The 56,080-nt window shown below is 37.5% G+C and overlaps 4 protein-coding genes and 1 long non-coding RNA gene across 5 annotated transcripts in view; 4 read left to right on the plus strand and 1 right to left on the minus strand.

The window, feature by feature from the left end:
• Window positions 1-451: 451 nt before the first annotated feature.
• On the minus strand, window positions 452-1,211 carry LOC113317957. The gene is made up of 3 exons (XR_003344153.1): window positions 1,022-1,211; window positions 868-938; window positions 452-778 (listed from the first exon to the last, which is right to left on the minus strand). It is a non-coding gene; the product is annotated as an uncharacterized LOC113317957 (long non-coding RNA).
• A 26,303-nt stretch (window positions 1,212-27,514) lies between these two features.
• LOC113316698 (probable inositol transporter 2) lies at window positions 27,515-28,333 on the plus strand. Its single transcript, XM_026564846.1, has 4 exons — window positions 27,515-27,661; window positions 27,745-27,855; window positions 27,934-28,227; window positions 28,313-28,333. The coding sequence occupies exons 1-4, from the start codon at window positions 27,515-27,517 to the stop codon at window positions 28,331-28,333; spliced, it is 573 nt and encodes a 190-aa protein (XP_026420631.1).
• Window positions 28,334-28,352: 19 nt separating this feature from the next.
• On the plus strand, window positions 28,353-29,432 carry LOC113317232 (probable inositol transporter 2). The gene is made up of 2 exons (XM_026565370.1): window positions 28,353-28,580; window positions 28,750-29,432. Exons 1-2 carry the CDS (start codon window positions 28,374-28,376, stop codon window positions 29,191-29,193), a joined length of 651 nt encoding a protein of 216 aa, XP_026421155.1. The 5' UTR covers window positions 28,353-28,373; the 3' UTR covers window positions 29,194-29,432.
• An 11,479-nt stretch (window positions 29,433-40,911) lies between these two features.
• LOC113316699 (probable inositol transporter 2) lies at window positions 40,912-43,283 on the plus strand. The gene is made up of 6 exons (XM_026564847.1): window positions 40,912-41,189; window positions 41,391-41,443; window positions 41,544-41,894; window positions 41,978-42,088; window positions 42,167-42,814; window positions 42,984-43,283. Exons 1-6 carry the CDS (start codon window positions 41,039-41,041, stop codon window positions 43,281-43,283), a joined length of 1,614 nt encoding a protein of 537 aa, XP_026420632.1. The 5' UTR covers window positions 40,912-41,038.
• Window positions 43,284-55,183: 11,900 nt separating this feature from the next.
• The window catches only part of LOC113315108 (probable inositol transporter 2), a 2,690-nt gene continuing 1,793 nt past the window's right edge, over window positions 55,184-56,080 (plus strand). Inside the window, exons 1-3 of the mRNA XM_026563424.1 lie at window positions 55,184-55,461; window positions 55,663-55,715; window positions 55,816-56,080. The exon at window positions 55,816-56,080 is cut by the window's right edge and continues 86 nt beyond it. Coding sequence (XP_026419209.1) covers window positions 55,311-55,461; window positions 55,663-55,715; window positions 55,816-56,080 — 469 coding nt within the window. The 5' untranslated portion in view covers window positions 55,184-55,310. The remainder of the gene's footprint in view (window positions 55,462-55,662; window positions 55,716-55,815) is intronic.

Here is a 56,080-nt window from a genome sequence, read left to right on the forward strand (position 1 = left end):
TCACGTAAGTAGTCTGTCAACTCCAGCAGAATTCTCGGGTTTGAGAACTTCGGCATTTTGCGAACTCAGGACTTGGCACTTTCCATACTTCCGGTTCTCTTGATCAATAAAGTTCGAGAACTTTGGTTCAAGGGATAGGACTTATTAGGAGTGCACAACGGTCGGTTCGGATCGGTTTTCATCTCTACCTATCATAGAACCATACAGGTCGGGTTTTTTCCCAGCTGCACTAGCTAATGGTGAATTTGTAGATCGGTTCGGTTGTGAACCGCCCGATCCAGACTCGATTCAGTATGGTTCGGTAGCGGTTTACCGATTTAATATAAATCGGGCAGAGTTGGATCGGGTAAACCGAAAACCCAGCCCGACCCGACCATTCCCAGTTTCAGTTTTACACTGGAATACTTGTTCCCTGACCTGTTTAAGCAGTATGTCAATGATACAAACATACTTAATATGTGAAAACTGAAGACTTTACTTTCTGTAACAGTAAAAACTAAAAAGAAATTTGCTAATAATAATAATAAATTCAATAATCTACTGAAAAATCTCTTAACCGAACTGTAATCTCAAGCAAATTGAAAGCAAGACAAAAAGAAAACCAATCAACTGTTTTGATACTTCTGTAAGAATAAAGAATGAATGAATAAAGAATGAACGAACGATATCACTAAGGTTTTATTCTTCAACTAATATGCAAACTCCAGGTATTCTTCAGCTAATGTGTAAGTGAAACTCCAATAGGATAGATTATTCCATAGTTTCTTCCAAGTAGCACCTGCAACAAACAACAAGAGGAAAAATACATAAGTACGAAGTCGAATGATTGTCCATACTTCAGGCAATTACATAACATCAGAAACATACCATTAATCAAATACCATTAGTTGTCATTAGCTCCCTCTATCAATCTTCTGCAGTCACGGGGCCTAGGATATCTACAAGAAAAGTAAACTCTAATTAGATTCAAAATCAAAACAAAAAGTTATAATTAACACAAACACAAAAAAGATAGAAATACCTGTCTCAAACTCTTCAGCATTATCAACTGCAAAGCTTGATACATCAATATTCAGAGGTGTGCGCAACCAGTTCTGTGTTAGAATCAGGGCCTCAACTGTCCTAGGAGATAAAGAGCTCCGAAATGGGTCAAGGACACGCTTCCCTGTACTAAAAGCTGATTCAGAAGCAACCGAAGAGACGGGGATAGCAAGAATGTCCCTTGCGATATAGGACAAACTGTATACTTGGAAGCATTGTTCTTCCACCAACCCAACAAGTCAAACTGGGGGTAGCATTCTCACATACATCAGCTAAGTACCTTTCCACCTCAGACCTTCCTTCGATACTAACACTTTCCATTCTGCGTTTCTCTAGCCTCCCTTTCAACAGAGCCTCCATGATGTCCAACGAATCCACACCTGCCTCAACCATTTCAGTGTCTTGTGCAATACTGGTTGCTTCATTATCAACTAAATACCGTAGATTGTACTCGTTGAAAAGTCTCTCTAAGTCCTTCTTCACACAGTCCCTCAACTCAGCAACCCTTTCCAAATCATCCTTGCACAAGATCTCAAGCCTGAAATTCAATCCAACTTCCTTTTGGCGAGGATCAAGCAGTACAACAATAAAAAGGAAAGGGTTCATAGCCTCATATGACCCCCAGTACTTCATATACTTGTCAGTCATCAGCAGCAGTTGCGTCAACATTCTGTTGTGCGACATTTGTGGTTGTAGGAGGAGGCAGTTCGCTAGCATCAGAAGCCTGCATCAAAGTTCAACAAAAAAATTCATCAATCCACTAACAACAAATACATTTCCAAGTTCATTATACAAGTACTAAGATAAAAATATAATAGTAACAACAGGTATCGGAAGATTGGGGTTCAGATCAAATAAAACAGACAAGAGTATTAAAGGTTTGATCAGAATTTACAATCTTATCAAGTGTGTCCAGTTTCATATACAAGGGCGTGAAGCAGTACATACAAATAATTTCTAAACAAAAAGTTAAGAAAAAAGAAAATGATACATAAGAAATACATACCACAATAGCAGGGGTTGATGCTGGAGTTGATTGATCCACATCCATAGTCACAACTGAATCCAAAATAGCAACTGAAGGAAACATAAGACATCACTGTTAGTTCCCCATTAAATTGGCAAAAAATCATAATCAGACAACACAACAAGAAATGATCCATAAGAAATATTGTCCCTAGTGAAAGACAAACTAAATTAACACACACCCAAAGTAAAAAATGAGGCCATTTAGATATTCACAGTCACATGCATGTGAAAAATCAAATGATTATATATACCATACAGAGCAAAATCATCTTTTTATTGATGTTCTCCTTCTTCAAAAAAAAATTAAACAAAATAGATAGAGAAAATTCACCCATAAGTGATAATAATTAATCAAAACACAAAATTATACAAAATAAATCGAAATCAAACTAAACCCCACTAATAAGAGTGCCTCAATTAACAGTAGCTAAATCAAAATCAAACTAATCCAAACCCCAATTAACAGTCAAATCAAAAAGAAATAAAAAAACCAATCAAAATCCAACAAAACCCCAATTGACAGTACCTAAATCAACTGTAATCAATCAACAAATCAGTAAAAAATCAATAAAAGAAAATTAAATTCAAACTAAACCCTAGTTAACAATATCTAAATCTTAATCAATCAAAAAAAATCAATATCAAACTAAACCCTAATTAACAGTACCTAAATCAATCATAATCTATCAACAAATCATTAATAAGAGTGCATAAAGATCAATCAATAAGCTTTTGTTCCTTACCTGGAGCTGAAGAATCCATTTGATTATCGACTAAAATCAACACCTAGAAATGATGGTGGTGAAGTAGTAAAAACTGAAAAAGTAACGGAAAGGTTAAAGAGGAGATGAAAATGGAGAATCGCCTCCTCTTCTGCAGCCTAGAGAATAAAGAAAATGGAAGAAAGAATAATGAAAAAAGAATCGTGTAGAACGAGGTAGGGTTTGGTGTATTATGCTAGGTATTTATATGTGGGGTACCAGGGTTTCTCAGCCATAGATATATTTGATCGGTCGGTTCTCATAGCGGCCGGTCGATAAAACCACACCACCGCATAGCACCTTATCAAAGTCGGTTTTAAAATATAACTACCGTCTAGGGCCGCTAGATACTCGCTTTTCGGGTTGGTGCGGTTTTTTTGCGGTCGGGTTGTGCGGGTTAGCGGTCGGGTCGGCCATTTTGTGCAGCCCTAGGACTTATGCATGTATTTGTTTCCAGAACAATGCTTATATCCTTCAATGGTTATATAATCCAAACTCTCATTTCAATCATTAAGACATTCTCAGAGGACGTTATACAGTCGTTACTCACACATACCATTTTTCGTCAGAGTAATTTTCAAGGTGATTGAAACATAAAATGACATTCGTCACTAGGTAAAGATAAATTTGGGTAAAGAGAAAGCTTACCAACACATATTTCGAGGAATATGTAAGCGAGATAAACTCAGCTCGAAACAATAAATTGTTCCCCATATTCAAAAATTTCCCAACATAATATGTGCGCCCCAATTCTTTTGCAATCCTCACCGCATTTACTAGGGCTTGTTGGTGAGGATGCATTTCCAACACAATTAGGTTGTGTTGAGGTGAACAAAATCTTGTTCACCACATGTATTCAAAACAAGATCAAACATGGAATCTAGGAATTTAAAATAGTAGGAATTACCTATAGGTACTAGTTTGGTGATAATAGTTAGTGGCAGGTCCACCCATTAAAGCCCAGTAAGTATAGGTCCATAATTAAAAGAAAACATGAAATTGGACCTAATTTTTTAAGCCTAGGTCCTGTACACGTGCGGGACACATGTGACGTATTATCATAATTCCCAAAACACCCCGCACTATATAAAAACGGATAGGGACGTTTTTTCTTTTTCATTCTCTATCTTCTCTTCATTTCTGTAGAGAGAGAAATCAAGAAATCTTTTCAGATCCTCGATTTCTCAAACCCTAAATCACAAAATGGCAACAAAAAATCCATCGAAAACCCTAGTGAATCTCTTCAGATTTCACCGATCTTTGAGTACATCCTCCTCATCATCACATCAATCTCAAAAGCTTATTGTGAAAACTCAGGCATTCTCATCGCCATCTGATTCATCATCATCAGCATCGAAAGGTTTGATTAGATTACCTGAAAGAAGGAAAGTGTATACAGTAAACAGATCACCACATATTGATAAGAAATCAAGAGAACAATTTGAGATGAGAATTAAGAGTCAATATCAGGTTATTAAAGTATCACCAGGCGAATTGCAGAATAAGTATTTTTGGTGGAAGAGGTAGCGGTTGTCTGGTGCTCAGTTTGAGCTTCAGTTTAATACTAAGACTCGCCTGGATCTTAAACGGGTAAGTCCTAATATGAACCCTAAATCTCTCTTTTCAGCTTCATGATTTGTTTGTGTTTTGTTCAAATTCTTGGGTTTAACTTTTAACCAAGAAAGATGAAATTTAGGCTACTGGACTACTCAAATGAAAGAGGACACACTTACTTTGGAGTAATTCAACCAAGAATGTTTAGTCTAGAATCTCTGAACCTGTATTGCATTTTGGATTCTCGTATTCCTTTTTTATTATTTCAGCTTCATGGATTTTGTGGCTTGATTTGATTTGTTGTTATTGTTTTATATTCTACAGATTTACTTGAATCAGTGGTTTAGTTTGTGTATTGTTCGCATTTTAGAGATTAATTAAGGTAGTTTTAACTAGATGAAATGTAGGTTAGTTGACAAGCCTAATCAAACTTGTATTGAGAACATATTTTTTTTCGACTAATTCGATCCTTTGATGTCTTGATTTAATCTGTAATTTCCTTCCTGGAAGAACTCATAATGAAATTGTTAAATATCGAAATTTTGGATCGAAATACATGATTTGAAACTTAAATTAGTGTCAATCCCGTTTCCTGTTTGGAAGGTGGAATTGAATTGCCATGAAAGGATTTTGTGATTAGTTGTCACATTTTTTAGTCTTATCCGTCAGTACATATAAGAAATACTATAATATTTGTTTCGATCCTCTTATTTTTCATAGATCTATTACCTATTCTTGTCATGCAGTTGATTTGTTGTTCATGAATCTTCAGTACATATGTCGCATACTGATAGGAAATGCTATTTGGATGTGCTTTGTCTCATTTTTCAGTCTTATCCGTTAGTACATATACAAAATACTATAATATAGGTTTCGATCCTCTTATTTTTCATAGTTCTGTCACCTATTCTTATCATGCAATTGAGTTTGACCACTTCTTTGACATGAAGTTCAGTTTTTAGTTCATGATTCCGCAGTACGTATATGTCAAACTGATATAAACTTTTTCTAATTCTGTTTTATTCACAATTTTGCTACTTCTTTGATCATTGATTAATTTATTTAATTTGTATGATCCTACAATGTATGTGATGTAATATGTTTTCTAATTTATTTATCATTGATTCTTACAGATTTGTACTCTACCTGGAAGCAGTGCAGCAAATATGTACTCGAATTTGTAAGCATTCAGATATATAATCGGATTTGTAAGCAGTACGACAGATATGTACTCAGATTTCTAAGCAGTGCGACAGATATGTACTCCAATTTGTAACCAGTGTAGCAAATATGTACTTGAATTTTTAAGCAGTGTACCAGATATGTACTCAAATTTGTAAGCAGTGTAGACACACACGTTTGGTAGTAATGGGCATTAAGGACATTTCCATGTTTTAATTAATTTTGGACCTCCGGATAAAAAAAAATCCGGTTGGACCCTACTATAAATAACTATATGGGCCTAGGACCAAACAAAAAATTTTCCTTTAAAATATAACTACCGTCTAGGGCCGCTAGATACTCGCTTTCGGGTTGGTGCGGTTTTTTTGCGGTCGGGTTGTGCGTGTTAGCGGTCGGGTCGGCCATTTTGTGCAGCCCTAGGACTTATGCATATATTTGTTTCCAGAACAATGCTTATATCCTTCAATGGTTATATAATCTAAACTCTCATTTCAATCATTAAGACATTCTCAGAGGACGTTATACAGTCGTTACTCACACATACCATTTTTCGTCAGAGTAATTTTCAAGGTGATTGAAACATAAAATGACATTCGTCACTAGGTAAAGATAAATTTGGGTAAAGCGAAAGCTTACCAACACATATTTCGAGGAATATGTAAGCGAGATAAACTCAGCTCGAAACAATAAATTGTTCCCCATATTCAAAAATTTCCCAACATAATATGTGCGCCCCAATTCTTTTGCAATCCTCACCGCATTTACTAGGTCTTCTTGGTGAGGATGCATTTCCAACACAATTAGGTTGTGTTGAGGTGAACAAAATCTTATTCACCACAGGTATTCAAAACAAGATCAAACATGGAATCTAGGAATTTAACAACTTCCTTGAAACTTTCAATAACTTCTCCATACCTTTTTAAGATGTTATCCCTTGTTGAACTCTTGTCTGGGAGATCCTTCATAATAGTACTTGTTTCTTTATTGGTTTTCTGTGGTACCCATTTCTGAGCAGCTTTTGGAGCAACATATTTCTTTTTCTCCCCAATATAATTAAGAAACTTCTTGGGGGAATATTGAAGGAACTGATATTATGAGACTCAATTTTTCTCCAGTTTGGAACATCAGATCTTGTCATCCTTAAAAAATCAGATCTGGTTTTATCTCGTTTAAGAAATCTGCAATTCCTTTGCAAGTGACCTGGTTTTCCACAATAAAAACAATGTTTAGTAAAATGGAAAAAGTTATGTTTAGTATTACCTGAATGTGTATGTGCTTGCTTTGGAGCTTTCTAGGATTTCCTCTTTTCACCATCCGTGGTTGGTAGAGATACTTTACTTTTGTCAGCCATGGAAGGTTTTGGTTGAGAAGATTCTTTAGCTTTGACAAATTTTACCTCTTTGCAAATACTAGGAGAGTTTATTCCTTCATAGCCCAATCCTCTTGTATCACGAAGAATTCTACATGCTCCCAATATCGAGGTTAATTTATCTGAGCTGCTATTTCTAGTCAAACTCTCTTTTAAGCTCGAGTTTTCTTCTTCCAAACTTTTGACCTTCTCAAGTGCAATGACTAGATCACTCTTGGAAAATTCACATTGAAATTTGAGATCTTCGCGTTCCGAATCAAATAACAAGTTCTTCTCAATGTTCTCCAAGTTATTTATCTTTGCTTAAAGAATGATTTCCCGATCTCGACCTTCGACAATTTCTTCTTTAGGATTTCATATTTCGTTCAGATAATCTCTTGCACCACTAGAATCAACTTGGTCTTGCAAGTCTTTGTTCCGACTACGAAGTCTGTCATATTTAACTTTCTCACTGAAAATGGTGCTATCAGCTTTCTAAAGTTTCCGATGACATTCTATAAGAAGATTATTAGCAACTGGATCAACATGGAACACTTCTTCGTCAGAATCAGAATCAGTATCCGAAAGAATTTTTTTCCAGAAGCTAATGAAACCTCTCCTGCGAGCTCTTGAGGATTATAAAATTCAGGATCATCATCAAGAGTAGGCAAATCTGCTGCATATGCCGATTGTCTACGTCTCCAGCTAGGACATACTGAAGAAAAATGCCCGAAACCACGACAGTTATAGCATTGTACATCATCAATAGGAGATGTTGTAACTTTAGAAAAACTCTTTTTCCTGTCTCTGAAGAGTTTTCTAAATTGTCGTGGAGTAACATCCTTAGTATCTGGCGAACCTGATTTATTCGTAGAGGATTTAGAATTGTTTGCATCTTTAAGAGAAATCACCTCTTTTCTTGCGTGTTCATTATCAAAGATCTTTAACTTTCCAACATGAGTATTTCTGGAGAGTGTAGAAAGATCGTTTGCTTCTTCAATGGCGTGTTTCTTAGACCCGTATCTTGATGGTAGAGACCTGAGAATTTTTCACACAATATCTTTCTCTAGATTAGTTCTTCCTAACGAAAATGAGGCGTTAACTATTTGAGAAAGTATTTGGTTAAACTCATCAAAGGTTTCATCATCAGACATGCAAAGGTTTTCCCAGTCAGATGCTAGGTATTGGAGCCTCGCTTCTTTTTCTATGGCATTCCCTTTAAATACGATTTCTCAGATATCCCAAGCATCTTTAGATTTATTGCACGTAGTCACGTGGTGATGAAGATCTGGGGTAATGGCATGGATAATAGCATTCAAACCGTCGTAATTTTACTTTGCAGTAAGTATCTCGACAGGACTATTGTGTGGGTAAAATACCCGACGACCACGTGTCAACATCCTAAGGGATGAATACATGATAACATGAGGAGGTTGAAGTACCGAATAATTCTTTGAGAGAAAAGGATTTGTATCAGTCGAGGCAACTGCACAAACGCCACATGAATGACGTGTGTATGTAAAGGTCTAATTTGCTCAGACGGTCAAGTCTAAAAAGCAAGACCGCATTTAATGAAGGATAAGAACATGACTTGGGTAGTTGGCCATCGTGACAGAAGACTCGGACGATCTATACTACGACCCTGGGGCGATGGAGCTCGAGGTTCTCCACAGAAGGGAAACACGATCCAAGGGAGAGCAAGACAACTCAGAGGGAGGACCAAGTATGCCATCGCGAGGGACGGTATAGAATGAGTTCGATGGATCCAGGACGATGGATGACAGCTCACCCAGCTCGGACGATCAAGCGACTACGAGTTTATTCTGTCTATAAATACCAGTCCATGTACCAACTGATGGAAAACTTATGTAACTTAGATGGTTTTTCTACAGAGAATTACTGAGAGAGATTTAGACAGAGAGAAAGTGAGAAATCTAGAAGAGATCTGTAACACTTTCAAGGGTAAGACCTTATAATCAATAAGAAAACATCTTCTTCTTCGTGGACGTATGTATTCATGATCGAACCACGTTATCCGTTTGTGTCAATCTTTACATTTCATGCTATTTACATCTTTTTCATGATGAATCTTGTATGTTTAAGTAGTTTTTAGTCTTTAATATTACGTGGGTGTAGTAGTCAGAAAATATGCAGCTACATTTTGGCCCGACCATGAGGGTAGCCTATCCGAAGGGTCATCAGACGTTGATCCCAAACATAGACGAAACAAGAATCAAATCGACGAAGTAAATATTGACTGCGAGACCAAGAATATCGCATCCAAAAACCCAAAGCGAGGGGAGAAATCAAGGTCATCTCTCTCCAAGATTGTGTCATACTTTGAACAATCGGACGACGACTCAGGGCGATCAAGGCATTGCCCCCATGAACCATCCTTCTCGCCCGAGAGATCTCTGGGAAGAAGAAAGAAGGCCGAAACCAGGCGTGATGAGGACGAAATCCAATCCCGAGGCAACCGACTCGAGGAAATGTATATAGAAGCTACAAGGAAGCAGGAGAACAAGAAGTTGGCAGTGGTCATGCAAGAAGCAGGAAAATCTCCCTTATCTGAAAATCTATTAAGATTGTCATTCCCAAGGAAGTTCTCCCTACCGTTGTTCACACCACCATTCACAGGAACAGGAGATGCAATTGAACACCTTAGAACTTATCGTATGACACTGACCCAATGGGACCACTACGATGTTGTGTTGTGTAAATTTTTCCCGGCTAGTCTAAGAGATGAAGCCCTATTATGGTATAATAATCTACCCAAAGGCTCAGTCAAGTCGTCTTCTCTTCTATCCGAGCCGTTTTTAGAAATATATATTCATAACAGTCGAATCCTACCAGAAGTTGATGCGCTGTTTCAAATATCTAGAGGACCGAACCAGTCGCTTCGTTCCCTGGTAATACGATAGAGAAAACTCTATGCTGAGATCGAAAATGTCCCTGAAGACTATGTGATCTTAGGTTTCAAGAATAGTCTTAGAAATACAGACCCTCTTTTTGTCCGCATGTATGAAGCCACGCCAAAAAACTTGGGCAAATTAAGAGAAATCCAAGAGTACTACATAGCCTTGGAGGAACTCCAGGATGGAACTTATGATAAGGTTGCAAGAGGAACTAGTAGAGGAGCAAACGTGGTAGAACCACAGAACCCTCCAGTGTCAGCCCAAGGAGCAGGGCGATCCAACAATGGGTCAACCTAGTTCGATGAACATCGGACTGGAGGATGGAAAGGAAGAAACTAGGCCCAACAGAAGAAGGGCAAGTTCATTGACCCAGTTTATACAAAATTGAATTCCCCCATATCCGATATCCTCAACAAGATCGACAGACAACATAAAATAATTTATCCATGGAATAGAGGTCGGCAAACAGAACGAACTAAAAATAGGACTGACTTCTGTGAATTCCACCAATTTGACAGCCACACGACAGACTTGTGTAGGGTCTTAAAAAGGCATTGCAAGACATCATTAATGAGGGAAAACTCCAAGAATACATTGCACAACCAACAACCCCAACCACCACTGGGGCACCCGTACATTGTGTGGAGATCTTTCGCGAGGCACAGTATTTAGGCTGCAATACCATTTCACACTCGGCGATAACCACCCCCGTACGAGAAGGAAATATTACCGGAAGAATTCACAAACGAAACTTCAAAGGTGATGAAGTTTTCAGTGTAGCCAGAGAACCCCCAATAGAAGATTGGATGAAGCTACCCATCAGCTTTTCAGCTTCAGAGGCACCAGAAGGAGGACAAAGCCATAACGACCCACTAGTGGTCACGATGGCCATCGCACTCCCCGAGCACGAGGGATAGGAAGCGAAGGCTAAAACACTACCTTGGGAAATGCCCAAAATTTTGATCGATGGTGGTAGTTCTGTTGAAATCTTATTCTATGAAACATTCAAACAAATGGGCCTCAAAGACGAGTACCTCATACCCTCGACTTACAATATATTTGGCTTCAACGGGTCATCAACTCGTCCGAGAGGATAAATAACATTAGAAATCCGGGTTGGAAGAATCCTTACCTTAACCACTTTCTGTGTGATAGATGTATTGTCACCCTACACAGCCATTGTCGGACGATCCTGGGTCCACGGAATCAAAGGAGTGGCCTCGACTTACCATCAAAGGCTAAGATTTCCTACGCCTGATGGAGTGGCAGAAATTATTGGAGACTCTTGCGAAGCAAAGTATTGCTATAAGATGGACGTCAAAAACGGCGAGAACAAAGTAAACTCTCCAAAAGCACAGGCGAGGAAGGCTAGAAGTATTGATAACTCGATTGAAGACCATGACTACATTTCAATAAGTAGTGCACTAACACGCTTGTCTGCCGCCTCAACTTCATGCAACACCATAACCTCGGGACCGACTATACGAACCTTATAGCAATCACAGAACCCCTGATGAGGGAGAAATCGAACCTAGTCCTCATAACAAGGTCGGAGGCACACCTAAGAAAAGTCATGGAGAGTATCACACAGGAATCGATCTGGAACGTAGAATGTTGTTACACAACCAACAAGCAACTTTTAAGGATCTCACTCAGCCAAGATCACGACACATCATGCTACAACCACCATCATCTGGCAATAACAATCCATCAACAGGACATATGGGAAACTCTTCCTAAAAATTGGCTATTGATTGGATTAGAGACGCTTCGTCCACGGGCGCCTTACTATCCTTGTTGGACAGTTACTCGGGTTACAACCCTTGCCTCGAACAAAGATGTCCACCTCAGCCGGGCACAACATACACAAGGAGAGAGCACACCCTCTCCAAAGTCCTCGGCAATACATTATGTCCTTGACCATCCGTCAAGATGACACAAATGTTGCCAAGCCAAATTACGCTCTTAAGCAATCTTACCTCACAAAGTAGGCTGGAAGCAAATCCCAAAATGTTGCTTCAAACTAATGAGAAGCATTAACGCAATTATAGCTTATCTCTCATTAAGTACAATATACCACCCATGAAGGTTTATATCCAGAAGTCAGGGCTTCGAGCCCCTCCTTGTAAGCAGGTCATGCGACCCCCCTCGAAATGTACTAAGGGCTCACACCCTCTTTTGAAATTAATAAAACTACTCCTTTTGTGTATTGATTGTTTACATTGTGTAGATTTAAATCCTTATCATCGCATGTGTTTACTTTTCCTTTCTGATTTACATATGCATATAGGATAGTTGCATCATACTTGCATTTCCAACAAACACACAAATATACTCAACAACCATGGAACGATGCTGGAAACACCTCCCATTCTACAACAAAATAGTGCGGGTAAAATCACCCCAAGTTACGTTACACGGACAACAGACCTAAGGTAACATCGTCCCGATCATGATATCGAACGATGTCCTGATATGACAGGAGATACCCAGATTTGACAACTCTATATTACACCACAGTAAGGATTGATCAACCAAGGTATCACCCTTGATAATATTCTCCAACAACAAGCTCAAGGAACAATTTCTCCTACAATTGGCACTAAACAAAACATACAAGGCTAAATGAAAGTTGCTACAATCCTAGTCTAACACCATAAGAGATAGCATGTCTAATAAAGGAATCGATCACTTCTTGGATATGTTACCCGAGGTTGGACCAACAATGTACAATCGAAACTCTTTCACAGCCAAATCATGATAAGAATATCATACGATTAAAACGAAGGTGGTCGCCAAACGGCACTGTCAAAAAGAAATTAATAACAATATCAAAGATTCCTCCCACATACGAGGACCTACCACAAAACAACAACAAAGTCATGCCTCCCACAACTGAGGACTTTCCAAAAAAGAAGAAAATGTTTCTACAAAGGTGCATATGAACCTACAAGACTTATGTTCAACATGAGAAACTAGGAGAAAGAGGATAATTAATTCTTCACCATCATGAGCCCCTTGATCGTCGTCCCCTTCATCCTCGACGTCAGTGACAATCTGCACAGGATCTCACTCGACAACCGGGGGAGGGACCACGATGTTCGCAGCAGCAGCAGCGGCGGCTCGTTGACGCTCTCGAAGGACAAAAACCTTACAAGCTTTTGTCATCAACACCTTATACTCAGCATGAAGGTTATTCAACTTCTCATTCTTCTCCGCTTGGGCAGCAGCTAATTCTTCCTCATGACTGCTCATCAACTCATTAATCTCCTGATGAAGGACCCGCCTAACCACCCTCTCTTCCTCCAATTGACGCTCCAACTCATCCTTTTGCTTACAAACCTCTGCAAGAGCAAAGCAAAAAGATTAGCTCACGCCAAATATCATGGCAAAACAATACACAAATTGATGTATAAGTGACCTTCGTTTTCAAGCAAAACGGCGGCTAAATTCTATTTTAATCGAATCTTTTCAGAATCTAGAGCACTAATCCTAGCTTCTACAGGAGTCACAGCCATGTCACCATGAGGAAAATATAGCATATGCCTATCTCGCTCCTTCTCTAGGGCAACATAATCCCGCTTAAGCCTTCTCAGTGCTTCCCTATCATCTTAAGCATGTGCTATGATAGGCATATGATCGCATTGCTAATTAATAAGCCCATCTTTCTACGCTCGGAGCACCTTGATCTCATCTAAAACGCTCCACGGCTGTTCTCTTAGCTTTCTCAAGCAAATCCCGTAATTCCACAGTGCGTCTCCGATGTACCTCAACGTCCTCATGCAACTTCACATTATCTTTCTCTAAGGAGTCAATCTTACACTGGCGTGCGCTGACGTCCAGTCTAAGACCACTGCGCTCTCTAGCATGTCTATGACCAACATTATCTAAATGCTCCTCCAATCGTTTGACCATAACTACCAATGCAGGGATTATTTCAGAAGTCTCATCCCTATCAAGAAGGTGCAATATTAAGGATATGGAACGGGTAATTACCTTCTAACTCCTTCTTATCCCGATGAAAGGACGATGCTTCATCCCTCTCCAATGCCGATGCAGTACGAAGTAGTTGAACCTCTTGCTCAGCAGCTTTGGCCTTCCTCATAGCAACACGAGCCTCGGCTAGCATACCAATCCTCAAATTGTTGCTCTAAAAATACAACAATACCAGTCAAGACTGGGGCAAAAAAAAAAAAGAAAAAAAGAGGGCAACAACAACAAATCATACAATAATGACAACCTAAAACAAGTTAAACACCGCATACCGATAGCACCAGCTGTTGTTGTGAAGACCTATCCAAAGACGCAAGGATATGAGCTTGCTCGTCATGGCTCAGCTGAGCATACCTATCCGAGTGTATGATCTTCATCGACTCAGATCCGCCACTAAACCAGGGCGTAGAAGAAGAAGCACCAGACGGGCCCGCTGGAGCATAAGGAAAACCACTAGCAAAGTTGCTCGGTACACTCGAGGTACCACGACCAACACTCTGAGTCACAATAAGACCATCTCTTACCTCGTCACCAACACCTGCACCCATGCCCGCGATATCCCTCGCCTGGGGCAGAGTCATCTCCCATCCAAAGGAAGCACCAGGATCCGAAGGATCAGCCAACAGAGTTTGATCAAGGTCCTCGAAGAATGAACCGAAGACATCCAACATTTCATTCTCACCAAACAAAGCATACACATCCACTTCCATGGCATGTTCAATAGCAGTAGCAGGAGCATTCGATGGCCCAGCACCATCAACTAATCTTCTCCTCTGCCAAACCACACAAATATATTGGCTGCTAAGGCAAAAAACAGGGGCAAGGTATATATATATATACGTCAAAAATCAGGACAAGTATTTTTTTACCTTAGCATCCTCACTAGCTCGGGCTGACTGAGACAAACGCCTACTTAGCTCCCATGGCCTATAGGCAGGCAGATGGGCGTGCATCTCAGGAACACAAGGAAGAACATTACCAAGCTCATTCCAACCATAAATGTAAGGGCCCAGAATTCGGATAGGAGTAATAGGCCACTTGGGATCGTGAGTCTTGCGAATAGTACGCTGAGTAGCAACAGGAGGATCAAAAATCGGACAGATACTGAGAATCTAGGGCGCTTTTCCGAGACCTAGAAATCCCAACTCCAAATCCATCATAAGTATCGGATTGGTGGCACCAGTAGTTATCCATAAAAGTATCAAAGTTATATAGATCCTTCTGATCGGGAGTAAACCGATTCAACTCGTGTTGAGTAACCTTGCCTTGACTTCGGCGATTACACTCTCAGGCGATTCAATAGAAATTACCATTGGGATAATAAATGTCTCGTTGGGGTTCAAGATTACATAGTACCTCGTACTGGAAAGGATTCAATCGACAGTACAGAGGAAGAAGAAGACCGGCGTCAAGTTGACCCACCAAAACTATGATCTCGTTAGGACCACATGGGTTCTTCTCGAAGAGATCCTTGTAAAGAACACCAAACTTTTCCTCAGGAGTGGCAAAAGAAATATTGAACCGATGGATACGATGCCTAACCCTCACCGATTCCAAAAACGCCTCATCAGACAGGCCAGAGAAACACTCAGAACTGGGGGCTCTCATCGGAGCTTTTCCAGGACTGATAAGAAAGCAAACGGAAGCAAAGAAGTGATAACGATGGCTAACATGGTAAAGAAAAATCAGACTAAAACAAACTTACACCGGCAAGAACTGCCGGAAACAATGGCTGCAAAAGCTTCACAGCCGGAGCAAAAGAAGGAGGTTACCAGTCAAAATGACTGTAATAACCACATAACCCAAAAAGAGAAAGAAGCAGTGACAAGAATCATTGATACTAACAAAACCAAATGATTACATACAAAAAGAGATCGATGATAATCATCTGAGAGAACAAAAGTAAAGATACCGAAAAGGGACCATACCGTCTTGAGGAGCGAGATGGGGAGTTCCTCCCAGACATTATAAATCTCTTATAAGAGACACGAAGTTAAGAAGAAACAACAAGAGACAAAGGAGAGGAAGAATGAAAAAGTTCTGAACTCTGAAAAGAGATATTAAGGGCGACATTTTCTCCACCCAACAGATTTTATAAGAAACCAAAGGACCACCAACCTGCGCCTCAGGTTCAACGGGTAAAAGCGCATTAAAAATGCAGACGTGGCGTAAACCAAGGACGTGGAGGAAAAGTTGCGACAATTACTTAGTTTTCTTCCCATCATGCCCTCGACAAGTTGCAAAGAAAAGGACACACAATGTGTGGGTAAAATACCCGACGGCCACGTGTCAACATCCCAAGGTATGAATACATGATAAGATGAGGAGGTTGAATCACCGAATCATTCGTTGAGAGAAAAGGTTTTGTCTCAGTCGAGGCAACTGCAAAAACGCCACATGAATGGCGCGTGTATGTAAAGGTCTAATCTGCTCAGACGGTCAAGTCTAAAAAGCAAGACCGCATTTAATAAAGGATAAGAACATGACTTGGGTAGTTGTCCATCGTGACAAAAGACTCGGACGATCTATACTACGACCCAGATTCGATGAAGCACGAGGTTCTCCACAAGAGGGAAAAACAATCCAAGGGAGAGCAAGACAACTCGGAGGGAGGACCAAGTATTCCATCGCGAGGGACGATATAGAACGAGTTCGAGGGAGACATGACGATGGATGACAGCTCACCCAGTTCGGACGATCAAGCGACTACGAGTTTATTTTGTCTATAAATACAAGTCCATGTATCAGGAGATGGACAAATAATGTAATATTAGATGGTTTTTCCACAGAGAATTCCTGAGAGAGATTTAGATAGAGAGAAAGTGAGAAATCTAGAAGAGATCCGTAACACTTTCAAGGGTAAGACCTTATAATCAATAAGAAAACATCTTCTTCTCTGTGGACGTAGGTCTTCATGGCCGAACCACGTTATATGCTTGTGTAAATCTTTACATTTCATGCTATTTACATCTTGTTCATGATGAATCTTGTATGTTTAAGTAGTTTTTAGTCTTTAATCTTTAATCTTACTTGGGTGTAGTATTCAGAAAATATGCAGCTACAACTATATTCACCAATATTCTTGGGAACGTTTACATCTCCAACTGCCATAATGGGAGCATCATAGCCGTTAACTACATATACCCATGATTGAAAATCACGTGCTTGAAGAAAAGCCCGCATAGCAATTTTCCACCATAAATAGTTCGTGACATCGAAGAATGGCGGTACGTTTATAGAGATAACACATCTTTCCATAGAATCAGATTGGTACAAACACATACTTATGAGGTCTTAGTGTGTTTGCTTGCTCTGATACCAATTGAAAAAGTGGGAGTCTAACAACACCACCAAATATTTCGATTAGCAATTTGTATTGACAAACTCCAATATACTTTCAATAGAATCAACTAGACAGTTAGACTCAATCTATAAAAAGTATATCAGAGAGTTTTATATCTCTATCTCTTGATTCAATCTGCAATCAACAAATAGGGATTTGCGAGCCAGATTGAATATAAGAGGATTAACTTGAATGGTACCAAAGACCAATGTTCAAGTGTCAATCAATTCACTCAACAACCCTAAGGACGGATACAAGAACTGATTGATCTTAACGTACAACCTGTGATATTTTTATTATATAAATAAAATATAATGCGGAAAACAAGACACCAGAATTTTGTTAACGAGGAAACCACAAATAAAGAAAAGTCCCGTGACCTAGTCCAGAATAAGCACATACTGATTATAAGCTGTTACACCAAATTCTACTACCTATTCGGACTAGATGTAATACCTTCTTCAGCACTTGTAGAACTCCTAGCAGAATACCGATTCTCTTTAGAAATTCTTCAAGCAAATCTTCTAGCAGAACCAGAAGCTCTCTTTAGAATTTGTATCCAATGGATGCACGGATGAACGGATTGGATACGGATAATCCAATGAATTTGTTTTAGTTAAAATGTATAAAGAAGAGATAAAACAAACATAGATGACTTCATAAAACATACACGATTTATATATGTATGCAAATATATAAGTGTCATGGACAACACTCCAAGAAAACACCTTAAGAATTCCTAAACTAATATATGTATTTTCTAAAAATATAGAAATGTCCTTAATCTGACGGATATGGATGTCCATCGGATTTTTAAGGTTGCACCCGGGCCCAATCTTCAATTCTTCGGATTTCAAAAATCAACCCATTACTGAATGGTCCGGATATCCATCCATGATTTCATATAAATACGATTGTCCCCGGTTAGATCCGCGGATTACCGGCGAAATGCTCGCCCAGAGTATATAGAGTCATAGCTCAAATGTCACAGATGCTTCCAACCAAAGCACGAAGATCTGTTGCATACAAAACCAAAGAAAAGATGTTGTTAGGTTTCCGCACAAGGGGCTATAAACGTGGATGTTGCATCTTCCAAGAGCTTGGATCAACACAAATCTCGGAATATTCACTGTGACTGAGCGGGACTACCGGCCTGGTTTTTATAAAGAAAATAAAACTCCTCCCTACGGCCCCATGACCGGTTGGGTCTGTTTTCGTGAAGAAAAGAAGAGAATGGGAAACCTACAAGAACTGTGTAAAGTGCTGCTGTGATTCCTCTCCGTGATACATCTACACGAAGAAAACGGTTACTACTACATGAAGAAGATAATGTCTATCTGGTGTCATCATTTCCTGGCAGGGTCACAGGAAGACCCAATGAGAAAGACAAGGAAATTGGAAAATTTACTTCCAAATTTACAGTAGGCATCAGGCCATTGCAAAATCAATCTCTATGAGATGTTGGATTCCGAACATTGGTGCTTAGATGCGAAAGGTTACTTCCGGGAAAACTGGCATCAATCAGATAAGTGTATCTATCCTTTTCTTTCGTGAAGGAATGTTCTAAATTTAATGAACATAGTATGTTGATTCCTGGTAGTGACTACATGAATCATAATTTTGGTGTCTAATGAAACATGGGTTGGAAGATTAAATTGAGACAATCTGGGAGTCAAACCCCCAATGATTCTCTTGGAAATATATGGCTCGTACAAATCCGTTTGTTAATTATTCATCTGAATAAGGTCATGTTTGAATTCTCAATTATTTATTGGATCCCATCGTATCATTCTAAAAGACACAAGTTAAGCCTTGTATCATTTCATCCTCCCATAGTCTACTGCATGATATATCCACTATATTATATGGTTGTTTGTTATGTGGATGTATGATTGATTTTTTGACTTTCACATTATTAGAGAAATTACTCGTGAGTTGTGCCTACTGTTGGATTAACTTCAACATAGAAGTCACTAACAAGCTTTCGGACAAGATTAGGAAATTGATGTAATTCTAAGGGAATTAGAAGTCATCTAGTTCTAAGAAAAGGAAAGAAAGACATGTAATAAGGTAATAGGACTAGGAAAAGGAATTCATAGTTCTATATAAATATGATCACCAAAGTTGTGGTTGATCATATGAGCAAGATTAGAGCTTGTGTTTAGTTTTGAGAGATTTTCTAAACATCAATAAAGAGAGTTGTCTTTATATAAGCTAAGTTTCATCTTGCAGTTGCCATTAATTGGTATCAGAGCTAGTTTCTGAGCCATGGAAACGAAACCACCATTGTGGGTGCAAAACAGTTCACGCCACCATCAATACAAGTTCCAATCCTCAACGCCACAAACTACACAGTATGGGCCATGAGAATGAAGGTACTGATGAAAATCTACAAAGTTTGGGAAACAATTGATCCTGGTACATTGGACCCAGACAAAAACAATGTTGTCATTGGATTACTCTTTCAAAATACCAGAATGTCTTGTTCTACAAGTTGGTGAACAGGAAACTTCAAAGAAAATTTGGGATGCAATAAAGGCACGTAATCTCGGAGCTGATCGAGTTAAAGAAGCCCGTGTGCAAACCTTAATGTCTGAATTTGAAAGAGTGAAGATGAAAGACACTGATACTATTGATAGCTTTGCAGAAAGCTATCAGAGATAGCCTCAAAAGATGCGTCACTTGGACAATCCATTGATGAAGATAAACTGGTAAAGAAGTTTCTCAATAGTTTACCAAGATCCAAGTATATTCATATCATAGCTTCTCTCGAACAAGTCTTAGATTTAAAGAAGACTAGCTATGAAGATATAATTGGAAGATTGAAAGCATATGAAGATAGAATCCTTGATGAAGAAAATAATGGAGAAACTCAAGGAAAACTATTATACACAAACTCTTACCAACAAAACTCTGCGACAAGAGGAAGAGGTCGTGGAAGAGGTGGTAGAGTAAACAGAGGCCGAGGAAGGGGAGGAAGGTTTAACTCACAAGATAGAACAACAAGTCAGAATGATCAAAACCAAAGAAAAGAAAAGAAAAGAAGGATATATCAAACATTATTTGTTACAGATGTGATAAACCAGGACACTTCTCCTCTGTATGCCTGAAAGAATACAAAAGATGGAAGAAGCAAACAATAATAAAACAAGGGAAGCAGATACAACTCTTTTCATGCACGAAGTTGTATTCTTAAACGAAGGGAAACTAATACCAAAGAACTAAGAATCAAAGGATGGAGAAGAATGAATCTGGTTATTTAGATAATGGAGCCAGCAATCACATGACTGGTAGGAGACACTACTTTTCTGAACTCAATGAGAAAATTAAAGGACAAGTGAAGTTTGGGGATGGATCTTCTGTAGAAATTGAAGGGAAAGGATCAATTCTATTTCAGATCAAGATCGGAGAACATAAGCTTGTCACAAACATCTACTTCATCCCAAACTTACAAAGCAACATTCTAAGTTTAGGACAAGCTACAGAAGTTGGATGTGATGTTAGAATGCGACAAGATTATCTAACAGTTCATGACCCAAGTGGATGACTTTTAGTTAGAGTCTCACTCTCATAGAATAGACTCTATAAGATAAGTCTCATGATTGGAAGGCCATTGTGTCTGAATATGAGACTAGAAGATCATACATGGAAGTGGCACGCAAGGTTTGGACACATAAGCTTTAGAACTTTAAAGGCAATGTATTAGAACAAGATGGTTCGAGGGCTACCACAGATAAACGATGAATCAAGAATATGTGAATTATGTTTAGTTGGGAAACAAACGCGTCAAGGTTTTCCAAAAGCAACAACATTCAGAGCCTCAAAGCCATTAGAGATTCTTCATGCTGATTTATGTGGTCCTATTACACCACAAACCCTTGCAAATAAAAATACATATTTGTTATTATAGATGACTTCTCAAGATATATGTGGTCTATTCTTATGAAAGAAAAGAGTGAAGCATTTGACAGATTCAAAGCTTTCAGAAATCTGATAGAAGAAGAGAATAATGAAAACACTGAGAATAACGAAGAAGAAGAAGAAGAGGAGATCGATGAAATAACTCAACCCATTCCACTGCGAAAATCAACAAGACAGATACAAAATCCACAGTATCTAGAGGACTATGTTCTTCAAGCTGCAGAAGAATGTGCGATTATGCTATTTTCTGTTAATGATGAACCAAGGAATTTTCAGGAAGCAAAGGTCTCGACTAAATGGACACAAGCATGTAGAGATTTCAATCAACATAAACAAGACTTGGTTTCTAGTTGATAATCCAGGTGGGGTAAAAGTGATTGGCCTCAAGTATATCTTCAAGGTTAAAAGAAATGCTGATGGAACTATTAACAAATATAAGGCAAGACTTGTAGCTAAGGGATACGTTCAAGAATCAGGCATAAACTTCGATCAAGTTTTCGCACCAGTTGCTAGACTAAAGAAAATTCGTCTCTTAATAGCAGAAGCTGCATCAAACTCATGGGAAATTCACCACTTAGACGTAAAGATGACATTCTTGCATGGCAAACTAAGTGAACATGTATATGTTGAACAACCAGAAGGTTTCGAAGTAAAGGGACAAGAACATAGAGTTTACAAGTTGACAAAATCTCTCTATGGTCTAAGACAAGCTCCTCGATCCTGGAATATAAAGTTAGATCAAATCTTAAGAGAAATCAGATTTGTTAAGTGCTCTAAAGAAACATCAATATACAGAAGAGAAGAAAATGGACGCTTCTTGTGATTGCAGTCTATGTAGATGATCTATTTTTGACTGGCAACTCCCTTAAGGTGATCAATGAGTTCAAGAGAGAAATGTCATCAAAGTTTGAGATGTCAGACCTCGAAAAACTCACTTATTACCTTGGCATAGAAGTCCATCAAGGAGTAGATGGGATTCAGATTAACAAGAAGCTTATGCAAGGAGAATTCTGAAAGAAGCAGTGAAACTTGTAATCCAACTAAGATACAATGGAGTTTGGACTTAAAGTTTCAAAGGCACAAGAAGAAGCTGAGATTGATCCAACGAGTTATAAGAAATGTTGGATGCCTAAGATACTTATTACACACAAGACCAGATTTGGCTTTCTCTGTGGGAGTAGCAAGCCGTTATATGCAGAGTCCACGCAAGTCTCATGGTGATGTAATAAACAGATATTGAGATATCTAAGAGGCACAATCAGCTGTGGATTGAGTATGGTTGAGGAGGATCAAAAGGAATTGTTGGGTATAGTGACAGCAGTCATAATATTGACTAAGATGATGGAAAAGGTACAACTGGTCATATATTTTATCTAGGTGAAGCACCTATTACATGGTGTTCACAGAAGCAAGACACTGTAGCCTTCTCATCGTGAAGCTGAGTTTATGGCCGCAACAGAAGTATTAAACAATCAATATGGCCTCAAGAACTGTTGGGTGAAATCAAAGAAAGAGAACCTGAAAAGTTCTCATCAAGTTTGATAATAAGTCTGCAATTCACTCACTAAAAATCCAGTGTTTCATGGGAAGACGAAACACATTCACAAAAGGTACCATTTAATACGAGAATGCATCGGAAGGAGGTCATTAATGTTGAACACATACCAGGAACTGAGCAGAAAGCAGATATATTGACAAAGGCATTAGCTCGGATCAAGTTTGAAGAAATGAGACAACTGATTGGAGTACAAGATATGTCACGGGTAAGGTTGAAGCTTAAGGGGGAGAATGTTGGATTAACTTCAACATAGAAGTCACTAACAAGATGGTTAGGACAAGATTAGGAAATTGATGTAATCCTAAGGAAATTAGAAGTCATCTAGTTCTAAGAAAAGGAAAGACATATAATAAGGTAATAGGACTAGGAAAAAGAATTCATAGTTCTATATAAATATGATCACCAAAGTTATGGTTGATCATATGAGCAAGATTAGAACTTGTGTTTAGTTTTGAGAGATTTTCTAAACATCAATAAAGAGAGTTATCTTTATATAAGCTAAGTTTCATCTTACAGTTGCCATTACCTACTGTGTTTTGGTATAGGCGAAAAACCAAGCTATCTCATGACCACGATAATACAGGCCGGAGAGAACCGAATCCAAAGAGTGGTATCTGTACAGTATATTGGATTTGAAGATTTAATTTTTTGAGAAAATGATCATGAGGCAGCAACCCCTTATTTTAAAAGGGAGGATCATACGTAGTCTCATTAGAGCTAAATCCATAGGAACTATAGATGTATATTATATTGGATTTGAAGATTTTGTATGATCAGGACTTGGGTTTGAGTTGGACACTTGGTTCCAAATTTTGATTTGGATTAACATTTCCAGTAGCTTTACTGGAATATACGTGGGTAGACTACATACCGTAAAACATTGCACAATTAAAATCTTGGGTAAGCATATTTTCTATGCTTAGTTATTTTTGGTGATTGGAAAATGATTGAGAATTTCATGCCAAGTCCAAGAGATTGGATTTGAAGATCTCTTTAGAAATTACTGTTGTGTATATTTGATACTGATCAAACAAGTAATATGCAAATACGATTTATTGGTCGCGTGATAATAGGGGAGCATTGTCATGATGCTCTATGATTAGAAAACCAATTAGAGATCACCAATATTGATTGTTCAGGAAACAATTTTATTTTATGGTACAGATATAATTCTTTCCATCGGAATTATAAAATTTAAAGTCCGAAAGTAATAATTGTTAAGATAATAATTGCACGACATGAGCATAATTCTAGTAATAAGAATTATAGGTTCCAAAATCTGGAAAATGGCATGTCTTAAATGACAGCGAAAGGTGAAATACCGATTGATATGTAACATATTGGAAGATTTGGCGGCCGACCAAATATCCAACGATGGGGTGTTACAATATTACCAACGCATAAATTATGAACATTTTCATTACATTATGTAAAATGTTAAATAGACATTGACTATGTATTTGGGTATAAATTTGTAGATGATTGGACACAAGTACAGGAGTTGCTCATCGTGATAATGTGCTTGTTGAAATAGCAAGAAAGTTACCTTCAAATTTTCTATGCCTCTAGTGTATGCAAGTCTGTAATGGATTTTTGTGAATAACTGTAAATGTTAATTAGGATCATTAGAGAAGTTACAGTTATTTTGTAAAATCAAATAGGAACATTTTTAATAATGTTTTCTGAATTGATTGCATGAGTAGATGCAATTAATGAGGAGGAATGAATTAAAACCTAACTTGTAGAGAACCCATTTTCGGAAGAAGCCATCTCAAACGGTATTGATTAATTGTGAATCATGCTATGATTTATAACGTCTTTAACAAAGACTTATAATGAAAATTCGAGACATACAAGTCTTGTGCATTGAACGGTAAGTCAATTACTCAAGGAAGGATTAATTGCAGTTGACCATTGAAACGGAGGAAAAATTTGGCAGATACATTTATGAAGATTCTCCCGAAGGAAATGTTTTCAATGAAGTATACAAAAATGGGACAAAGGTATCTGAAAGAAGGTTTATCGCCCATAGCAGAAACACAACCTATGTTTTGAAAAAGATAAACAAAGTTTAATGTGGTACCAACAAGTTATGGATGTGGGTCCAAGAGCATATCTTACTGGTATCCCATCAACTCCAGTAAGGAGGAAGTCAGGGGTTCAATCCCCGCCGCCGTAAAGGTTTGTGGTAGATTAGTTGTACAGTGGGTTGAGCGGTGTTGGGTCTGGAAGTGGGGCCAGTCCAACAGGCTGGGTTTGGGTAGGGGCCTGGGTCCGGTTTTCGCGTATCAGCAAAAAAAAACAAGTTATGGATGTGATTATGGTGCACTAAGTAAAAACTTCTCATTTATGTTTATTGCAGTGATTCTGCAAGAAAAAAAGGGATGTATGAAAATCCTTAATAAGTCTAACTTTTATCACAAGGAGAGACATACCTATATGAGTTTGGAAATCAGGACGTTTCCCAAGAGAAAAAGACCATTCTCTAAAGAAGACTCATGAATCCAGGATAAGCACAGAGGCGTTAATGTGCTGAGCTACAAAACACAAAATCTCTGAAATCAGTATGTGTGGAGATTCCGTTTTATCACATGGGGTAATTGGTTCCAGACTGGTTTCACCACCACTGAACCCCGATAAGTCTTTGAATTTCTTACACTAAGTGAAGGTTCAAATCCAAAAGATACCTATCATTTATGTATTGATTTCCACGATGATGCTTATTTCCCCACCGAGCTTGAACTACGTTGGCTTGATCCCACTCGGGTACGTAGGCAGTCACCTGAGTGATGCAGCCACTCCAGTTTTGTAAGTTTTACTTTGTCTTATTTTCATGTTTTTTGGTTATTGGAAATAGGGGGAGATTGTTGAATATTTTCAATAATATAGAAAATAAAATGGTTTTCGTTTTTGGTTTGCCACTACGACGGGGAGCATACTGCGCCTAATAGATGCAATGGAGAAAAGGCATATCCAAACCGTGTGATTGTTCACAAGAGACATATTCATTCTCATCAGACACTATTGGTGTCTTTTGAGAATCAAGAGGCATCTACAATAGGCATGAGTCCCCTATAAGTAGTGATGATTTATTTCCATTCAATAATGGAAAAACACAACAAATCTCAGATTTCTTCTCACACTAAGTATCATCAGATTCTAAATAGTATGTGGTCTTGGTTGGGTCAAGGGAGTACAACTCTTGAATCCAACAACGTTGTTAGGATTTCATTGTATCTTGAAAGCAATATTTCGTTGACCGATTGTACTCGCTAATTATTTGGGAATGGTCGAAATAATTGCTGAAAAGAATCGCAAGGCCTTGAAACTCCAGTGATTCAACATTCTTTTGTGTTTTCTGTTTTTTCATCCTCTATTTTGGTCAAGTTTTTTCCAACAATAAAATCAGGATGTTCAAACCCCATAAGTTCAAAACGGAAAGGCGAAGGACCCGGGATGGATCAGATGAGACTAAAGAGGAGCGGTAAGTGGTCAGAAGTTGGCCTTGTCTTTTCCAACTGAGAAGCAAAAGGATATTTTTGCTGAAATTCAGGCGAGATTAAAAAACGATCAATTCTACATAAGATTGCTCAAATTTAGACCAAGTATACTTTGAACCTTTGACTGATACTATTAAACATTCATGGGGTTTGCAGCTGCAAACATTTTACACTCTTCGTCATAAAGTTCTCAACAAAGATTTTAGGAGAGAACAAGAACCAGCTTACATGCAACATTTAAATTTCGCAACTATGATGTTCACGCCAATGGCTAGCTTGAAGAGCCACCCAATTATAAAACCCGGCGCACACGTTGACAAAATAGTTACCTCTAGTTAAAAACTCTAGAGGTAACTATTTTGGTCAGTTCTTAAATTAGTTCTTGGGTCGGCCTAGTGTGAGCCCAATTATATCTATTAAAACTCTACTCACCAACATGACGTTTCAAGGGTTTCCGTATGACTCGTTCTAAGTCATTGATTTAAACTTCCGACTTATCTCAATTTGGTTCAAAGTCTTCCTCGAGCAACTTTTATCTTAATTATCTCAGCAATTTTTAGGTGATTTATTCTAGGTTAGAATTTTAACTGTTGGTTTTGTTTTGAGAAAGCGAATATTAGCTGCAGTGCTGCACCCCTAACGTTGAGATAGTGGCTGGCATCATGCACAGAGGTTCAACAGAAATTGTTGAGACAGATCGCCCGAAATGCAAAGAGGAGACTGTACCACCTGATGATGTAGTTGATCATCCTCTCGACCGGTATCGCATATATAATATTGTGACTGGATCACTTATATTTGGTTATTACTATGGTAAGTATGATTAGTTAGCTTTTTCAATTTTTTTTTTTTTAAGCTAATAATTGTTTTCTGTTTATATAACAAATGAATGATATTAACTAAGATGTTCAGAAAGACAGATATTTGAATTCGTAGTAGTAATTGATTCTATAATCAGTAAATGGATCCTGATTATAAGCTAAAACTCCTAACAAGGTATTTCTAATTCTTCAGGATTTATCCTCTCGAGATTTTATATCCAAGATGATATCCAGTCGATTAAACAGGTAAGTATGTACTTATATTGATTAATTTTCTGATTTACATTTCCCATACTCATAAAACTAAAATTATAATGATTTCCATACCAATTTTTAAAATTCATAGGAAATCATACGGACAGGTGTACTAGGGGCAGTGATTGGTCGGCAATTGGGGTTGGATAAATGACTTTCTAGGTCGAAAATTTGCAATCTTATTTGCCAATGCATTGATATTCGTCAGTGGAGTTCTACTGTCTATTGGTGATTGTTCCTCTGATTGTTGGTTGGCAACTGTTTGGAAGACATATATAGGTTTGGGGGTCGGAATGGCATCAATAACCTCACCTATATACATATTAGAAGTTTCTTCAACTCATCTTCAAGAACACCTTCATACTCGAAATTGTATGCTTTTTGCTGTTGGAAAATTCATCTTCTTTTGTGCTGATACCAAAGTTACTTCTTACATTCAGGTACACTTATAATTGCTAGTAAATCCTATCTCGCAAGATTAACATCTTCGGTTTATTTTATTTTAAAAAATGAATCATTGCAGGAGCTAGAGAAGACTTCGGATTATATGATCGCAGTAGTAGGGTTTCCAGCTCTACTTCAATTTGTGATAATGTTGTCGCTCCCTGATTCACCTATTTGGCTATATAAAAGAGTTAGTATTGAAACATGGAGTTTGTTAATTTCTCATATACTTTTTATTTGTTGTCGATAATAATTTTTTAAAACACAGAACCGGAAAGAGGCCGCAATTAAAGAAGCTTTGAGGAAAATTTACAGTTCTGATGAAGTTGTTGAGAAAGAGCTTGGTGCATTAAGTATGTCAATTAAGAATGAAACAGATTGTCAAGATGAAAAAGACTCTTCTGTTAGGAGTATCTTGCTTAGGATAAGGACAACATGGGCTAATCCTTTAGAACGCACAAAGATTGTTGTTAGCATTGGTGTGCAAGTCGCGGAACAGTTAATGAGTGAAAACATGATAATGTATGTTCTTCCCTGTATCATGAGGATGGGTGGCATCTTTGTATCACCGAACCCTAAATGGGACATCTGGTACATGAAGTTTTCTTTATTAACGTGGTGTGGTCTATATGGTATTCATGGTTCAGGTCTTCCTTACTTTACTATAAACTTCGGAGGAGGAAAACTTTGCTTGTCAAATCATACCGTATGATGGTGGGTCTTTTTGTGTTAAGCGTCATCTTTATAATATCACCAGATAATACTGAAGGAGTGAGTAAATTGGAGACTGTCACCCATTTTGGTGATAGTGCATGTTCGAGTTATATTTCAGCTCCAGATGCAGATACATGGAACTGTGCGACATGCCTTCGAGCAGGATGTGGGTTTTGCGCTGGTATTGATGACAAACTCATGGTAAGGAAATTGTTTACTCTAATTTTAACTGAAGTAGGACCACAATTCCCACTAACCTAGTTTTGATTGATACTTCATTATTTGTTCAATGTGCAATTGCAAAATAAGCATGGATTTTTTTATTTTTTATTTTGTTACTACTGATGAATGGTTCTTTCCTTCTACACAGCGTGCACCTGGCGGTGCCTGCTTGACGATAGAACCTAATGGGACATCAGCATCCTGTTTGGCTGAACATCGGATTTGGTTCACACAAGATTCCGTCACAAGGCAATGCGGAATAAGTCTTCCTGGAGCAGCATCTATTGAATTTTTACTAGTCTGTGTTGTTCCCTATACATTTGCGTTGGAATCACATATGTGTTCAAGGATGTACAAGGCAGAAGTTAGAGGCAAACTTGTCGGGACGGTTGCAGCGACTAACTGGATCTTCTTCCTTGCGGTCATTGTATCATCTTATATAATAAATAAAGTTGTAGGGTTTCCCTTCTCAATGCTACTCATCAGTTTGATTTCTTTCTCTGTTACTCGGTTGATCAAATGGTCTTATTTGTCGGTACCTGAGATGAAAGGTTCCTTCCAGTCGGAAGATAGTCAGTCAAAAGTCAGTTGAAGAGATACTCTTGGTACAAATATTGTCACCTTTTATGTTTCCTTAGGTTTAATAACTAGCTAGAAGATTTAAGTTAGGGTAGTTTGTCTTTCCGTCGTTTATGTTTCCTTCCTTGGGTTTTCCTTCCAAGACTCACTGTTCTAGCATTGCCGGTGTCATGCGACCAAATTGTGTTGTGTTATTTGACACTTCTTTTATTTGTATCAAATACCGTATGTATCAATTTCAGCCAAAAAACAGCGCACACCATTTCTGAATAGAAATAAAAAACTTCAAATCCAATGCACTGGTACGAGTTGGCTCTCTTTGAGCACTATACTAAACAATTATCGATGAATTCTCCACTTCGTGACACTGCTCATGTAACGAAGTACTGCTGATTCTGAGAACTTAACACGCATCATTTGATATGAATCAAATAGATCATACCACTACTCCTCTATGTGTGGTTCAAGTAGATACTCGTTGTTCCTCCCCACAAAATTTCTAGAATTAATAGGAATCTTCAAATCCAAATTAGTTATGGATTTAGCTAAATTAGAGCGCACATTTCCACTAGACGAAATTACACAAGTATCGGTCAAATACGAAAACGCTGCTGGTACTATCACTTATCACAAGGAAGAAGTCAGCATGCATCAAACATTCCTAATTATCACAGGTCACAGGAAAATCAACATGCGTGTGTCTACAGGTGATAATGAGGCTTGATCATATAACCTTAAAACTAGTCGGATCACAAAATGAAAGCATCCTGTACTCGATTCCTTCAAAATGCAAACAAGTAACATACACAGATAACTAGACATTGTTTCCATAGAATTAAGATCAATAGAAGAGTACAGCAAAATAAAGGTAAATGCGCCTAGGCATACTTTCCCCACACTCCATGTTAGCACATAACTCCCAAGAATTGTAGTTGTAAGATTTCTTACAACTACACTTCACTTAATCTGGTTATCTCTCTGTGTAATCATCGTGGACAATTGTTTTATTGAATAAATATTCAAATCACTTACAAGATGAATGGAAATCTATAACAACACTTCTTGTAACCTAAATTTATTCTCTCTCTTTTTATCTCTCTTACAAGACTTGTCCTAGAATCCTCACATAAAAATGACTCTCTCCTTTATATAGGATTTTACATAGTGGATGACAGCTAAGAATCCCTTTATTTTCGGGATCACTGTGCGACATATTCGCTCATATACAATCGCTCATCTTCGCATAACTTACTTCTTCGCATAATTCTTCACACTTTACCCGTGACTTTGTTGACATCATCTGATGTGTCATTCAATTTGTTGTGTGCGATTCTCCTCGCATATTGTATTCTTCACTTCGCTTATTTATTAACTTGTGCGATATTTAACTCCTACATTTGCCTCTTCTCGTGTCGCTGATTCTTAAAAATGAGCGATATGAGAAATTCTTCTTTTTAAGATCGCACATGCTTATCTTTTTACTTTCCGACAGTTATCCGGATTTCAAGTCCTTCTTGTGTACGCGTGTCCTTTCCACTCATTTCTTGACACATCTCTTTTAACCCAAGTTTTTATCCGTTCATTTCTTCGCATAATGAGAGTAAATTTCGAAAAACGGGTCGCTCTTTCCTATATATATTCTCTTTCTCATACAACATTTTTCTTTATTCTTCTTTTTATCTTCTTCATTCTCTCTCACCTTCTGTGCAAATTCCCATTCTCTCTAATGGCTCCTGCTGGTAAAAATATGGAGATCGAATTTAACAGAATGAAAACCGACTTTAATCAAAGAGGTTATGAACTCTCCCTGCCTCCTTGTAACTTCGCATCCAAACTTAACCTTGAACTAATTAGATCTGAGGAGTGGAGTAACCAAAAAATCATTGTTTCGTTAGGTCAACTTCAGTCTAAGCCAATCCCTTTATATAACCCTGATATTCCTTTGTTTTATAGAATTCTTGCTGAGAAAGATTCGCACGAGGAATATTTTAACTGAGTGGTGATGCTATTAGGATATCCTTAGCGTATGCTCGTCGCGCAGCTGGTCTTGGAAATTCTTATCCCGAGGAAGTGCGAAAAGAAGGTCATCGTGACAAAGTCATAGATTCTGCTAAGTACACTCTTGATAATTTCTTTAAGAATTATTATATCGCTATCATGAAAAGTAATGTGACTAAATGGGTTGTTCGTGTAAGGAGAGCAGATGATATTTCCGAAGATGATAAAATAATGCGAGATGTAGATTGGAATTCAAACTCTAATCGTGTTGCTCGCAGATCTAATGATTCTAGTTGGCATAATTGTCCTGTTATCCTGCAAGAATCCTTTGTTTCTGGTAGAGCTGCGGATGGTTCGGATAATCCTCTTCCCGAAGATTTTCCCCCTATCAACCTTGGGAATTTAAATTACTCGAGAACGAGGAAAAGAAAGTAACGGTATGTGACTCTCTTAAACCAATTTGTAAATCTTTGTAACTTTCTTATATTTTATTTCTTCTCTTTCGCAGGATGACTCAAAGGTCAATACTTCTCCCAAGGTATGAACTTCGCAGAATAAATAAGTAAAACAACTTCTCATGTTAACAATATTGTTTCCTCTGTTACTTGTATTGATTATTCTCACAGGTTAATCCGTTGAGCGACAAAACTTTAGCAAAAGCAAGAGAATCTCTAAGAAACCTGCTTCAAAGAATTTACCCAGAAAACCTCATTGAAAGAGGATGTCTCTAGAAGCGTGCGAGATATGATTCTTCTTCAAGCTCTGAATCTTCGGAGAGAAATACCTTAGCTTCTGAAGAAGAAGTTTCTATTGACTCGTATCGTCAAAAGCTGTCTGATCTTTTTTCTGGAGATTCCCTTGCTACTCTTGATGATGATGAAACTGAACGTGCCTTCCAAATGATCTCAAAGATCTGTACTATTCCTGACTTGGGGGATCGATCTCTTCGCGGACTTGCCTCTGCGATAAATCCAGATTTTCAATTTTCAATAAATTGCTTGGTCACACTCTACAACATTTATCTTTGATTTTTTCCTTATTTGCAACATCCACTTATGATATTTTTATCTTTACAGGGTGCCCTCATATCTTATGCAATTGCTTTAGACAATGATATGAAACTTCACAAGTTACAAGCTGAGAATGCCAAACTGAAACATGAGACATATACTCTTTCAGATGCGAATGTGATCCTTGCGAACGAGAATACCAAACTTAAAAATGAGAATTCTAATTATCAATTGGTCCTTCAAACTCGAGAAAGAAACAAGGAACTCATTGGTATGTAATTCAGACTTTCTCACTCTTTTTCCTTCATTCAATCATTCGCACTTCTTACTTGATTTTCTTCGCAGACCTGTATAACCGTTCACATGAAGCGGCTAATCTTCCTGATGCTGAAACTCTTTTAGAACATCTCAATTCCTCTTTAAGTAATTTCCCCAATCGAGGATTTGAAAACCTTATATTAGAAGAATTAATATTAAAATATACTACTCTTAGAGAACGCCATAAAAATGCATTATCCGCTGCGAACAATTTTGAACGACGCTTTTATCAGGAGAAAGAAGCAATTCAAATATTTGAGTCAAAGAAAAACAATCTTATTACTGAAAAAGATGAAATTGCTCTTAGGGGTGCGAAAGCATTAGAAAAATTTCAAGAATCCCTTATTCAGATTAAGATAGAGCGTGATTCAGCTTGTCGTGTGAGAGATATTCTTGTTGAGGAAAGAAACTTAGTTCGACTCAACTCCTTATAGAAAGTGAATTTGAGCTCAATTGGGCTGCTAGAGTTCTGAACGATGCTAGAAATAATTTAGGTGTAAATGTTAGTCTTCATACTGAGCATTCTACATTGGTCGCGGACATTATTTCCAATTATGAAGGTCATCTGTTGTTCTGTGATCTTCATTTTTATATATCATTTTTTTTTTGTTTTTATATCCCTTAACTTTTTTTTTTACTTCGCAGAGAAAGAGAAGGAACAACAAAAGCGAATTTCAGAACTAGAAACTCGCTTAGCTTCTAAAGAAGAAGAATCGTTTGCTCCTAATTCAAAGTATCAGCAACTGAAGCAGAATTGGTTTAATTTAGTCCAGAACAACAGCAACGATGCTAATCGTTCTCGTGAGGCTCCTGTTAAGCGATTTTGTGTCGATAATGGTATTCCTTTGTCGAAGTACCATTTCCCAGCTATCCAAGTTACTGATGAAGAGGAAGATTCTGAAGAAGAAGTCAGTGATTCTGAGTCTGAGCGAAATTAGAAAGATGAAAATTGATTGCTTCTTCTTGTTGTAGTATACTTGTAAATTCTTGTAAACTCGCTTTCATCTTTTTAATATGATTCTTATTTTCTTCGCTTCGTATTTGTGACTTCTTCATATGAAAGTAGGATTATCAAAATGTGGCAATACATTTCTTTTGCATTCCATTCCTTCTTGCCTCTTGTTATTTGTTGTATCTTTGATTATACCAAGATAATTGCTATCCTTTATCCAGATATTCTCTGGTGCGAGCATATGGGAAACTTTTAGAATTAAGTATTATTCGTGAGGTCTTATTTGTTCCTTCCTATGTAAAGGTCTTATGTTGCCTCTTTTATGTGCGATGAAATCGCAGGCAGTCGTTACACCATAGTGTATTGACCCATTGATCTCATCTTACCAATTTCCTCTTTGTATTATTTCCTCTTCGGGTTAATTCGCATAAATATCTCAAGTCTTAGTACTCCCATGAGTAAAAGTCTTGGAACATTTACGTCTTTAACACAATTCAGCTCCCTGATGGAGGGTTTCGTCCTATATCTTCCCCTGGTTGGCTCTTCAAGGAAGCTTACCTCTATCTGGTTAAGATTATGGCTCTTCGCATCCGGCTTTTCAATAACCAGTTGACTTCGCAATCTCGCATACACTACATATAGGGTTTATGGAAGCAAGATCGCACCCTAAGTGGGGTATCTTCGGGTCGAGTGCATCATAATCAGGAGCTGTCAAGAGTGGCACGGTACGCTCCAGATGTCCCGGGAACTCTTGACTCAACCGAGTACCTCGGCGCCAGATCGAGTTTCTGCACTCCTTAGGAGAGCCTTTCTCACCTTAGGCTCTCAATCTAAGATTAGTATCTTAGACTGAAAATTTAAGGTATATCTCCCGGATGGGCATTATCGTTTAATTCTCACCCCAAATCTGCACAACTCAAGTTCCGGGGTCGGTGTAGCCTTCCCTTGAGTCATTCCTTCTAGGTATTTCCAATTATGACGCGCGTTAGGTCTTACTATTTTCCTCTTGCATATGAGCGAACTAGGGTGCACGCCATATTGGATTCCTAGACAATCTGATAATAAATATCATTTTCTGTAGCCTTTTATAAAGGTCTTATTATAAAGATTTCTCTTTGTATTTTCTTATTATGGTTTTACCATATGAATTTAAAGTTTTTCATTTCAATAACCTGTAGTACATAAATGTTGTTATCAAATCATCTGACTCAAAGAAAATCATACACATTCGTTATATGCATTTGTCTTCCTCATTTCTGACTCTTCCGAAATTCGCACGTGTGCGACATACCATACGAATATGTCGCACATGTTTATAATCATTCAACTGGCATTGTGCGAACATCCTTTTGCGTTTCACCTTATGATGTTTTGTCTCCACTTATTTTGTTGCTTTTGTTGATATTCATCTGCATCTTTTATTATCCATTTTTACCACTTCCTTTATTGATTTCTTCTACCACTTTCCTTCCACCATGAACTTTCCATCAATGTTGTTTTCTTTCCTTCCGTTCTTCTTACTCGATTCATTATACTTCCTCAGACATCGACCATTAATCTCTCTGCTCTTTTACTATCTGCTGCATTGCTTTGCCAATTTCTTCGCTTAGACTCCCTTGCTTCGCATCTATCAATATCAATTTCTTGACAACTTTTACTTTCAACTGTGTCCCCCTTATAATTCCAACACCCTTAGGTAAAGAAAACTTGATACACTAATGAAAGGTTGATGCAACAACGTATACTATTGAGCCATGGTCTTCCAATTAAAGCATTGTATGGTGACTCAATATCCACTGCACAGAATATGATTTTTCGGTAAGCTTTGTACAAGAATCCTCATAGTCACCTCCCCTTTTGGTTTGTTCGCAGAGCCGTTAAAACCATAGATCTTGTATGTTGAGGGGATCAATTCATCGTCTCTGCCACTCATTATTTTGTATGTGTGATAAAATAGAATATCCACTGAACTTCCAGTGTCTATAAGAATTCTATTTATCGCCCAGGTGTTTTTCTCATTTTCTTCTTCTTGATCTTCTTCTAATGGTTTCGGGTTAATTCCCAATATTACCACTAACGGGCACTCATGTGAAGCTTTCCTTCTGGGACTTCATCTGCGCTGAACGAAATTTTCTTTGCTTTTGCCAGTCCTTCAAAGATGGTATTTTTGCCAGGTTGAAAATTTCCCTTCCTTCATCATCTCTTGCATATACTCGACTTAAGATATTATCATGAAAATCTTCTATGTTTTTGAATGAATGTATGATCGAGTTACATAATAGATTCTATTCCTTCGCTCCCACCTCAATAACAAATGTGTTCCTATCCATTTCCTTTCCGTATTTATTTCCTTGAGATGGTGGTGGTGGTAAATTTCCTGTTTGATTTAGTAGGAAGTGGTCTAACTTTCCCTGCTCGATCATCCGCAGTATAATCTTCCTCACATTTCTGCAGTTGCTTGTTGTATGACCATGGAATCTGTGATAGACACAAAATCTTTCTTTACTCTTCCCCCTGGTGGTGGCTCTTCGCCTGCATTATGTGGTTCTGGAATATCATCCATTAGGAGAGCAGCTTCCCATACTTTATCCACCGTTAGATCAAATCTTAAGAGAAATCAGATTTGTTAAGTGCTCTAAAGAAACATCAATATACAGAAGAGAAGAAAAGGGGACGCTTCTTGTGATTGCAGTCTATGTAGATGATCTATTTTTGACTGGCAACTCCCTTAAGGTGATCAATGAGTTCAAGAGAGAAATGTCATCAAAGTTTGAGATGTCAGACCTCGAAAAACTCACTTATTACCTTGGCATAGAAGTCCATCAAGGAGTAGATGGGATTCAGATTAAGCAAGAAGCTTATGCAAGGAGAATTCTGAAAGAAGCAGACTTGAAACTTGTAATCCAACTAAGATACCAATGGAGTTTGGACTTAAAGTTTCAAAGGCACAAGAAGAAGCTGAGATTGATCCAACGAGTTATATAAGAAATGTTGGATGCCTAAGATACTTATTACACACAAGACCAGATTTGGCTTTCTCTGTGGGAGTAGCAAGCCGTTATATGCAGAGTCCACGCAAGTCTCATGGTGATGTAATAAAGCAGATATTGAGATATCTAAGAGGCACAATCAGCTGTGGATTGATGTATGGTTGAGGAGGATCAAAAGGAATTGTTGGGTATAGTGACAGCAGTCATAATATTGACTAAGATGATGGAAAAGGTACAACTGGTCATATATTTTATCTAGGTGAAGCACCTATTACATGGTGTTCACAGAAGCAAGACATGTAGCCTCTCATCGTGAAGCTGAGTTTATGGCCGCAACAGAAGTAATTAAACAATCAATATGGCCTCAAGAACTGTTGGGTGAAATCAAAGAAAGAGAACCTGAAAAGTTCTCATCAAGTTTGATAATAAGTCTGCAATTTCACTCACTAAAAATCCAGTGTTTCATGGGAAGACGAAACACATTCACAAAAGGTACCATTTAATACGAGAATGCATCGGAAGGAGGTCATTAATGTTGAACACATACCAGGAACTGAGCAGAAAGCAGATATATTGACAAAGGCATTACTCGGATCAAGTTTGAAGAAATGAGACAACTGATTGGAGTACAAGATATGTCACGGGTAAGGTTGAAGCTTAAGGGGGAGAATGTTGGATTAACTTCAACATAGAAGTCACTAACAAGATGGTTAGGACAAGATTAGGAAATTGATGTAATCCTAAGGAATTAGAAGTCATCTAGTTCTAAGAAAAGGAAAGACATATAATAAGGTAATAGGACTAGGAAAAGGAATTCATAGTTCTATATAAATATGATCACCAAAGTTGGTTGATCATGAGCAAGATTAGAACTTGTGTTTAGTTTTGAGAGATTTTCTAAACATCAATAAAGAGAGTTATTTATATAAGCTAAGTTTCATCTTACAGTTGCCATTACCTACTGTGTTTTGGTATAGGCGAAAAACCAAGCTATCTCATGACCACGATAATACAGGCCGGAGAGAACCGAATCCAAAGAGTGGTATCTGTACAGTATATTGGATTTGAAGATTTAATTTTTTGAGAAAATGATCATGAGGCAGCAACCCCTTATTTTAAAAGGGAGGATCATACGTAGTCTCATTAGAGCTAAATCCATAGGAACTATAGATGTATATTATATTGGATTTGAAGATTTTGTATGATCAGGACTTGGGTTTGAGTTGGACACTTGGTTCCAAATTTTGATTTGGATTAACATTTCCAGTAGCTTTACTGGAATATACGTGGGTAGACTACATACCGTAAAACATTGCACAATTAAAATCTTGGGTAAGCATATTTTCTATGCTTAGTTATTTTGGTGATTGGAAAATGATTGAGAATTTCATGCCAAGTCCAAGAGATTGGATTTGAAGATCTCTTTAGAAATTACTGTTGTGTATATTTGATACTGATCAAACAAGTAATATGCAAATACGATTTATTGGTCGCGTGATAATAGGGGAGCATTGTCATGAATGCTCTATGATTAGAAAACCAATTAGAGATCACCAATATTGATTGTTCAGGAACAATTTTATTTTATGGTACAGATATAATTCTTTCCATCGGAATTATAAAATTTAAAGTCCGAAAGTAATAATTGTTAAGATAATAATTGCACGACATGAGCATAATTCTAGTAATAAGAATTATAGGTTCCAAAATCTGGAAAATGGCATGTCTTAAATGACAGCGAAAGGTGAAATACCGATTGATATGTAACATATTGGAAGATTTGGCGGCCGACCAAATATCCAACGATGGGGTGTTACAATATTACCAACGCATAAATTATGAACATTTTCATTACATTATGTAAAATGTTAAATAGACATTGACTATGTATTTGGGTATAAATTTGTAGATGATTGGACACAAGTACAGGAGTTGCTCATCGTGATAATGTGCTTGTTGAAATAGCAAGAAAGTTACCTTCAAATTTTCTATGCCTCTAGTGTATGCAAGTCTGTAATGGATTTTTGTGAATAACTGTAAATGTTAATTAGGATCATTAGAGAAGTTACAGTTATTTTGTAAAATCAAATAGGAACATTTTTAATAATGTTTTCTGAATTGATTGCATGAGTAGATGCAATTAATGAGGAGGAATGAATTAAAACCTAACTTGTAGAGAACCCATTTTCGGAAGAAGCCATCTCAAACGGTATTGATTAATTGTGAATCATGCTATGATTTATAACGTCTTTAACAAAGACTTATAATGAAAATCGAGACATACAAGTCTTGTGCATTGAACGGTAAGTCAATTACTCAAGGAAGGATAATTGCAGTTGACCATTGAAACGGAGGAAAAATTTGGCAGATACATTTATGAAGATTCTCCCGAAGGAAATGTTTTCAATGAAGTATACAAAAATGGGACAAGGTATGTGAAAGAAGGTTTATCGCCCATAGCAGAAACACAACCTATTTTGAAAAAGATAAACAAAGTTTAATGTGGTACCAACAAGTTATGGATGTGGGTCCAAGAGCATAGCTTACTGGTATCCCATCAACTCCAGTAAGGAGGAAGTCAGGGGTTCAATCCCCGCCGCCGTAAAGGTTTGTGGTAGATTAGTTGTACAGTGGGTTGAGCGGTGTTGGGTCTGGAAGTGGGGCCAGTCCAACAGGCTGGGTTTGGGTAGGGGCCTGGGTCCGGTTTTCGCGTATCAGCAAAAAAAAACAAGTTATGGATGTGATTATGGTGCACTAAGTAAAAACTTCTCATTTATGTTTATTGCAGTGATTCTGCAAGAAAAAAAGGGATGTATGAAAATCCTTAATAAGTCTAACTTTTATCACAAGGAGAGACATACCTATATGAGTTTGGAAATCAGGACGTTTCCCAAGAGAAAAAGACCATTCTCTAAAGAAGACTCATGAATCCAGGATAAGCACAGAGGCGTTAATGTGCTGAGCTACAAAACACAAAATCTCTGAAATCAGTATGTGTGGAGATTCCGTTTTATCACATGGGGTAATTGGTTCCAGACTGGTTTCACCACCACTGAACCCCGATAAGTCTTTGAATTTCTTACACTAAGTGAAGGTTCAAATCCAAAAGATACCTATCATTTATGTATTGATTTCCACGATGATGCTTATTTCCCCACCGAGCTTGAACTACGTTGGCTTGATCCCACTCGGGTACGTAGGCAGTCACCTGAGTGATGCAGCCACTCCAGTTTTGTAAGTTTTACTTTGTCTTATTTTCATGTTTTTTGGTTATTGGAAATAGGGGGAGATTGTTGAATATTTTCAATAATATAGAAAATAAAATGGTTTTCGTTTTTGGTTTGCCACTACGACGGGGAGCATACTGCGCCTAATAGATGCAATGGAGAAAAGGCATATCCAAACCGTGTGATTGTTCACAAGAGACATATTCATTCTCATCAGACACTATTGGTGTCTTTTGAGAATCAAGAGGCATCTACAATAGGCATGAGTCCCCTATAAGTAGTGATGATTTATTTCCATTCAATAATGGAAAAACACAACAAATCTCAGATTTCTTCTCACACTAAGTATCATCAGATTCTAAATAGTATGTGGTCTTGGTTGGGTCAAGGGAGTACAACTCTTGAATCCAACAACGTTGTTAGGATTTCATTGTATCTTGAAAGCAATATTTCGTTGACCGATTGTACTCGCTAATTATTTGGGAATGGTCGAAATAATTGCTGAAAAGAATCGCAAGGCCTTGAAACTCTAGTGATTCAACATTCTTTTGTGTTTTCTGTTTTTTCATCCTCTATTTTGGTCAAGTTTTTTCCAACAATAAAATCAGGATGTTCAAACCCCATAAGTTCAAAACGGAAAGGCGAAGGACCCGGGATGGATCAGATGAGACTAAAGAGGAGCGGTAAGTGGTCAGAAGTTGGCCTTGTCTTTTCCAACTGAGAAGCAAAAGGATATTTTTGCTGAAATTCAGGCGAGATTAAAAAACGATCAATTCTACATAAGATTGCTCAAATTTAGACCAAGTATACTTTGAACCTTTGACTGATACTATTAAACATTCATGGGGTTTGCAGCTGCAAACATTTTACACTCTTCGTCATAAAGTTCTCAACAAAGATTTTAGGAGAGAACAAGAACCAGCTTACATGCAACATTTAAATTTCGCAACTATGATGTTCACGCCAATGGCTAGCTTGAAGAGCCACCCAATTATAAAACCCGGCGCACACGTTGACAAAATAGTTACCTCTAGTTAAAAACTCTAGAGGTAACTATTTTGGTCAGTTCTTAAATTAGTTCTTGGGTCGGCCTAGTGTGAGCCCAATTATATTACTATTAAAACTCTACTCACCAACATGACGTTTCAAGGGTTTCCGTATGACTCGTTCTAAGTCATTGATTTAAACTTCCGACTTATCTCAATTTGGTTCAAAGTCTTCCTCGAGCAACTTTTATCTTAATTATCTCAGCAATTTTTAGGTGATTTATTCTAGGTTAGAATTTTAACTGTTGGTTTTGTTTTGAGAAAGCGAATATTAGCTGCAGTGCTGCACCCCTAACGTTGAGATAGTGGCTGGCATCATGCACAGAGGTTCAACAGAAATTGTTGAGACAGATCGCCCGAAATGCAAAGAGGAGACTGTACCACCTGATGATGTAGTTGATCATCCTCTCGACCGGTATCGCATATATAATATTGTGACTGGATCACTTATATTTGGTTATTACTATGGTAAGTATGATTAGTTAGCTTTTTCAATTTTTTTTTTTTTAAGCTAATAATTGTTTTCTGTTTATATAACAAATGAATGATATTAACTAAGATGTTCAGAAAGACAGATATTTGAATTCGTAGTAGTAATTGATTCTATAATCAGTAAATGGATCCTGATTATAAGCTAAAACTCCTAACAAGGTATTTCTAATTCTTCAGGATTTATCCTCTCGAGATTTTATATCCAAGATGATATCCAGTCGATTAAACAGGTAAGTATGTACTTATATTGATTAATTTTCTGATTTACATTTCCCATACTCATAAAACTAAAATTATAATGATTTCCATACCAATTTTTAAAATTCATAGGAAATCATACGGACAGGTGTACTAGGGGCAGTGATTGGTTCGGCAATTGGGGGTTGGATAAATGACTTTCTAGGTCGAAAATTTGCAATCTTATTTGCCAATGCATTGATATTCGTCAGTGGAGTTCTACTGTCTATTGGTGATTGTTCCTCTGATTGTTGGTTGGCAACTGTTTGGAAGACATATATAGGTTTGGGGGTCGGAATGGCATCAATAACCTCACCTATATACATATTAGAAGTTTCTTCAACTCATCTTCAAGAACACCTTCATACTCGAAATTGTATGCTTTTTGCTGTTGGAAAATTCATCTTCTTTTGTGCTGATACCAAAGTTACTTCTTACATTCAGGTACACTTATAATTGCTAGTAAATCCTATCTCGCAAGATTAACATCTTCGGTTTATTTTATTTTAAAAAATGAATCATTGCAGGAGCTAGAGAAGACTTCGGATTATATGATCGCAGTAGTAGGGTTTCCAGCTCTACTTCAATTTGTGATAATGTTGTCGCTCCCTGATTCACCTATTTGGCTATATAAAAGAGTTAGTATTGAAACATGGAGTTTGTTAATTTCTCATATACTTTTTATTTGTTGTCGATAATAATTTTTTAAAACACAGAACCGGAAAGAGGCCGCAATTAAAGAAGCTTTGAGGAAAATTTACAGTTCTGATGAAGTTGTTGAGAAAGAGCTTGGTGCATTAAGTATGTCAATTAAGAATGAAACAGATTGTCAAGATGAAAAAGACTCTTCTGTTAGGAGTATCTTGCTTAGGATAAGGACAACATGGGCTAATCCTTTAGAACGCACAAAGATTGTTGTTAGCATTGGTGTGCAAGTCGCGGAACAGTTAATGAGTGAAAACATGATAATGTATGTTCTTCCCTGTATCATGAGGATGGGTGGCATCTTTGTATCACCGAACCCTAAATGGGACATCTGGTACATGAAGTTTTCTTTATTAACGTGGTGTGGTCTATATGGTATTCATGGTTCAGGTCTTCCTTACTTTACTATGAAACTTCGGAGGAGGAAAACTTTGCTTGTCAAATCATACCGTATGATGGTGGGTCTTTTTGTGTTAAGCGTCATCTTTATAATATCACCAGATAATACTGAAGGAGTGAGTAAATTGGAGACTGTCACCCATTTTGGTGATAGTGCATGTTCGAGTTATATTTCAGCTCCAGATGCAGATACATGGAACTGTGCGACATGCCTTCGAGCAGGATGTGGGTTTTGCGCTGGTATTGATGACAAACTCATGGTAAGGAAATTGTTTACTCTAATTTTAACTGAAGTAGGACCACAATTCCCACTAACCTAGTTTTGATTGATACTTCATTATTTGTTCAATGTGCAATTGCAAAATAAGCATGGATTTTTTTATTTTTTATTTTGTTACTACTGATGAATGGTTCTTTCCTTCTACGCAGCGTGCACCTGGCGGTGCCTGCTTGACGATAGAACCTAATGGGACATCAGCATCCTGTTTGGCTGAACATCGGATTTGGTTCACACAAGATTCCGTCACAAGGCAATGCGGAATAAGTCTTCCTGGAGCAGCATCTATTGAATTTTTACTAGTCTGTGTTGTTCCCTATACATTTGCGTTGGAATCACATATGTGTTCAAGGATGTACAAGGCAGAAGTTAGAGGCAAACTTGTCGGGACGGTTGCAGCGACTAACTGGATCTTCTTCCTTGCGGTCATTGTATCATCTTATAATAAATAAAGTTGTAGGGTTTCCCTTCTCAATGCTACTCATCAGTTTGATTTCTTTCTCTGTTACTCGGTTGATCAAATGGTCTTATTTGTCGGTACCTGAGATGAAAGGTTCCTTCCAGTCGGAAGATAGTCAGTCAAAAGTCAGTTGAAGAGATACTCTTGGTACAAATATTGTCACCTTTTATGTTTCCTTAGGTTTAATAACTAGCTAGAAGATTTAAGTTAGGGTAGTTTGTCTTTCCGTCGTTTATGTTTCCTTCCTTGGGTTTTCCTTCCAAGACTCACTGTTCTAGCATTGCCGGTGTCATGCGACCAAATTGTGTTGTGTTATTTGACACTTCTTTTATTTGTATCAAATACCGTATGTATCAATTTCAGCCAAAAAACAGCGCACACCATTTCTGAATAGAAATAAAAAACTTCAAATCCAATGCACTGGTACGAGTTGGCTCTCTTTGAGCACTATACTAAACAATTATCGATGAATTCTCCACTTCGTGACACTGCTCATGTAACGAAGTACTGCTGATTCTGAGAACTTAACACGCATCATTTGATATGAATCAAATAGATCATACCACTACTCCTCTATGTGTGGTTCAAGTAGATACTCGTTGTTCCTCCCCACAAAATTTCTAGAATTAATAGGAATCTTCAAATCCAAATTAGTTATGGATTTAGCTAAATTAGAGCGCACATTTCCACTAGACGAAATTACACAAGTATCGGTCAAATACGAAAACGCTGCTGGTACTATCACTTATCACAAGGAAGAAGTCAGCATGCATCAAACATTCCTAATTATCACAGGTCACAGGAAAATCAACATGCGTGTGTCTACAGGTGATAATGAGGCTTGATCATATAACCTTAAAACTAGTCGGATCACAAAATGAAAGCATCCTGTACTCGATTCCTTCAAAATGCAAACAAGTAACATACACAGATAACTAGACATTGTTTCCATAGAATTAAGATCAATAGAAGAGTACAGCAAAATAAAGGTAAATGCGCCTAGGCATACTTTCCCCACACTCCATGTTAGCACATAACTCCCAAGAATTGTAGTTGTAAGATTTCTTACAACTACACTTCACTTAATCTGGTTATCTCTCTGTGTAATCATCGTGGACAATTGTTTTATTGAATAAATATTCAAATCACTTACAAGATGAATGGAAATCTATAACAACACTTCTTGTAACCTAAATTTATTCTCTCTCTCTTTTTATCTCTCTTACAAGACTTGTCCTAGAATCCTCACATAAAAGATGACTCTCTCCTTTATATAGGATTTTACATAGTGGATGACAGCTAAGAATCCCTTTATTTTCGGGATCACTGTGCGACATATTCGCTCATATACAATCGCTCATCTTCGCATAACTTACTTCTTCGCATAATTCTTCACACTTTACCCGTGACTTTGTTGACATCATCTGATGTGTCATTTCAATTTGTTGTGTGCGATTCTCCTCGCATATTGTATTCTTCACTTCGCTTATTTATTAACTTGTGCGATATTTAACTCCTACATTTGCCTCTTCTCGTGTCGCTGATTCTTAAAAATGAGCGATATGAGAAATTCTTCTTTTTAAGATCGCACATGCTTATCTTTTTACTTTCCCGACAGTTATCCGGATTTCAAGTCCTTCTTGTGTACGCGTGTCCTTTTAACCACTCATTTCTTGACACATCTCTTTTAACCACAAGTTTTTATCCGTTCATTTCTTCGCAATAATGAGAGTAAATTTCGAAAAACGGGTCGCTCTTTCCTATATATATTCTCTTTCTCATACAACATTTTTCTTTTATTCTTCTTTTTATCTTCTTCATTCTCTCTCACCTTCTGTGCAAATTCCCATTCTCTAATGGCTCCTGCTGGTAAAAATATGGAGATCGAATTTAACAGAATGAAAACCGACTTTAATCAAAGAGGTTATGAACTCTCCCTGCCTCCTTATAACTTCGCATCCAAACTTAACCTTGAACTAATTAGATCTGAGGAGTGGAGTAACCAAAAAATCATTGTTTCGTTAGGTCAACTTCAGTCTAAGCCAATCCCTTTATATAACCCTGATATTCCTTTGTTTTATAGAATTCTTGCTGATGAAAGATTCGCACGAGGAATATTTTAACTGAGTGGTGATGCTATTAGGATATCCTTAGCGTATGCTCGTCGCGCAGCTGGTCTTGGAAATTCTTATCCCGAGGAAGTGCGAAAAGAAGGTCATCGTGACAAAGTCATAGATTCTGCTAAGTACACTCTTGATAATTTCTTTAAGAATTATTATATCGCTATCATGAAAAGTAATGTGACTAAATGGGCTGTTCGCGTAAGGAGAGCAGATGATATTTCCGAAGATGATAAAATAATGCGAGATGTAGATTGGAATTCAAACTCTAATCGTGTTGCTCGCAGATCTAATGATTCTAGTTGGCATAATTGTCCTGTTATCCTGCAAGAATCCTTTGTTTCTGGTAGAGCTGCGGATGGTTCGGATAATCCTCTTCCCGAAGATTTTCCCCCTATCAACCTTGGGAATTTAAATTACTCGAGAACGAGGAAAAGAAAGTAACGGTATGTGACTCTCTTAAACCAATTTGTAAATCTTTGTAACTTTCTTATATTTTATTTCTTCTCTTTCGCAGGATGACTCAAAGGTCAATACTTCTCCCAAGGTATGAACTTCGCAGAATAAATAAGTAAGAAACACACTTCTCATGTTAACAATATTGTTTCCTCTGTTACTTGTATTGATTATTCTCACAGGTTAATCCGTTGAGCGACAAAACTTTAGGCAAAAGCAAGAGAATCTCTAAGAAACCTGCTTCAAAGAATTTACCCCAGAAAACCTCATTGAAAGAGGATGTCTCTAGAAAGCGTGCGAGATATGATTCTTCTTCAAGCTCTGAATCTTCGGAGAGAAATACCTTAGCTTCTGAAGAAGAAGTTTCTATTGACTCGTATCGTCAAAAGCTGTCTGATCTTTTTTCTGGAGATTCCCTTGCTACTCTTGATGATGATGAAACTGAACGTGCCTTCCAAATGATCTCAAAGATCTGTACTATTCCTGACTTGGGGGATCGATCTCTTCGCGGAGTTGCCTCTGCGATAAATCCAGATTTTCAATTTCAATAAATTGCTTGGTCACACTCTACAACATTTATCTTTGATTTTTTCCTTATTTGCAACATCCACTTATGATATTTTTATCTTTACAGGGTGCCCTCATATCTTATGCAATTGCTTTAGACAATGATAGGAAACTTCACAAGTTACAAGCTGAGAATGCCAAACTGAAACATGAGACATATACTCTTTCAGATGCGAATGTGATCCTTGCGAACGAGAATACCAAACTTAAAAATGAGAATTCTAATTATCAATTGGTCCTTCAAACTCGAGAAAGAAACAAGGAACTCATTGGTATGTAATTCAGACTTTCTCACTCTTTTTCCTTCATTCAATCATTCGCACTTCTTACTTGATTTTCTTCGCAGACCTGTATAACCTTTCACATGAAGCGGCTAATCTTCCTGATGCTGAAACTCTTTTAGAACATCTCAATTCCTCTTTAAGTAATTTCCCCAATCGAGGATTTGAAAACCTTATATTAGAAGAATTAATATTAAAATATACTACTCTTAGAGAACGCCATAAAAATGCATTATCCGCTGCAAACAATTTTGAACGACGCTTTTATCAGGAGAAAGAAGCAATTCAAATATTGGAGTCAAAGAAAAACAATCTTATTACTGAAAAAGATGAAATTGCTCTTAGGGGTGCGAAAGCATTAGAAAAATTTCAAGAATCCCTTATTCAGATTAAGATAGAGCGTGATTCAGCTTGTCGTGTGAGAGATATTCTTGTTGAGGAAAGAAACTTAGTTCGACTCAACTCCTTATAGAAAGTGAATTTGAGCTCAATTGGGCTGCTAGAGTTCTGAACGATGCTAGAAATAATTTAGGTGTAAATGTTAGTCTTCATACTGAGCATTCTACATTGGTCGTGGACATTATTTCCAATTATGAAGGTCATCTGTTGTTCTGTGATCTTCATTTTTATATATCATTTTTTTTTTGTTTTTATATCCCTTAACTTTTTTTTTTACTTCGCAGAGAAAGAGAAGGAACAACAAAAGCGAATTTCAGAACTAGAAACTCGCTTAGCTTCTAAAGAAGAAGAATCGTTTGCTCGTAATTCAAAGTATCAGCAACTGAAGCAGAATTGGTTTAATTTAGTCCAGAACAACAGCAACGATGCTAATCGTTCTCGTGAGGCTCCTGTTAAGCGATTTTGTGTCGATAATGGTATTCCTTTGTCGAAGTACCATTTCCCAGCTATCCAAGTTACTGATGAAGAGGAAGATTCTGAAGAAGAAGTCAGTGATTCTGAGTCTGAGCGAAATTAGAAAGATGAAAATTGATTGCTTCTTCTTGTTGTAGTATACTTGTAAATTCTTGTAAACTCAGCTTTCATCTTTTTAATATGATTCTTATTTTCTTCGCTTCGTATTTGTGACTTCTTCATATGAAAGTAGGATTATCAAAATGTGGCAAATAACATTTCTTTTGCATTCCCATTCTTGCCTCTTGTTATTTGTTGTATCTTTGATTATACCAAGATAATTGCTATCCTTTATCCAAATATTCTCTTGGTGCGAGCATATGGGAAACTTTTAGAATTAACTTTATGTATTATTCGTGAGGTCTTATTTGTTCCTTCCTATGTAAAGGTCTTATGTTGCCTCTTTTATGTGCGATGAAATCGCAGGCAGTCGTTACACCATAGTGTATTGACCCATTGATCTCATCTTACCAATTTCTCTTTGTATTATTTCCTCTTCGGGTTAATTCGCATAAATATCTCAAGTCTTAGTACTCCCATGAGTAAAAGTCTTGGAACATTTACGTCTTTTAACACAATTCAGCTCCCTGATGGAGGGTTTCGTCCTTATCTTCCCCCTGGTTGGCTCTTCAAGGAAGCTTACCTCTATCTGGTTAAGATTATGGCTCTTCGCATCCGGCTTTTCAATAACCAGTTGACTTCGCAATCTCGCATACACTACATATAGGGTTTATGGAAGCAAGATCGCACCCTAAGTGGGGTATCTTCGGGTCGAGTGCATCATAATCAGGAGCTGTCAAGAGTGGCACGGTACGCTCCAGATGTCCCGGGAACTCTTGACTCAACCGAGTACCTCGGCGCCCTGATCGAGTTTCTGCACTCCTTAGGAGAGCCTTTCTCACCTTAGGCTCTCAATCTAAGATTAGTATCTTAGACTGAAAATTTAAGGTATATCTCCCGGATGGGCATTATCGTTTAATTCTCACCCCAAATCTGCACAACTCAAGTTCCGGGGTCGGTGTAGCCTTCCCTTGAGTCATTCCTTCTAGGTATTTCCAATTATGACGCGCGTTAGGTCTTACTATTTTTCCTCTTGCATATGAGCGAACTAGGGTGCACGCCATATTTGGATTCCTAGACAATCTGATAATAAATATCATTTTCTGTAGCCTTTTATAAAGGTCTTATTATAAAGATTTCTCTTTGTATTTTCTTATTATGGTTTTACCATATGAATTTAAAGTTTTTCATTTCAATAACCTGTAGTACATAAATGTTGTTATCAAATCATCTGACTCAAAGAAAATCATACACATTCGTTATATGCATTTGTCTTCCTCATTTCTGACTCTTCCGAAATTCGCACGTGTGCGACATACCATACGAATATGTCGCACATGTTTATAATCATTCAACTGGCATTGTGCGAACATCCTTTTGCGTTTCACCTTATGATGTTTTGTCTCCACTTATTTTGTTGCTTTTGTTGATATTCATCTGCATCTTTTATTATCCATTTTTACCACTTCCTTTATTGATTTCTTCTACCACTTTCCTTCCACCATGAACTTTCCATCAAATGTTGTTTTCTTTCCTTCCGTTACTCGATTTCATTATACTTCCTCAGACATCGACCATTAATCTCTCTGCTCTTTTACTATCTGCTGCATTGCTTTGCCAATTTCTTCGCTTAGACTCCCTTGCTTCGCATCTATCAATATCAATTTCTTGACAACTTTTACTTTCAACTGTGTCCCCTCTTATAATTCCAACACCCTTAGGTAAAGAAAACTTGATACACTAATGAAAGGTTGATGCAACAACTAGTATACTATTGAGCCATGGTCTTCCAATTAAAGCATTGTATGGTGACTCAATATCCACTGCACAGAATATGATTTCTGTCGGTAAGCTTTGTACAAGAATCCTCATAGTCACCTCCCCTTTTGGTTTGTTCGCAGAGCCGTTAAAACCATAGATCTTGTATGTTGAGGGGATCAATTCATCGTCTCTGCCACTCATTATTTTGTATGTGTGATAAAATAGAATATCCACTGAACTTCCAGTGTCTATAAGAATTCTATTTATCGCCCAGGTGTTTTTCTCATTTTCTTCTTGATCTTCTTCTAATGGTTTCGGGTTAATTCCCAATATTACCACTAACGGGCACTCATGTGAAGCTTTTCCTTCTGGGACTTCATCTGCGCTGAACGAAATTTTCTGCTTTTGCCAGTCCTTCAAAGATGGTATTTTTGCCAGGTTGAAAATTTCCCTTCCTTCATCATCTCTTGCATATACTCGACTTAAGATATTATCATGAAAATCTTCTATGTTTTTGAATGAATGTATGATCGAGTTACATAATAGATTCTATTCCTTCGCTCCCACCTCAATAACAAATGTGTTCCTATCCATTTCCTTTCCGTATTTATTTCCTTGAGATGGTGGTGGTGGTAAATTTCCTGTTTGATTTAGTAGGAAGTGGTCTAACTTTCCCTGCTCGATCATCCGCAGTATAATCTTCCTCACATTTCTGCAGTTGCTTGTTGTATGACCATGGAATCTGTGATAGACACAAAATTCTTTACTCTTCCTCCCTGGTGGTGGCTCTTCGCCTGCATTATGTGGTTCTGGAATATCATCCATTAGGAGAGCAGCTTCCCATACTTTATCCACCGTTAGATCAAATCTTAAGAGAAATCAGATTTGTTAAGTGCTCTAAAGAAACATCAATATACAGAGGAGAATAAAATGGAACGCTTCTTGTGATTGCAGTCTATGTAGATGATCTATTTTTGACTGGCAACTCCCTTAAGGTGATCAATGAGTTCAAGAGAGAAATGTCATCAAAGTTTGAGATGTCAGACCTCGAAAAACTCACTTATTACCTTGGCATAGAAGTCCATCAAGGAGTAGATGGGATTCAGATTAAGCAAGAAGCTTATGCAAGGAGAATTCTGAAAGAAGCATGACTTGAAACTTTTAATCCAACTAAGATACTAATGGAGTTTGGACTTAAAGTTTCAAAGGCACAAGAAGAAGCTGAGATTGATCCAACGAGTTACAGAAGAAATGTTAGATTCCTAAGATACTTATTACACACAAGACCAGATTTGGCTTTCTCTGTGGGAGTAGCAAGCCGTTATATGCAGAGTCCACGCAAGTCTCATGGTGATGTAATAAAGCAGATATTGAGATATCTAAGAGGAACAATCAGCTGTGGATTGAAGTATGGTTGAGGAGGATCAAAAGGAATTGTTGGGTATAGTGACAACAGTCATAATATTGACTAAGATGATGGAAAAGGTACAACTGGTCATATATTTTATCTAGGTGAAGCACCTATTACATGGTGTTCACAGAAGCAAGACACTGTAGCCCTCTCATCCCGTGAAGCTGAGTTTATGGCCGCAACAGAAGTAGTTAAACAATCAATATGGCCTCAAGAACTGTTGGGTGAAATCAAAGAAAGAGAACCTGAAAAGTTCTCATCAAGTTTGATAATAAGTCTGCAATTGCACTCACTAAAAATCCAGTGTTTCATGGGAAGACGAAACACATTCACAAAAGGTACCATTTAATACGAGAATGCATCGAGAAGGAGGTCATTAATGTTGAACACATACCAGGAACTGAGCAGAAAGCAGATATATTGACAAAGGAATTAGCTCGGATCAAGTTTGAAGAAATGATACAACTGATTGGAGTACAAGATATGTCACGGGTAAGGTTGAAGCTTAAGGGGGAGAATGTTGGATTAACTTCAACATAGAAGTCACTAACAAGCTGGTTAGGACAAGATTAGGAAATTGATGTAATCCTAAGGGAATTAGAAGTCATCTAGTTCTAAGAAAAGGAAAGACATGTAATAAGGTAATAGGACTAGGAAAAGGAATTCATAGTTCTATATAAATATGATCACCAAAGTTGTGGTTGATCATCTGAGCAAGATTAGAACTTGTGTTTAGTTTTGAGAGATTTTCTAAACATCAATAAAGAGAGTTGTCTTTATATAAGTTAAGTTTCATCTTGCAGTTGCCATTACCTACTGTGTTTTGGTATAGGCGAAAAACCAAGCTATCTCATGACCACGATAATACAGGCCGGAGAGAACCGAATCCAAAGAGTGGTATCTGTACAGTATATTGGATTTGAAGATTTAATTTGTTGAGAAAATGATCATGAGGCAGCAACCCCTTATTTTAAAAGGGAGGATCATACGTAGTCTCATTAGAGCTAAATCCATAGGAACTATAGATGTATATTATATTGGATTTGAAGATTTTGTATGATCAGGACTTGGGTTTGAGTTGGACAATTGGTTCCAAATTTTGATTTGGATTAACATTTCCAGTAGCTTTACTGGAATATACGTGGGTAGACTACATACCGTAAAACATTGCACAATTAAAATCTTGGGTAAGCATATTTTCTATGCTTAGTTATTTTTGGTGATTGGAAAATGATTGAGAATTTCATGCCAAGTCCAAGAGATTGGATTTGAAGATCTCTTTAGAAATTACTGTTGTGTATATTTGATACTGATCAAACAAGTAATATGCAAATACGATTTATTGGTCGCGTGATAATAGAGGAGCATTGTCATGAATGCTCTATGATTAGAAAACCAATTAAAGATCATCAATATTGATTGTTCAGGCAACAATTTTATTTTATGGTACAAATATAATTCTTTCCATCGGAATTATAAAATTTAAAGTCCGAAAGTAATAATTGTTAAGATAATAATTGCACGACATGAGCATAATTCTAGTAATAAGAATTATAGGTTCCAAAATCTGGAAAATGGCATGTCTTAAATGACAGCGAAAGGTGAAATACCGATTGACATGTAACATATTGGAAGATTTGGCGGCCGACCAAATATCCAACGATGGGGTGTTACAATATTACCAACGCATAAATTATGAACATTTTCATTACATTATGTAAAATGTTAAATAGACATTGACTATGTATTTGGGTATAAATTTGTAGATGATTGGACACAAGTACAGGAGTTGCTCATCGTGATAATGTGCTTGTTGAAATAGCAAGAAAGTTACCTTCAAATTTTCTATGCCTCTAGTGTATGCAAGTCTGTAATGGATTTTTGTGAATAACTGTAAATGTTAATTAGGATCATTAGAGAAGTTACAGTTATTTTGTAAAATCAAATAGGAACATTTTTAATAATGTTTTCTGAATTGATTGCATGAGTAGATGCAATTAATGAGGAGGAATGAATTAAAACCTAACTTGTAGAGAACCCATTTTCGGAAGAAGCCATCTCAAACGGTATTGATTAATTGTGAATCAGGCTATGATTTATAACGTCTTTAACAAAGACTTATAATGAAAATTCGAGACGCACAAGTCTTGTGCATTGAACGGTAAGTCAATTACTCAAGGAAGGAGTAATTGCAGTTGACCATTGAAACGGAGGAAAAATTTGGCAGATACATTTATGAAGATTCTCCTGAAGGAAATGTTTTCAATGAAGTATACAAAAATGGGACTAAGGTATGTGAAAGAAGGTTTATCGCCCATAGCAGAAACACAACCTCTGTTTTGAAAAAGATAAACAAAGTTTAATGTGGTACCAACAAGTTATGGATGTGGGTCCAAGAGCATAGCTTACTGGTATCCCATCAACTCCAGTAAGGAGGAAGTCAGGGGTTCAATCCCCGCCGCCGTAAAGGTTTGTGGTAGATTAGTTGTACAGTGGGTTGAGCGGTGTTGGGTCTGGAAGTGGGGCCAGTCCAACAGGCTGGGTTTGGGTAGGGGCCTGGGTCCGGTTTTCGCGTATCAGCAAAAAAAAACAAGTTATGGATGTGATTATGGTGCACTAAGTAAAAACTTCTCATTTATGTTTATTGCAGTGATTCTGCAAGAAAAAAAGGGATGTATGAAAATCCTTAATAAGTCTAACTTTTATCACAAGGAGAGACATACCTATATGAGTTTGGAAATCAGGACGTTTCCCAAGAGAAAAAGACCATTCTCTAAAGAAGACTCATGAATCCAGGATAAGCACAGAGGCGTTAATGTGCTGAGCTACAAAACACAAAATCTCTGAAATCAGTATGTGTGGAGATTCCGTTTTATCACATGGGGTAATTGGTTCCAGACTGGTTTCACCACCACTGAACCCCGATAAGTCTTTGAATTTCTTACACTAAGTGAAGGTTCAAATCCAAAAGATACCTATCATTTATGTATTGATTTCCACGATGATGCTTATTTCCCCACCGAGCTTGAACTACGTTGGCTTGATCCCACTCGGGTACGTAGGCAGTCACCTGAGTGATGCAGCCACTCCAGTTTTGTAAGTTTTACTTTGTCTTATTTTCATGTTTTTTGGTTATTGGAAATAGGGGGAGATTGTTGAATATTTTCAATAATATAGAAAATAAAATGGTTTTCGTTTTTGGTTTGCCACTACGACGGGGAGCATACTGCGCCTAATAGATGCAATGGAGAAAAGGCATATCCAAACGTGTGATTGTTCACAAGAGACATATTCATTCTCATCAGACACTATTGGTGTCTTTTGAGAATCAAGAGGCATCTACAATAGGCATGAGTCCCCTATAAGTAGTGATGATTTATTTCCATTCAATAATGGAAAAACACAACAAATCTCAGATTTCTTCTCACACTAAGTATCATCAGATTCTAAATAGTATGTGGTCTTGGTTGGGTCAAGGGAGTACAACTCTTGAATCCAACAACGTTGTTAGGATTTCATTGTATCTTGAAAGCAATATTTCGTTGACCGATTGTACTCGCTAATTATTTGGGAATGGTCGAAATAATTGCTGAAAAGAATCGCAAGGCCTTGAAACTCTAGTGATTCAACATTCTTTTGTGTTTTCTGTTTTTTCATCCTCTATTTTGGTCAAGTTTTTTCCAACAATAAAATCAGGATGTTCAAACCCCATAAGTTCAAAACGGAAAGGCGAAGGACCCGGGATGGATCAGATGAGACTAAAGAGGAGCGGTAAGTGGTCAGAAGTTGGCCTTGTCTTTTCCAACTGAGAAGCAAAAGGATATTTTTGCTGAAATTCAGGCGAGATTAAAAAACGATCAATTCTACATAAGATTGCTCAAATTTAGACCAAGTATACTTTGAACCTTTGACTGATACTATTAAACATTCATGGGGTTTGCAGCTGCAAACATTTTACACTCTTCGTCATAAAGTTCTCAACAAAGATTTTAGGAGAGAACAAGAACCAGCTTACATGCAACATTTAAATTTCGCAACTATGATGTTCACGCCAATGGCTAGCTTGAAGAGCCACCCAATTATAAAACCCGGCGCACACGTTGACAAAATAGTTACCTCTAGTTAAAAACTCTAGAGGTAACTATTTTGGTCAGTTCTTAAATTAGTTCTTGGGTCGGCCTAGTGTGAGCCCAATTATATTACTATTAAAACTCTACTCACCAACATGACGTTTCAAGGGTTTCCGTATGACTCGTTCTAAGTCATTGATTTAAACTTCCGACTTATCTCAATTTGGTTCAAAGTCTTCCTCGAGCAACTTTTATCTTAATTATCTCAGCAATTTTTAGGTGATTTATTCTAGGTTAGAATTTTAACTGTTGGTTTTGTTTTGAGAAAGCGAATATTAGCTGCAGTGCTGCACCCCTAACGTTGAGATAGTGGCTGGCATCATGCACAGAGGTTCAACAGAAATTGTTGAGACAGATCGCCCGAAATGCAAAGAGGAGACTGTACCACCTGATGATGTAGTTGATCATCCTCTCGACCGGTATCGCATATATAATATTGTGACTGGATCACTTATATTTGGTTATTACTATGGTAAGTATGATTAGTTAGCTTTTTCAATTTTTTTTTTTTTAAGCTAATAATTGTTTTCTGTTTATATAACAAATGAATGATATTAACTAAGATGTTCAGAAAGACAGATATTTGAATTCGTAGTAGTAATTGATTCTATAATCAGTAAATGGATCCTGATTATAAGCTAAAACTCCTAACAAGGTATTTCTAATTCTTCAGGATTTATCCTCTCGAGATTTTATATCCAAGATGATATCCAGTCGATTAAACAGGTAAGTATGTACTTATATTGATTAATTTTCTGATTTACATTTCCCATACTCATAAAACTAAAATTATAATGATTTCCATACCAATTTTTAAAATTCATAGGAAATCATACGGACAGGTGTACTAGGGGCAGTGATTGGTTCGGCAATTGGGGGTTGGATAAATGACTTTCTAGGTCGAAAATTTGCAATCTTATTTGCCAATGCATTGATATTCGTCAGTGGAGTTCTACTGTCTATTGGTGATTGTTCCTCTGATTGTTGGTTGGCAACTGTTTGGAAGACATATATAGGTTTGGGGGTCGGAATGGCATCAATAACCTCACCTATATACATATTAGAAGTTTCTTCAACTCATCTTCAAGAAC

The sequence above is a fragment of the Papaver somniferum genome, chromosome 10 (assembly GCF_003573695.1).
Source record: "Papaver somniferum cultivar HN1 chromosome 10, ASM357369v1, whole genome shotgun sequence".
NCBI lineage: Eukaryota > Viridiplantae > Streptophyta > Magnoliopsida > Ranunculales > Papaveraceae > Papaver > Papaver somniferum.

Coding starts and splice junctions, on each gene's coding strand:
- LOC113317232 (XM_026565370.1), top strand. CDS start 28,374: ATGATGGTGGGTCTTTTTGTGTTAAGCGTCATCTTTATAATATCACCA. Junction 28,581..28,749: donor GTATTGATGACAAACTCATG/GTAAGGAAATTG, acceptor CCTTCTACACAG/CGTGCACCTGGCGGTGCCTG.
- LOC113316698 (XM_026564846.1), top strand. CDS start 27,515: ATGGCATCAATAACCTCACCTATATACATATTAGAAGTTTCTTCAACT. Junction 27,856..27,933: donor CTATTTGGCTATATAAAAGA/GTTAGTATTGAA, acceptor TTTAAAACACAG/AACCGGAAAGAGGCCGCAAT. Junction 28,228..28,312: donor TGAGGATGGGTGGCATCTTT/GTATCACCGAAC, acceptor TTCATGGTTCAG/GTCTTCCTTACTTTACTATA.
- LOC113316699 (XM_026564847.1), top strand. CDS start 41,039: ATGCACAGAGGTTCAACAGAAATTGTTGAGACAGATCGCCCGAAATGC. Junction 41,190..41,390: donor TATATTTGGTTATTACTATG/GTAAGTATGATT, acceptor CTAATTCTTCAG/GATTTATCCTCTCGAGATTT. Junction 41,444..41,543: donor ATATCCAGTCGATTAAACAG/GTAAGTATGTAC, acceptor TAAAATTCATAG/GAAATCATACGGACAGGTGT.